Source organism: Saccoglossus kowalevskii, chromosome 7 (genome assembly GCF_978046115.1).
Source record: "Saccoglossus kowalevskii chromosome 7, keSacKowa6.1, whole genome shotgun sequence".
Taxonomy (NCBI): Eukaryota; Metazoa; Hemichordata; class Enteropneusta; family Harrimaniidae; genus Saccoglossus; species Saccoglossus kowalevskii.
In genome coordinates, this window is record NC_140647.1 from 33,051,914 (window position 1) to 33,120,793 (window position 68,880).

Here is a 68,880-nt window from a genome sequence, read left to right on the forward strand (position 1 = left end):
TTTGTTATGAAGCCAGTTGTCTGCAACGTTGGTTATAAAGGCAGTTGTCTGCAAATTTGGGTATAAAGTCAGTTGTCTGCAAATTTGATTATAAAGGCAGTTGTCTGTAAAGTTTGTTATAAAGGCGATTGTCTGCAAAGTTTGTTATAAAGGCAGTTGTCTGCAAAGTTGGTTATAAAGGCAGTCGTCTGCAAAGTTTGTTATGAAGCCAGTTGTCTGCAAAGTTGGTTATAAAGGCAGTTGTCTGCAAATTTGGGTATAAAGCCAGTTGTCTACAAAGTTGGTTATAACGGCAGTTGTCTGCAAAGTTGGTTATAAAGGCAGATGTCTGCAAAGTTGGTTATAAAGGCAGTTGTCTGCAAAGTTGGTTACAACGGCAGTTGTCTGCAAAGTTGGTTATTTAGGCAATTGTCTGCAAAGTTGGATATAAAGGCAGTCGTCTGCAAAGTTGGTTATTAAGGTAGTTGTCTGCAAAGTTGGTTATAAAAGTAGTTGTCTGCAAAGTTGGTTATAAAGGCAGTTGTCCGCAATGTTGGTTGTAAAGGTAGTTGTGAGCAAAGTTGGGTATTAAGGCAGTTGTCTTCAAAATTGGTTATAAAGCCAGTTGTCTGAAAAGTTGGTTATAAAGGTGATTGTCTACAAAGTTGGTTATAAGGGTAGTTGTCTGCAACGTTGGTTATTAAGGCAGTTGTCTGCAAAGTTGGTTACAACGGCAGTTGTCTGCAAAGTTGGGTATAACGGCAGTTGTCTGCAAAGTTGGTTATAATGGCAGTTGTCAGCAAAGTTGGTTATAACGGCAGTTGTCTGCAAAGTTGGTTATAATGGCAGTTGTCTGCAAAGTTGGTTATAACGGCAGTTGTCTGCAAAGTTGGTTACAACGGCAGTTGTCTGCAAAGTTGGTTACAACGGCAGTTGTCTGCAAAGTTGGTTATAATGGCAGTTGTCTGCAAAGTTGGTTATAATGGCAGTTGTCTGCAAAGTTGGTTATAACGGCAGTTGTCTGCAAAGTTGGTTATAATGGCAGTTGTCTGAAAAGTTGGTTATAAAGGTGATTGTCTACAAAGTTGGTTATAAGGGTAGTTGTCTGCAAAGTTGGTTATTAAGGCAGTTGTCTGCAAAGTTGGTTACAACGGCAGTTGTGTGCAAAGTTGGTTATAATGGCAGTTGTCGGCAAAGTTGGTTATAACGGCAGTTGTCTGCAAAGTTGGTTATAATGGCAGTTGTCTGCAAAGTTGGATATGAAGGCAGTTGTCTGCAAAGTTGGTTATAAAGGCAGTTGTCTGCAAAGTTTATTGTAAAGGCAGTTGTCAGCAAAGTTTGTTGTAAAGGCCGTTGTCTGCAAAGTGGGTTATAAAGGCAGTTGTCTGCAAAGTTGGTTACAACGGCAGTTGTCTGCAAAGTTGGTTATAATGGCAGTTGTCTGCAAAGTTGGGTATAACAGCAGTTGTCTGCAAATTTGGTTATAATGGCAGTTGTCTGCAAAGTTGGTTATAATGGCAGTTGTCTGCAAAGTTGGTTATAATGGCAGTTGTCTGCAAAGTTGGTTATAATGGCAGTTGTCTGCAAAGTTGGTTACAACGGCAGTTGTCTGCAAAGTTGGTTACAACGGCAGTTGTCTGCAAAGTTGGTTATAACGGCAGTTGTCTGCAAAGTTGGTTATAATGGCAGTTGTCTGCAAAGTTGGTTATAACGGCAGTTGTCTGCAAAGTTGGTTATAATGGCAGTTGTCTGCAAAGTTGGTTATAATGGCAGTTGTCTGCAAAGTTGGTTATAACGGCAGTTGTCTGCAAAGTTGGGTATAACGGCAGTTGTCTGCAAAGTTGGTTATAATGGCAGCTGTCTGCAAAGTTGGTTATGAAGGCAGTTGTCTGCAAAGTTGGTTATAAAGGCAGATGTCTGCAAAGTTTATTGTAAAGGCAGTTGTCTTCAAAGTTGGTTATTAAGGTAGTTGTCTGCAAAGTTGGTTATAAAAGCAGTTGTCTGCAAAGTTGGTTATAAAGGCAGTTGTCTGCAATGTTGGTTATAAAGATAGTTGTCAGCAAAGTTGGGTATTAAGGCAGTTGTCTTCAAAATTGGTTACAAAGCCAGTTGTCTGAAAAGTTGGTTATAAAGGTGATTGTCTACAAAGTTGGTTATAAGGGTAGTTGTCTGCAAAGTTGGTTATAATGGCAGTTGTCTGCAAAGTTGGTTATAACGGCAGTTGTCTGCAAAGTTGGTTATAATGGCAGTTGTCTGCAAAGTTGGTTATAACGGCAGTTGTCTGCAAAGTTGGCTATAACGGCAGTTGTCTGCAAAGTTGGTTATAATGGCAGCTGTCTGCAAAGTTGGTTATGAAGGCAGTTGTCTGCAAAGTTGGTTATAAAGGCAGTTGTCTGCAAAGATTATTGTAAAGGCAGTTGTCTTCAAAGTTGGTTATTAAGGTAGTTGTCTGCAAAGTTGGTTATAAAAGCAGTTGTCTGCAAAGTTGGTTATAAAGGCAGTTGTCTGCAATGTTGGTTATAAAGATAGTTGTCAGCAAAGTTGGGTATTAAGGCAGTTGTTTTCAAAATTGGTTATAAAGCCAGTTGTCTGAAAAGTTGGTTATAAAGGTGATTGTCTACAAAGTTGGTTATAAGGGTAGTTGTCTGCAAAGTTGGTTATAATGGCAGTTGTCTGCAAAGTTGGTTATAACGGCAGTTGTCTGCAAAGTTGGTTATGATGGCAGTTGTCTGCAAAGTTGGTTATAACGGCAGTTGTCTGCAAAGTTGGTTATAATGGCAGTTGTCTGCAAAGTTGGATATGAAGGCAGTTGTCTGCAAAGTTGGTTATAAAGGCAGTTGTCTGCAAAGTTTATTGTAAAGGCAGTTGTCAGCAAAGTTTGTTGTAAAGGCCGTTGTCTGCAAAGTGGGTTATAAAGGCAGTTGTCTGCACAGTTGATTATAAAGGCAGTTGTCTGCAAAGTTTGTTATGAAACCAGTTGTCTGCAAAGTTTATTATAAAGCCAGTTGTCTGCAAAGTTGGGTATAAAGGCAGTTGTTTGCAAAGTTTGTTATGAAGCCGGTTGTCTGCAAAGTTTATTATAAAGCCAGTTGTCTGCAAAGTTGGGTATAAAGGCAGTTGTCTGCAAAGTTGATTATAAAGGCAGTTGTCTGCAAAGCTGGTTATAAAGGCAGTTGTCTGCAAAGTTTGTTATAAAGGCGATTGTCTGCAAAGTGGGTTATAAAGGCAGTTGTCTGCAAAGTTTGTTATGAAGCCAGTTGTCTGCAAAGTTGGTTATAAAGGCAGTTGTCTGCAAAGTTGGGTATAAAGTCAGTTGTCTGCAAAGTTGATTATAAAGGCAGTTGTCTGCAAAGTTTGTTATGAAGCCAGTTGTCTGCAAACTTGGTTAAAAAGGCAGTTGTCTACAAAGTTGGTTATAAAGGCAGTTGTCTGCAAAGTTTGTTATAAAGGCGATTGTCTGCAAAGTTTGTCATAAATGCAGTTGTCGGCAAAGTTGGTTATAAAGGCAATTGTCTGCAAAGTTGGTTATAATGGTTATAATGGCAGTTGTCTACAAAGTTGGTTATTTAGGCAGTTGTCTGCAAAGTTGGTTATAAAGGCAGTCGTCTGCAAAGTTGGTTATTAAGGTAGTTGTCTGCAAAGTTGGTTATAAAAGTAGTTGTCTGCAAAGTTGGTTATAAAGGCAGTTGTCCGCAATGTTGGTTGTAAAGGTAGTTGTGAGCAAAGTTGGGTATTAAGGCAGTTGTCTTCAAAATTGGTTATAAAGCCAGTTGTCTGAAAAGTTGGTTATAAAGGTGATTGTCCACAAAGTTGGTTATAATGGCAGTTGTCAGCAAAGTTGGTTATAACGGCAGTTGTCTGCAAAGTTGGTTATAATGGCAGTTGTCTGCAAAGTTGGGTATAACGGCAGTTGTCTGCAAATTTGGTTATAATGGCAGTTGTCTGCAAAGTTGGTTATAATGGCAGTTGTCTGCAAAGTTGGTTATAATGGCAGTGGTCTGCAAAGTTGGTTATAATGGCAGTTGTCTGCAAAGTTGGTTACAACGGCAGTTGTCTGCAAAGTTGGTTAAAACGGCAGTTGTCTGCAAAGTTGGTTATAATGGCAGTTGTCTGCAAAGTTGGTTATAATGGCAGTTGTCAGCAAAGTTGGTTATAACGGCAGTTGTCTGCAAAGTTGGTTATAATGGCAGTTGTCTGCAAAGTTGGGTATAACGGCAGTTGTCTGCAAATTTGGTTATAATGGCAGTTGTCTGCAAAGTTGGTTATAACGGCAGTTGTCTGCAAAGTTGGTTATAATGGCAGTTGTCTGCAAAGTTGGTTATAACGGCAGTTGTCTGGAAAGTTGGTTACAACGGCAGTTGTCTGCAAAGTTGGTTACAACGGCAGTTGTCTGCAAAGTTGGTTACAACGGCAGTTGTCTGCAAAGTTGGTTATAATGGCAGTTGTCTGCAAAGTTGGTTATAATGGCAGTTGTCTGCAAAGTTTGTTATAACGGCAGTTGTCTGCAAAGTTGGTTATGATGGCAGTTGTCTGAAAAGTTGGTTATAATGGCAGTTGTCTGCAAAGTTGGTTATAACGGCAGTTGTCTGCAAAGTTGGTTATAATGGCAGTTGTCTGCAAAGTTGGGTATAACGGCAGTTGTCTGCAAAATTGGTTATAATGGCAGCTGTCTGCAAAGTTGGTTATGAAGGCAGTTGTCTGCAAAGTTGGTTATAAAGGCAGTTGTCTGCAAAGTTTATTGTAAAGGCAGTTGTCTTCAAAGTTGGTTATTAAGGTAGTTGTCTGCAAAGTTGGTTATGAAAGCAGTTGTCTGCAAAGTTGGTTATAAAGGCAGTTGTCTGCAATGTTGGTTATGAAGACAGTTGTCTGCAAAGTTGGTTATAAAAGCAGTTGTCTGCAAAGTTGGTTTTAATGGCAGTTGTCTGCAAAGTTGGTTATAATGGCAGTTGTCTGCAAAGTTGGTTATAACGGCAGTTGTCTGCAAAGTTGGTTATGATGGCAGTTGTCTGCAAAGTTGGTTATAACGGCAGTTGTCTGCAAAGTTGGTTATAATGGCAGTTGTCTGCAAAGTTGGATATGAAGGCAGTTGTCTGCAAAGTTGGTTATAAAGGCAGTTGTCTGCAAAGTTTATTGTAAAGGCAGTTGTCAGCAAAGTTTGTTGTAAAGGCCGTTGTCTGCAAAGTGGGTTATAAAGGCAGTTGTCTGCACAGTTGATTATAAAGGCAGTTATCTGCAAAGTTTGTTATGAAACCAGTTGTCTACAAAGTTTATTATAAAGTCAGTTGTCTGCAAAGTTGGGTATAAAGGCAGTTGTTTGCAAAGTTTGTTATGAAGCCAGTTGTCTGCAAAGTTTATTATAAAGCCAGTTGTCTGCAAAGTTGGGTATAAAGGCAGTTGTCTGCAAAGTTGATTATAAAGGCAGTTGTCTGCAAAGCTGGTTATAAAGGCAGTTGTCTGCAAAGTTTGTTATGAAACCAGTTGTCTACAAAGTTTATTATAAAGCCAGTTGTCTGCAAAGTTGGGTATAAAGGCAGTTGTTTGCAAAATTTGTTATGAAGCCAGTTGTCTGCAAAGTTTATTATAAAGCCAGTTGTCTGCAAAGTTGGGTATAAAGGCAGTTGTCTGCAAAGTTGATTATAAAGGCAGTTGTCTGCAAAGCTGGTTATAAAGGCAGTTGTCTGCAAAGTTTGTTGTAAAGGCGATTGTCTGCAAAGTGGGTTATAAAGGCAGTTGTCTGCAAAGTTTGTTATGAAGCCAGTTGTCTGCAAAGTTGGTTATAAAGGCAGTTGTCTGCAAAGTTGGGTATAAAGTCAGTTGTCTGCAAAGTTGGTTACGATGGCAGTTGTCTGCAAAGTTGGTTATAACGGCAGTTGTCTGCAAAGTTGGTTATAACGGCAGTTGTCTGCAAAGTTGGTTATGATGGCAGTTGTCTGCAAAGTTGGTTATAACGGCAGTTGTCTGCAAAGTTGGTTATAATGGCAGTTGTCTGCAAAGTTGGATATGAAGGCAGTTGTCTTCAAAGTTGGTTATAAAGGCAGTTGTCTGCAAAGTTTATTGTAAAGGCAGTTGTCAGCAAAGTTTGTTGTAAAGGCCGTTGTCTGCAAAGTGGGTTATCAAGGCAGTTGTCTGCACAGTTGATTATAAAGGCAGTTATCTGCAAAGTTTGTTATGAAACCAGTTGTCTACAAAGTTTATTATAAAGTCAGTTGTCTGCAAAGTTGGGTATAAAGGCAGTTGTTTGCAAAGTTTGTTATGAAGCCAGTTGTCTGCAAAGTTTATTATAAAGCCAGTTGTCTGCAAAGTTGGGTATAAAGGCAGTTGTCTGCAAAGTTGATTATAAAGGCAGTTGTCTGCAAAGCTGGTTATAAAGGCAGTTGTCTGCAAAGTTTGTTATGAAACCAGTTGTCTACAAAGTTTATTATAAAGCCAGTTGTCTGCAAAGTTGGGTATAAAGGCAGTTGTTTGCAAAATTTGTTATGAAGCCAGTTGTCTGCAAAGTTTATTATAAAGCCAGTTGTCTGCAAAGTTGGGTATAAAGGCAGTTGTCTGCAAAGTTGATTATAAAGGCAGTTGTCTGCAAAGCTGGTTATAAAGGCAGTTGTCTGCAAAGTTTGTTGTAAAGGCGATTGTCTGCAAAGTGGGTTATAAAGGCAGTTGTCTGCAAAGTTTGTTATGAAGCCAGTTGTCTGCAAAGTTGGTTATAAAGGCAGTTGTCTGCAAAGTTGGGTATAAAGTCAGTTGTCTGCAAAATTGATTATGAAGGCAGTTGTCTGCAAAGTTTGTTATGAAGCCAGTTGTCTGCAAACTTGGTTAAAAAGGCAGTTGTCTACAAAGTTGGTTATAAAGGCAGTTGTCTGCAAAGTTTGTTATAAAGGCGATTGTCTGCAAAGTTTGTCATAAAGGCAGTTGTCGGCAAAGTTGGTTATAAAGGCAATTGTCTGCAAAGTTGGTTATAATGGTTATAATGGCAGTTGTCTACAAAGTTGGTTATTTAGGCAGTTGTCTGCAAAGTTGGTTATAAATGCAGTCGTCTGCAAAGTTGGTTATTAAGGTAGTTGTCTGCAAAGTTGGTTATAAAAGTAGTTGTCTGCAAAGTTGGTTATAAAGGCAGTTGTCCGCAATGTTGGTTGTAAAGGTAGTTGTGAGCAAAGTTGGGTATTAAGGCAGTTGTCTTCAAAATTGGTTATAAAGCCAGTTGTCTGAAAAGGTGGTTATAAAAGTGATTGTCTACAAAGTTGGTTATAAGGGAAGTTGTCTGTAACGTTGGTTATTAAGGCAGTTGTCTGCAAAGTTGGTTACAACGGCAGTTGTCTGCAAAGTTGGGTATAACGGCAGTTGTCTGCAAAGTTGGTTATAATGGCAGTTGTCAGCAAAGTTGGTTATAACGGCAGTTGTCTGCAAATTTGGTTATAATGGCAGTTGTCTGCAAAGTTGGTTATAATGGCAGTTGTCTGCAAAGTTGGTTATAATGGCAGTTGTCTGCAAAGTTGGTTATAATGGCAGTTGTCTGCAAAGTTGGTTACAACGGCAGTTGTCTGCAAAGTTGGTTACAACGGCAGTTGTCTACAAAGTTGGGTATAACGGCAGTTGTCTGCAAAGTTGGTTATAATGGCAGTTGTCAGCAAAGTTGGTTATAACGGCAGTTGTCTGCAAAGTTGGTTATAATGGCAGTTGTCTGCAAAGTTGGGTATAACGGCAGTTGTCTGCAAATTTGGTTATAATGGCAGTTGTCTGCAAAGTTGGTTATAATGGCAGTTGTCTGCAAAGTTGGTTATAACGGCAGTTGTCTGCAAAGTTGGTTATAATGGCAGTTGTCTGAAAAGTTGGTTATAAAGGTGATTGTCTACAAAGTCGGTTATAAGGGTAGTTGTCTGCAAAGTTGGTTATTAAAGCAGTTGTCTGCAAAGTTGGTTACAACGGCAGTTGTGTGCAAAGTTGGTTATAATGGCAGTTGTCTGCAAAGTTGGTTATAACGGCAGTTGTCTGCAAAGTTGGTTATAATGGCAGTTGTCTGCAAAGTTGGTTATAACGGCAGTTGTCTCCAAAGTTGGTTATAATGGCAGTTGTCTGCAAAGTTGGTTATGAAGGCAGTTGTCTGCAAAGCTGATTATAAAGGCAGTTGTCTACAAAGTTTGTTATGAAGCCAGTTGTCTGCAAAGTTTATTATAAAGGCAGTTGTCTGCAAAGTGGGTTATAAAGGCTGTTGTCTGCACAGATGATTATAAAGGCAGTTGTCTGCAAAGTTTGTTATGAAACCAATTGTCTGCAAAGTTTATTATAAAGCCAGTTGTCTGCAAAGTTGGGTATAAAGTCAGTTGTCTGCAAAGTTGATTATAAAGGCAGTTGTCTGCAAAGTTTGTTATGAAGCCAGTTGTCTGCAAAGTTTGTTATAAAGGCGATTGTCTGCAAAGTTGATTGTAAAGGCAGTTGTCTGCAAAGCTGGTTATAAAGGCAGTTGTCTGCAAAGTTTGTTATAAAGGCGATTGTCTGCAAAGTGGGTTATAAAGCCAGTTGTCTGCAAAGTTTGTTATGAAGCCAGTTGTCTGCAACGTTGGTTATAAAGGCAGTTGTCTGCAAATTTGGGTATAAAGTCAGTTGTCTGCAAATTTGATTATAAAGGCAGTTGTCTGTAAAGTTTGTTATAAAGGCGATTGTCTGCAAAGTTTGTTATAAAGGCAGTTGTCTGCAAAGTTGGTTATAAAGGCAGTCGTCTGCAAAGTTTGTTATGAAGCCAGTTGTCTGCAAAGTTGGTTATAAAGGCAGTTGTCTGCAAATTTGGGTATAAAGCCAGTTGTCTACAAAGTTGGTTATAACGGCAGTTGTCTGCAAAGTTGGTTATAAAGGCAGATGTCTGCAAAGTTGGTTATAAAGGCAGTTGTCTGCAAAGTTGGTTACAACGGCAGTTGTCTGCAAAGTTGGTTATAATGGCAGTTGTCTGCAAAGTTGGGTATAACGGCAGTTGTCTGCAAATTTGATTATAAAGGCAGTTGTCTGTAAAGTTTGTTATGAAGCCAGTTGTCTGCAAACTTGGTTAAAAAGGCAGTTGTCTACAAAGTTGGTTATAAAGGTGATTGTCTACAAAGTTGCTGATAAAGGCAGTTGTCTGCAAAGTTTGTTATAAAGGTGATTGTCTACAAAGTTGTTATAACTGCAGTTGTCTGCAATGTTGGTTATAAAGCCAGTTGTCTGCAAAGTTGGTTATAAAAGCAGTTGTCTGCAAAGTTGGTTATAAAGGTGATTGTCTACAAAGTTGGTTATAAGGGTAGTTGTCTGCAAAGTTGGTTATAAAGGCAGTTGTCTGCAAAGTTGGTTATATAGGCAGTTGTCTGCAAGGTTGGTTATAAAAGCAGTTGTCTGCAAAGTTGGTTATAAAGGCAGTTGTCTGCAAAATTGGTTATAAAGGCAGTTGTCTGCAAAGTGGGTTATAAAGGCAGTTGTCTGCAAAGTGGGTTATAAAGGCAGTTGTCTGCAAAGCTGATTATAAAGGCAGTTGTCTACAAAGTTTGTTATGAAGCCAGTTGTCTGCAAAGTTTATTATAAAGACAGTTGTCTGCAAAGTTGGGTATAAAGGCAGTTGTCTGCAAAGTTGATTATAAAGGCAGTTGTCTACAAAGTGGGTTATAAAGGCAGTTGTCTGCAAAGTTTGTTATGAAGCCAGTTGTCTGCAAAGTTGGTTATAAAGGTATTTGTCTGCAAAGTTGGGTATAAAGTCAGTTGTCTGCAAAGTTGATTATAAAGGCAGTTGTCTGCAAAGTTTGTTATGAAGCCTGTTGTCTGCAAACTTGGTTAAAAAGGCAGTTGTCTACAAAGTTGGTTATACAGGCAGTTGTCTGCAAAGTTTGTTATAAAGGCGATTGTCTGCAAAGTTTGTTATAAAGGCAGTTGTCTGCAAAGTTGGTTATAAAGACAATTGTCTCCAAAGTTGGTTATAATGGTTATAATGGCAGTTGTCTACAAATTTGGTTATTTAGGCAGTTGTCTGCAAAGTTGGTTATAAAGGCAGTCGTCTGCAAAGTTGGTTATTAAGGTAGTTGTCTGCAAAGTTGGTTATAAAAGCAGTTGTCTGCAAAGTTGGTTATAAAGGCAGTTGTCTGCAATGTTGGTTATAAAGGTAGTTGTCAGCAAAGTTGGGTATTAAGGCAGTTGTCTACAAAGTTGGTTATACAGGCAGTTGTCTGCAAAAGTTTGTTATAAAGGCGATTGTCTGCAAAGTTTGTTATAAAGGCAGTTGTCTGCAAAGTTGGTTATAATGGCAATTGTCTCCAAAGTTGGTTATAATGGTTATAATGGCAGTTGTCTACAAATTTGGTTATTTAGGCAGTTGTCTGCAAAGTTGGTTATAAAGGCAGTCGTCTGCAAAGTTGGTTATTAAGGTAGTTGTCTGCAAAGTTGATTATAAAGGCAGTTGTCTGTAAAGTTTGTTATGAAGCCAGTTGTCTGCAAACTTGGTTAAAAAGGCAGTTGTCTACAAAGTTGGTTATAAAGGTGATTGTCTACAAAGTTGCTGATAAAGGCAGTTGTCTGCAAAGTTTGTTATAAAGGTGATTGTCTACAAAGTTGTTATAACTGCAGTTGTCTGCAATGTTGGTTATAAAGCCAGTTGTCTGCAAAGTTGGTTATAAAAGCAGTTGTCTGCAAAGTTGGTTATAAAGGTGATTGTCTACAAAGTTGGTTATAAGGGTAGTTGTCTGCAAAGTTGGTTATAAAGGCAGTTGTCTGCAAAGTTGGTTATATAGGCAGTTGTCTGCAAGGTTGGTTATAAAAGCAGTTGTCTGCAAAGTTGGTTATAAAGGCAGTTGTCTGCAAAATTGGTTATAAAGGCAGTTGTCTGCAAAGTGGGTTATAAAGGCAGTTGTATGCAAAGTGGGTTATAAAGGCAGTTGTCTGCAAAGCTGATTATAAAGGCAGTTGTCTACAAAGTTTGTTATGAAGCCAGTTGTCTGCAAAGTTTATTATAAAGACAGTTGTCTGCAAAGTTGGGTATAAAGGCAGTTGTCTGCAAAGTTGATTATAAAGGCAGTTGTCTACAAAGTGGGTTATAAAGGCAGTTGTCTGCAAAGTTTGTTATGAAGCCAGTTGTCTGCAAAGTTGGTTATAAAGGCATTTGCCTGCAAAGTTGGGTATAAAGTCAGTTGTCTGCAAAGTTGATTATAAAGGCAGTTGTCTGCAAAGTTTGTTATGAAGCCAGTTGTCTGCAAACTTGGTTAAAAAGGCAGTTGTCTACAAAGTTGGTTATACAGGCAGTTGTCTGCAAAGTTTGTTATAAAGGCGATTGTCTGCAAAGTTTGTTATAAAGGCAGTTGTCTGCAAAGTTGGTTATAAAGACAATTGTCTCCAAAGTTGGTTATAATGGCTATAATGGCAGTTGTCTACAAATTTGGTTATTTAGGCAGTTGTCTGCAAAGTTGGTTATAAAGGCAGTCGTCTGCAAAGTTGGTTATTAAGGTAGTTGTCTGCAAAGTTGGTTATAAAAGCAGTTGTCTGCAAAGTTGGTTATAAAGGCAGTTGTCTGCAATGTTGGTTATTAAGGTAGTTGTCAGCAAAGTTGGGTATTAAGGCAGTTGTCTACAAAGTTGGTTATACAGGCAGTTGTCTGCAAAAGTTTGTTATAAAGGCGATTGTCTGCAAAGTTTGTTATAAAGGCAGTTGTCTGCAAAGTTGGTTATAATGGCAATTGTCTCCAAAGTTGGTTATAATGGTTATAATGGCAGTTGTCTACAAATTTGGTTATTTAGGCAGTTGTCTGCAAAGTTGGTTATAAAGGCAGTCGTCTGCAAAGTTGGTTATTAAGGTAGTTGTCTGCAAAGTTGGTTATAAAAGCAGTTGTCTGCACAGTTGATTATAAAGGCAGTTGTCTGCAAAGTTTGTTATGAAACCAGTTGTCTGCAAAGTTTATTATGAAGCCAGTTGTCTGCAAAGTTGGGTATAAAGGCAGTTGTTTGCAAAGTTTGTTATGAAGCCAGTTGTCTGCAAAGTTTATTATAAAGCCAGTTGTCTGCAAAGTTGGGTATAAAGGCAGTTGTCTGCAAAGTTGATTATAAAGGCAGTTGTCTGCAAAGCTGGTTATAAAGGCAGTTGTCTGCAAAGTTTGTTATAAAGGCGATTGTCTGCAAAGTGGGTTATAAAGGCAGTTGTCTGCAAAGTTTGTTATAATGGCAGTTGTCTGCAAAGTTGGTTATAAAGGCAGTTGTCTGCAAAGTTGGTTATAAAGGCAGTTGTCTGCAAAGTTGGTTACAACGGCAGTTGTCTGCAAAGTTGGTTACAGCGGCAGTTGTCTGCAAAGTTGGTTATAATGGCAGTTGTCTGCAAGTTGGTTATAATGGCAGTTGTCTGCAAAGTTGGTTATAACGGCAGTTGTCTGCAAAGTTGGTTATAATGGCAGTTGTCTGCAAAGTTGGTTATAATGGCAGTTGTCTGCAAAGTTGGTTATAACGGCAGTTGTCTGCAAAGTTGGTTATAATGGCAGTTGTCTGCAAAGTTGGGTATAATGGCAGTTGTGTGCAAAGTTGGTTATAATGGCAGTTGTCTGCAAAGTTGGTAATAATGGCAGTTGTCTGCAAAGTTGGTTATGAAGGCAGTTGTCTGCAAAGTTGGTAATATTGGCAGTTGTCTGCAAAGTTGGTTATGAAGGCAGTTGTCTGCAAAGTTGGTTATAAAGGCAGTTGTCTGCAAAGTTTGTTGTAAAGGCAGTTGTCTGCAAAGTGGGTTATAAAGGCAGTTGTCTGCACAGTTGATTATAAAGGCAGTTGTCTGCAAAGTTTGTTATGAAACCAATTGTCTGCAAAGTTTATTATAAAGCCAGTTGTCTGCAAAGTTGGGTATAAAGTCAGTTGTCTGCAAAGTTGATTATAAAGGCAGTTGTCCGCAAAGCTGGTTATAAAGGCAGTTGTCTGCAAAGTTTGTTATGAAGGCGATTGTCTGCAAAGTGGGTTATAAAGGCAGTTGTCTGCAAAGTTTGTTATGAAGCCAGTTGTCTGCAAAGTTGGTTATAAAGGCAGTTGTCTGCAAAGTTGGGGATAAAGTCAGTTGTCTGCAAATTTGATTATAAAGGCAGTTGTCTGTAAAGTTTGTTATAAAGCCAGTTGTCTGCAAACTTGGTTAAAAAGGCAGTTGTCTGCAAAGTTGGTTATAAAAGCAGTTGTCTGCAAAGTTGGTTATAAAGGTGATTGTCTACAAAGTTGGTTATAAAGGTGATTGTCTACAAAGTTGCTGATAAAGGCAGTTGTCTGCAAAGTTTGTTATAAAGGTGATTGTCTACAAAGTTGTTATAACTGCAGTTGTCTGCAATGTTGGTTATAAAGCCAGTTGTCTGCAAAGTTGGTTATAAAAGCAGTTGTCTGCAAAGTTGGTTATAAAGGTGATTGTCTACAAAGTTGGTTATAAGGGTAGTTGTCTGCAAAGTTGGTTATTAAGGCAGTTGTCTGCAAAGTTGGTTATTAAGGCAGTTGTCTGCAAAGTTGGTTATATAGGCAGTTGTCTGCAAGGTTGGTTATAAAAGCAGTTGTCTGCAAAGTTGGTTATAAAGGCAGTTGTCTGCAAAATTGGTTATAAAGGCAGTTGTCTGCAAAGTTGGTTATAAAGCCAGTTGTCTGCAACGTTGGTTATAACGGCAGTTGTCTGCAAAGTTGGTTATAATGGCAGTTGTCTGCAAAGTTGGTTATAATGGCAGTTGTCTGCAAAGTTGGTTATAACGGCAGTTGTCTGCAAAGTTGGTTATAATGGCAGTTGTCTGCAAAGTTGGGTATAACGGCAGTTGTCTGCAAAGTTGGTTATAATGGCAGTTGTCTGCAAAGTTGGGTATAACGGCAGTTGTGTGCAAAGTTGGTTATAATGGCAGTTGTCTGCAAAGTTGGTTATAATGGCAGTTGTCTGCAAAGTTGGTTACAACGGCAGTTGTCTGCAAAGTTGGTTACAACGGCAGTTGTCTGCAAAGTTGGTTATAATGGCAGTTGTCTGCAAAGTTGGTTATAATGGCAGTTGTCTGGAAAGTTGGTTATAACGGCAGTTGTCTGCAAAGTTGGTTATAATGGCAGTTGTCTGCAAAGTTGGTTATAATGGCAGTTGTCTGCAAAGTTGGTTATAACGGCAGTTGTCTGCAAAGTTGGTTATAACGGCAGTTGTCTGCAAAGTTGGTTATGATGGCAGTTGTCTGCAAAGTTGGTTATAATGGCAGTTGTCTGCAAAGTTGGTTATAATGGCAGTTGTCTGCAAAGTTGGTTATAACGGCAGTTGTCTGCAAAGTTGGTTATAACGGCAGTTGTCTGCAAAGTTGGTTATGATGGCAGTTGTCTGCAAAGTTGGTTATTACGGCAGTTGTCTGCAAAGTTGGTTATAATGGCAGTTGTCTGCAAAGTTGGATATGAAGGCAGTTGTCTGCAAAGTTGGTTATAAAGGCAGTTGTCTGCAAAGTTTATTGTAAAGGCAGTTGTCAGCAAAGTTTGTTGTAAAGGCCGTTGTCTGCAAAGTGGGTTATAAAGGCAGTTGTCTGCACAGTTGATAATAAAGGCAGTTGTCTGCAAAATTTGTTATAAAGGCGATTGTCTGCAAAGTGGGTTATAAAGGCAGTTGTCTGCAAAGTTTGTTATGAAGCCAGTTGTCTGCAAATTTTGTTATAAAGGCAGTTGTCTGCAAAGTTGGGTATAAAGTCAGTTGTCCGCAATGTTGATTATAAAGGCAGTTGTCTGCAAAGTTTGTTATGAAGCCAGTTGTCTGCAAACTTGGTTAAAAAGGCAGTTGTCTACAAAGTTGGTTATAAAGGCAGTTGCCTGCAAAGTTTGTTATAAAGGCGATTGACTGCAAAGTTTGTTATAAAGGCAGTTGTCTGCAAAGTTGGTTATAAAGGCAATTGTCTGCAAAGTTGGTTATAAAGGCAGTCGTCTGCAAAGTTGGTTATTAAGGTAGTTGTCTGCAAAGTTGGTTATAAAAGCAGTTGTCTGCAAAGTTGGTTATAAAGGCAGTTGTCTGCAAAGTGGGTTATAAAGGCAGTTGTCTGCACAGTTGATTATAAAGGCAGTTGTCTGCAAAGTTTGTTATGAAACCAGTTGTCTGCAATTTTTTTTATAAAGCCAGTTGTCTGCAAAGTTGGGTATAAAATCAGTTGTCTGCAAAGTTGATTATAAAGGCAGTTGTCTGCAAAGTTTGTTATGAAGCCAGTTGTCTGCAAACTTGGTTAAAAAGGCAGTTGTCTACAAAGTTGGTTATAGAGGCAGTAGTCTGCAAAGTTTGTTATAAAGGCAGTTGTCTGCAAAGTTGGTTATAAAGGCAATTGTCTGCAAAGTTGGTTATAATGGTTATAATGGCAGTTGTCTGCAAGGTTGGTTATTTAGGCAGTTGTCTGCAAAGTTAGTTGTAAAGGCAGTCGTCTGCAAAGTTGGTTATTAAGGTAGTTGTCTGCAAAGTTGGTTATAAAAGCAGTTGTCTGCAAAGTTGGTTATAAAGGCAGTTGTCTGCAATGTTGGTTATAAAGGTAGTTGTGAGCAAAGTTGGGTATTAAGGCAGTTGTCTTCAAAATTGGTTATAAAGCCAGTTGTCTGAAAAGTTGGTTATAAAGGAGATTGTCTACAAAGTTGGTTATAAGGGTAGTTGTCTGCAAAGTTGGTTATTAAGGCAGTTGTCTGCAAAGTTGGTTACAACGGCAGTTGTCTGCAAAGTTGGTTATAAAGGCAGTGTCTGCAAAATTGGTTATAACGGCAGTTGTCTGCAAAGTTGGGTATAACGGCAGTTGTCTGCAAAGTTGGTTATAATGGCAGTTGTCTGCAAAGTTGGGTATAACGGCAGTTGTCTGCAAAGTTGGTTATAATGGCAGTTGTCTGCAAAGTTGGTTATAATGGCAGTTGTCTGCAAAGTTGGTTATAACGGCAGTTGTCTGCAAAGTTGGTTATAATGGCAGTTGTCTGCAAAGTTGGTTATAATGGCAGTTGTCTGCAAAGTTGGTTATAACGGCAGTTGTCTGCAAAGTTGGTTATAATGGCAGTTGTCTGCAAAGTTGGGTATAACGGCAGTTGTCTGCAAAGTTGGTTATAATGGCAGTTGTCTGCAAAGTTGGGTATAACGGCAGTTGTCTGCAAAGTTGGTTATAATGGCAGTTGTCTGCAAAGTTGGGTATAACGGCAGTTGTGTGCAAAGTTGGTTATAATGGCAGTTGTCTGCAAAGTTGGTTATAATGGCAGTTGTCTGCAAAGTTGGTTACAACGGCAGTTGTCTGCAAAGTTGGTTACAACGGCAGTTGTCTGCAAAGTTGGTTATAATGGCAGTTGTCTGCAAAGTTGGTTATAATGGCAGTTGTCTGGAAAGTTGGTTATAACGGCAGTTGTCTGCAAAGTTGGTTATAATGGCAGTTGTCTGCAAAGTTGGTTATAATGGCAGTTGTCTGCAAAGTTGTTTATAACGGCAGTTGTCTGCAAAGTTGGTTATAACGGCAGTTGTCTGCAAAGTTGGTTATGATGGCAGTTGTCTGCAAAGTTGGTTATAACGGCAGTTGTCTGCAAAGTTGGTTATAATGGCAGTTGTCTGCAAAGTTGGATATGAAGGCAGTTGTCTGCAAAGTTGGTTATAAAGGCAGTTGTCTGCAAAGTTTATTGTAAAGGCAGTTGTCAGCAAAGTTTGTTGTAAAGGCCGTTGTCTGCAAAGTGGGTTATAAAGGCAGTTGTCTGCAAAGTTGGGTATAACGGCAGTTGTCTGCAAAGTTGGTTATAATGGCAGTTGTCTGCAAAGTTGGTTATAATGGCAGTTGTCTGCAAAGTTGGTTACAACGGCAGTTGTCTGCAAAGTTGGTTACAACGGCAGTTGTCTGCAAAGTTGGTTATAATGGCAGTTGTCTGCAAAGTTGGTTATAATGGCAGTTGTCTAGAAAGTTGGTTATAACGGCAGTTGTCTGCAAAGTTGGTTATAATGGCAGTTGTCTGCAAAGTTGGTTATAATGGCAGTTGTCTGCAAAGTTGGTTATAACGGCAGTTGTCTGCAAAGTTGGTTATAACGGCAGTTGTCTGCAAAGTTGGTTATGATGGCAGTTGTTTGCAAAGTTGGTTATAACGGCAGTTGTCTGCAAAGTTGGTTATAATGGCAGTTGTCTGCAAAGTTGGATATGAAGGCAGTTGTCTGCAAAGTTGGTTATAAAGGCAGTTGTCTGCAAAGTTTATTGTAAAGGCAGTTGTCAGCAAAGTTTGTTGTAAAGGCCGTTGTCTGCAAAGTGGGTTATAAAGGCAGTTGTCTGCACAGTTGATTATAAAGGCAGTTGTCTGCAAAGTTTGTTATAAAGGCGATTGTCTGCAAAGTGGGTTATAAAGGCAGTTGTCTGCAACGTTTGTTATGAAGCCAGTTGTCTGCAAATTTTGTTATAAAGGCAGTTGTCTGCAAAGTTGGTTATAACGGCAGTTGTCTGCAAAGTTGGTTATAATGGCAGTTGTCTGCAAAGTTGGGTATAACGGCAGTTGTCTGCAAAGTTGGTTATAATGGCAGTTGTCTGCAAAGTTGGGTATAACGGCAGTTGTCTGCAAAGTTGGTTATAATGGCAGTTGTCTGCAAAGTTGGGTATAACGGCAGTTGTGTGCAAAGTTGGTTATAATGGCAGTTGTCTGCAAAGTTGGTTATAATGGCAGTTGTCTGCAAAGTTGGTTACAACGGCAGTTGTCTGCAAAGTTGGTTACAACGGCAGTTGTCTGCAAAGTTGGTTATAATGGCAGTTGTCTGCAAAGTTGGTTATAATGGCAGTTGTCTGGAAAGTTGGTTATAACGGCAGTTGTCTGCAAAGTTGGTTATAATGGCAGTTGTCTGCAAAGTTGGTTATAATGGCAGTTGTCTGCAAAGTTGGTTATAATGGCAGTTGTCTGCAAAGTTGGTTATAACGGCAGTTGTCTGCAAAGTTGGTTATGATGGCAGTTGTCTGCAAAGTTGGTTATAACGGCAGTTGTCTGCAAAGTTGGTTATAATGGCAGTTGTCTGCAAAGTTGGATATGAAGGCAGTTGTCTGCAAAGTTGGTTATAAAGGCAGTTGTCTGCAAAGTTTATTGTAAAGGCAGTTGTCAGCAAAGTTTGTTGTAAAGGCCGTTGTCTGCAAAGTGGGTTATAAAGGCAGTTGTCTGCAAAGTTGGGTATAACGGCAGTTTTCTGCAAAGTTGGTTATAATGGCAGTTGTCTGCAAAGTTGGGTATAACGGCAGTTGTGTGCAAAGTTGGTTATAATGGCAGTTGTCTGCAAGGTTGGTTATAATGGCAGTTGTCTGCAAAGTTGGTTACAACGGCAGTTGTCTGCAAAGTTGGTTACAACGGCAGTTGTCTGCAAAGTTGGTTATAATGGCAGTTGTCTGCAAAGTTGGTTATAATGGCAGTTATCTAGAAAGTTGGTTATAACGGCAGTTGTCTGCAAAGTTGGTTATAATGGCAGTTGTCTGCAAAGTTGGTTATAATGGCAGTTGTCTGCAAAGTTGGTTATAACGGCAGTTGTCTGCAAAGTTGGTTATAACGGCAGTTGTCTGCAAAGTTGGTTATGATGGCAGTTGTCTGCAAAGTTGGTTATTACGGCAGTTGTCTGCAAAGTTGGTTATAATGGCAGTTGTCTGCAAAGTTGGATATGAAGGCAGTTGTCTGCAAAGTTGGTTATAAAGGCAGTTGTCTGCAAAGTTTATTGTAAAGGCAGTTGTCAGCAAAGTTTGTTGTAAAGGCTGTTGTCTGCAAAGTGGGTTATAAAGGCAGTTGTCTGCACAGTTGATTATAAAGGCAGTTGTCTGCAAAGTTTGTTATAAAGGCGATTGTCTGCAAAGTGGGTTATAAAGGCAGTTGTCTGCAAAGTTTGTAATGAAGCCAGTTGTCTGCAAATTTTGTTATAAAGGCAGTTGTCTGCAAAGTTGGGTATAAAGTCAGTTGTCCGCAAAGTTGATTATAAAGGCAGTTGTCTGCAAAGTTTGTTATGAAGCCAGTTGTCTGCAAACTTGGTTAAAAAGGCAGTTGTCTACAAAGTTGGTTATAAAGGCAGTTGCCTGCAAAGTTTGTTATAAAGGCGATTGACTGCAAAGTTTGTTATAAAGGCTGTTGTCTGCAAAGTTGGTTATAAAGGCAATTGTCTGCAAAGTTGGTTATAAAGGCAGTCGTCTGCAAAGTTGGTTATTAAGGTAGTTGTCTGCAAAGTTGGTTATAAAAGCAGTTGTCTGCAAAGTTGGTTATAAAGGCAGTTGTCTGCAATGTTGGTTATAAAGGTAGTTGTGAGCAAAGTTGGGTATTAAGGCAGTTGTCTTCAAAATTGGTTATAAAGCCAGTTGTCTGAAAAGTTGGTTATAAAGGAGATTGTCTACAAAGTTGGTTATAAGGGTAGTTGTCTGCAAAGTTGGTTATTAAGGCAGTTGTCTGCAAAGTTGGTTACAACGGCAGTTGTCTGCAAAGTTGGTTATAAAGGCAGTGTCTGCAAAATTGGTTATAACGGCAGTTGTCTGCAAAGTTGGGTATAACGGCAGTTGTCTGCAAAGTTGTTTATAATGGCAGTTGTCTGCAAAGTTGGTTATAACGGCAGTTGTCTGCAAAGTTGGTTATAATGGCAGTTGTCTGCAAAGTTGGGTATAATGGCAGTTGTCTGCAAAGTTGGTTATAATGGCAGTTGTCTGCAAAGTTGGTTATAATGGCAGTTGTCTGCAAAGTTGGTTATAATGGCAGTTGTCTGCAAAGTTGGTTATAACGGCAGTTGTCTGCAAAGTTGGTTATAATGGCAGTTGTCTGCAAAGTTGGTTATAATGGCAGTTGTCTGCAAAGTTGGTTACAACGGCAGTTGTCTGCAAAGTTGGTTATAACGGCAGTTGTCTGCAAAGTTGGTTATAATGGCAGTTGTCTGCAAAGTTGGGTATAACGGCAGTTGTCTGCAAAGTTGGTTATAATGGCAGTTGTCTGCAAAGTTGGGTATAACGGCAGTTGTCTGCAAAGTTGGTTATAATGGCAGTTGTCTGCAAAGTTGGGTATAACGGCAGTTGTGTGCAAAGTTGGTTATAATGGCAGTTGTCTGCAAAGTTGGTTATAATGGCAGTTGTCTGCAAAGTTGGTTACAACGGCAGTTGTCTGCAAAGTTGGTTACAACGGCAGTTGTCTGCAAAGTTGGTTATAATGGCAGTTGTCTGCAAAGTTGGTTATAATGGCAGTTGTCTGCAAAGTTGGTTATAATGGCAGTTGTCTGCAAAGTTGGTTATAATGGCAGTTGTCTGCAAAGTTGGTTATAACGGCAGTTGTCTGCAAAGTTGGTTATATTGGCAGTTGTCTGCAAAGTTGGTTATAATGGCAGTTGTCTGCAAAGTTGGTTATAACGGCAGTTGTCTGCAAAGTTGGTTATAACGGCAGTTGTCTGCAAAGTTGGTTATGATGGCAGTTGTCTGCAAAGTTGGTTATAACGGCAGTTGTCTGCAAAGTTGTTTATAATGGCAGTTGTCTGCAAAGTTGGATATGAAGGCAGTTGTCTGCAAAGTTGGTTATAAAGGCAGTTGTCTGCAAAGTTTATTGTAAAGGCAGTTGTCAGCAAAGTTTGTTGTAAAGGCCGTTGTCTGCAAAGTGGGTTATAAAGGCAGTTGTCTGCACAGTTGATTATAAAGGCAGTTGTCTGCAAAGTTTGTTATAAAGGCGATTGTCTGCAAAGTGGGTTATAAAGGCAGTAGTCAGCAAAGTTGGGTATAAAGTCAGTTGTCCGCAAAGTTGATTATAAAGGCAGTTGTCTGCAAAGTTTGTTATGAAGCCAGTTGTCTGCAAACTTGGTTAAAAAGGCAGTTGTCTACAAAGTTGGTTATAAAGGCAGTTGTCTGCAAAGTTTGTTATAAAGGCGATTGTCTGCAAAGTTTGTTATAAAGGCAGTTGTCTGCAAAGTTGGTTATAAAGGCAATTGTCTGCAAAGTTTGTTATAATGGTTATAATGGCAGTTGTCTACAAAGTTGGTTATTTAGGCAGTTGTCTGCAAAGTTGGTTATAAAGGCAGTCGTCTGCAAAGTTGGTTATTAAGGTAGTTGTCTGCAAAGTTGGTTATAAAAGCAGTTGTCTGCAAAGTTGGTTATAAAGGCAGTTGTCTGCAATGTTGGTTATAAAGGTAGTTGTGAGCAAAGTTGGGTATTAAGGCAGTTGTCTTCAAAATTGGTTATAAAGCCAGTTGTCTGAAAAGTTGGTTATAAAGGTGATTGTCTACAAAGTTGGTTATAAGGGTAGTTGTCTGCAATGTTGGTTATTAAGGCAGTTGTCTGCAAAGTTGGTTACAACGGCAGTTGTCTGCAAAGTTGGTTATAAAGGCAGTGTCTGCAAAATTGGTTATAACGGCAGTTGTCTGCAAAGTTGGGTATAACGGCAGTTGTCTGCAAAGTTGTTTATAATGGCAGTTGTCTGCAAAGTTGGTTATAACGGCAGTTGTCTGCAAAGTTGGTTATAATGGCAGTTGTCTGCAAAGTTGGGTATAACGGCAGTTGTCTGCAAAGTTGGTTATAATGGCAGTTGTCTGCAAAGTTGGTTATAACGGCAGTTGTCAGCAAAGTTGGTTATAACGGCAGTTGTCTGCAAAGTTGGTTATAATGGCAGTTGTCTGCAAAGTTGGTTATAATGGCAGTTGTCTGCAAAGTTGGTTACAACGGCAGTTGTCTGCAAAGTTGGTTATAATGGCAGTTGTCTGCAAAGTTGGTTATAATGGCAGTTGTCTGCAAAGTTGGTTATAACGGCAGTTGTCTGCAAAGTTGGTTATAATGGCAGTTGTCTGCAAAGTTGGTTATAATGGCAGTTGTCTGCAAAGTTGGTTATAACAGCAGTTGTCTGCAAAGTTGGTTATAATGGCAGTTGTCTGCAAAGATGGGTATAACGGCAGTTGTCTGCAAAGTTGGTTATAATGGCAGTTGTCTGCAAAGTTGGTTATAACGGCAGTTGTCTGCAAAGTTGGTTATAATGGCAGTTGTCTGCAAAGTTGGTTATAATGGCATTTGTCTGCAAAGTTGGTTATAATGGCAGTTGTCTGCAAAGTTGGATATAACGGCAGTTGTCTGCAAAGTTGGTTATAATGGCAGTTGTCTGCAAAGTTGGTTATAATGGCAGTTGTCTGCAAAGTTGGGTATAACGGCAGTTGTCTGCAAAGTTGGTTATAATGGCAGTTGTCTGCAAAGTTGGTTATAACGGCAGTTGTCTGCAAAGTGGGTTATAAAGGCAGTGTCTGCAAAATTGGTAATAACGGCAGTTGTCTGCAAAGTTGGGTATAACGGCAGTTGTCTGCAAAGTTGTTTATAATGGCAGTTGTCTGCAAAGTTGGTTATAACGGCAGTTGTCTGCAAAGTTGGTTATAATGGCAGTTGTCTGCAAAGTTGGGTATAACGGCAGTTGTCTGCAAAGTTGGTTATAATGGCAGTTGTCTGCAAAGTTGGTTATAACGGCAGTTGTCTGCAAAGTTGGTTATAACGGCAGTTGTCTGCAAAGTTGGTTATAATGGCAGTTGTCTGCAAAGTTGGTTATAATGGTAGTTGTCTGCAAAGTTGGTTACAACGGCAGTTGTCTGCAAAGTTGGTTACAATGGCAGTTGTCTGCAAAGTTGGTTATAATGGCAGTTGTCTGCAAAGTTGGTTATAATGGCAGTTGTCTGCAAAGTTGGTTATAACGGCAGTTGTCTGCAAAGTTGGTTATAATGGCAGTTGTCTGCAAATTTGGTTATAATGGCAGTTGTCTGCAAAGTTGGTTATAACAGCAGTTGTCTGCAAAGTTGGTTATAATGGCAGTTGTCTGCAAAGATGGGTATAACGGCGGTTGTCTGCAAAGTTGGTTATAATGGCAGTTGTCTGCAAAGTTGGTTATAACGGCAGTTGTCTGCAAAGTTGGTTATAATGGCAGTTGTCTGCAAAGTTGGTTATAATGGCAGTTGTCTGCAAAGTTGGTTATAATGGCAGTTGTCTGCAAAGTTGGTTATAACGGCAGTTGTCTGAAAAGTTGGTTAAAACGGCAGTTGTCTGCAAAGTTGGTTATAATGGCAGTTGTCAGCAAAGTTGGGTATAACGGCAGTTGTCTGCACAGTTGGTTATAATGGCAGTTGTCTGCAAAGTTGGTTATAACGGCAGTTGTCTGCAAAGTGGGTTATAAAGGCAGTTGTCTGCACTGTTGATTATAAAGGCAGTTGTCTGCAAAGTTTGTTATGAAACCAGTTGTCTGCAAAGTTTTTTATAAAGCCAGTTGTCTGCAAAGTTGGGTATAAAATCAGTTGACTGCAAAGTTGATTATAAAGGCAGTTGTCTGCAAAGTTTGTTATGAAGCCAGTTGTCTGCAAACTTGGTTAAAAAGGCAGTTGTCTACAAAGTTGGTTATAAAAGCAGTTGTCTGCAAAGTTTGTTATAAAGGCGATTGTCTTTAAAGTGTGTTATAAAGGCAGTTGTCTGCAAAGTTGGTTAAAACGGCAGTTGTCTGCAAAGTTGGTTATAATGGCGATTGTCTGCAAAGTGGGTTATAAAGGCAGTAGTCAGCAAAGTTGGGTATAAAGTCAGTTGTCCGCAAAGTTGATTATAAAGGCAGTTGTCTGCAAAGTTTGTTATGAAGCCAGTTGTCTGCAAACTTGGTTAAAAAGGCAGTTGTCTACAAAGTTGGTTATAAAGGCAGTTGTCTGCAAAGTTTGTTATAAAGGCGATTGTCTGCAAAGTTTGTTATAAAGGCAGTTGTCTGCAAAGTTGGTTATAAAGGCAATTGTCTGCAAAGTTTGTTATAATGGTTATAATGGCAGTTGTCTACAAAGTTGGTTATTTAGGCAGTTGTCTGCAAAGTTGGTTATAAAGGCAGTCGTCTGCAAAGTTGGTTATTAAGGTAGTTGTCTGCAAAGTTGGTTATAAAAGCAGTTGTCTGCAAAGTTGGTTATAAAGGCAGTTGTCTGCAATGTTGGTTATAAAGGTAGTTGTGAGCAAAGTTGGGTATTAAGGCAGTTGTCTTCAAAATTGGTTATAAAGCCAGTTGTCTGAAAAGTTGGTTATAAAGGTGATTGTCTACAAAGTTGGTTATAAGGGTAGTTGTCTGCAATGTTGGTTATTAAGGCAGTTGTCTGCAAAGTTGGTTACAACGGCAGTTGTCTGCAAAGTTGGTTATAAAGGCAGTGTCTGCAAAATTGGTTATAACGGCAGTTGTCTGCAAAGTTGGGTATAACGGCAGTTGTCTGCAAAGTTGTTTATAATGGCAGTTGTCTGCAAAGTTGGTTATAACGGCAGTTGTCTGCAAAGTTGGTTATAATGGCAGTTGTCTGCAAAGTTGGGTATAACGGCAGTTGTCTGCAAAGTTGGTTATAATGGCAGTTGTCTGCAAAGTTGGTTATAACGGCAGTTGTCAGCAAAGTTGGTTATAACGGCAGTTGTCTGCAAAGTTGGTTATAATGGCAGTTGTCTGCAAAGTTGGTTATAATGGCAGTTGTCTGCAAAGTTGGTTACAACGGCAGTTGTCTGCAAAGTTGGTTATAATGGCAGTTGTCTGCAAAGTTGGTTATAATGGCAGTTGTCTGCAAAGTTGGTTATAACGGCAGTTGTCTGCAAAGTTGGTTATAATGGCAGTTGTCTGCAAAGTTGGTTATAATGGCAGTTGTCTGCAAAGTTGGTTATAACAGCAGTTGTCTGCAAAGTTGGTTATAATGGCAGTTGTCTGCAAAGTTGGTTATAACGGCAGTTGTCTGCAAAGTTGGTTATAATGGCAGTTGTCTGCAAAGTTGGTTATAATGGTAGTTGTCTGCAAAGTTGGTTACAACGGCAGTTGTCTGCAAAGTTGGTTACAATGGCAGTTGTCTGCAAAGTTGGTTATAATGGCAGTTGTCTGCAAAGTTGGTTATAATGGCAGTTGTCTGCAAAGTTGGTTATAACGGCAGTTGTCTGCAAAGTTGGTTATAATGGCAGTTGTCTGCAAATTTGGTTATAATGGCAGTTGTCTGCAAAGTTGGTTATAACAGCAGTTGTCTGCAAAGTTGGTTATAATGGCAGTTGTCTGCAAAGATGGGTATAACGGCGGTTGTCTGCAAAGTTGGTTATAATGGCAGTTGTCTGCAAAGTTGGTTATAACGGCAGTTGTCTGCAAAGTTGGTTATAATGGCAGTTGTCTGCAAAGTTGGTTATAATGGCAGTTGTCTGCAAAGTTGGTTATAATGGCAGTTGTCTGCAAAGTTGGTTATAACGGCAGTTGTCTGCAAAGTTGGTTAAAACGGCAGTTGTCTGCAAAGTTGGTTATAATGGCAGTTGTCAGCAAAGTTGGGTATAACGGCAGTTGTCTGCACAGTTGGTTATAATGGCAGTTGTCTGCAAAGTTGGTTTTAACGGCAGTTGTCTGCAAAGTGGGTTATAAAGGCAGTTGTCTGCACTGTTGATTATAAAGGCAGTTGTCTGCAAAGTTTGTTATGAAACCAGTTGTCTGCAAAGTTTTTTATAAAGCCAGTTGTCTGCAAAGTTGGGTATAAAATCAGTTGTCTGCAAAGTTGATTATAAAGGCAGTTGTCTGCAAAGTTTGTTATGAAGCCAGTTGTCTGCAAACTTGGTTAAAAAGGCAGTTGTCTACAAAGTTGGTTATAAAAGCAGTTGTCTGCAAAGTTTGTTATAAAGGCGATTGTCTTTAAAGTGTGTTATAAAGGCAGTTGTCTGCAAAGTTGGTTAAAACGGCAGTTGTCTGCAAAGTTGGTTATAATGGCGATTGTCTGCAAAGTGGGTTATAAAGGCAGTAGTCAGCAAAGTTGGGTATAAAGTCAGTTGTCCGCAAAGTTGATTATAAAGGCAGTTGTCTGCAAAGTTTGTTATGAAGCCAGTTGTCTGCAAACTTGGTTAAAAAGGCAGTTGTCTACAAAGTTGGTTATAAAGGCAGTTGTCTGCAAAGTTTGTTATAAAGGCGATTGTCTGCAAAGTTTGTTATAAAGGCAGTTGTCTGCAAAGTTGGTTATAAAGGCAATTGTCTGCAAAGTTTGTTATAATGGTTATAATGGCAGTTGTCTACAAAGTTGGTTATTTAGGCAGTTGTCTGCAAAGTTGGTTATAAAGGCAGTCGTCTGCAAAGTTGGTTATTAAGGTAGTTGTCTGCAAAGTTGGTTATAAAAGCAGTTGTCTGCAAAGTTGGTTATAAAGGCAGTTGTCTGCAATGTTGGTTATAAAGGTAGTTGTGAGCAAAGTTGGGTATTAAGGCAGTTGTCTTCAAAATTGGTTATAAAGCCAGTTGTCTGAAAAGTTGGTTATAAAGGTGATTGTCTACAAAGTTGGTTATAAGGGTAGTTGTCTGCAATGTTGGTTATTAAGGCAGTTGTCTGCAAAGTTGGTTACAACGGCAGTTGTCTGCAAAGTTGGTTATAAAGGCAGTGTCTGCAAAATTGGTTATAACGGCAGTTGTCTGCAAAGTTGGGTATAACGGCAGTTGTCTGCAAAGTTGTTTATAATGGCAGTTGTCTGCAAAGTTGGTTATAACGGCAGTTGTCTGCAAAGTTGGTTATAATGGCAGTTGTCTGCAAAGTTGGGTATAACGGCAGTTGTCTGCAAAGTTGGTTATAATGGCAGTTGTCTGCAAAGTTGGTTATAACGGCAGTTGTCAGCAAAGTTGGTTATAACGGCAGTTGTCTGCAAAGTTGGTTATAATGGCAGTTGTCTGCAAAGTTGGTTATAATGGCAGTTGTCTGCAAAGTTGGTTACAACGGCAGTTGTCTGCAAAGTTGGTTATAATGGCAGTTGTCTGCAAAGTTGGTTATAATGGCAGTTGTCTGCAAAGTTGGTTATAACGGCAGTTGTCTGCAAAGTTGGTTATAATGGCAGTTGTCTGCAAAGTTGGTTATAATGGCAGTTGTCTGCAAAGTTGGTTATAACAGCAGTTGTCTGCAAAGTTGGTTATAATGGCAGTTGTCTGCAAAGATGGGTATAACGGCAGTTGTCTGCAAAGTTGGTTATAATGGCAGTTGTCTGCAAAGTTGGTTATAACGGCAGTTGTCTGCAAAGTTGGTTATAATGGCAGTTGTCTGCAAAGTTGGTTATAATGGCAGTTGTCTGCAAAGTTGGTTATAATGGCAGTTGTCTGCAAAGTTGGTTATAACGGCAGTTGTCTGCAAAGTTGGTTATAATGGCAGTTGTCTGCAAAGTTGGTTATAATGGCAGTTGTCTGCAAAGTTGGGTATAACGGCAGTTGTCTGCAAAGTTGGTTATAATGGCAGTTGTCTGCAAAGTTGGTTATAACGGCAGTTGTCTGCAAAGTGGGTTATAAAGGCAGTGTCTGCAAAATTGGTAATAACGGCAGTTGTCTGCAAAGTTGGGTATAACGGCAGTTGTCTGCAAAGTTGTTTATAATGGCAGTTGTCTGCAAAGTTGGTTATAACGGCAGTTGTCTGCAAAGTTGGTTATAATGGCAGTTGTCTGCAAAGTTGGGTATAACGGCAGTTGTCTGCAAAGTTGGTTATAATGGCAGTTGTCTGCAAAGTTGGTTATAACGGCAGTTGTCTGCAAAGTTGGTTATAACGGCAGTTGTCTGCAAAGTTGGTTATAATGGCAGTTGTCTGCAAAGTTGGTTATAATGGTAGTTGTCTGCAAAGTTGGTTACAACGGCAGTTGTCTGCAAAGTTGGTTACAATGGCAGTTGTCTGCAAAGTTGGTTATAATGGCAGTTGTCTGCAAAGTTGGTTATAATGGCAGTTGTCTGCAAAGTTGGTTATAACGGCAGTTGTCTGCAAAGTTGGTTATAATGGCAGTTGTCTGCAAATTTGGTTATAATGGCAGTTGTCTGCAAAGTTGGTTATAACAGCAGTTGTCTGCAAAGTTGGTTATAATGGCAGTTGTCTGCAAAGATGGGTATAACGGCGGTTGTCTGCAAAGTTGGTTATAATGGCAGTTGTCTGCAAAGTTGGTTATAACGGCAGTTGTCTGCAAAGTTGGTTATAATGGCAGTTGTCTGCAAAGTTGGTTATAATGGCAGTTGTCTGCAAAGTTGGTTATAATGGCAGTTGTCTGCAAAGTTGGTTATAACGGCAGTTGTCTGCAAAGTTGGTTAAAACGGCAGTTGTCTGCAAAGTTGGTTATAATGGCAGTTGTCAGCAAAGTTGGGTATAACGGCAGTTGTCTGCACAGTTGGTTATAATGGCAGTTGTCTGCAAAGTTGGTTATAACGGCAGTTGTCTGCAAAGTGGGTTATAAAGGCAGTTGTCTGCACTGTTGATTATAAAGGCAGTTGTCTGCAAAGTTTGTTATGAAACCAGTTGTCTGCAAAGTTTTTTATAAAGCCAGTTGTCTGCAAAGTTGGGTATAAAATCAGTTGTCTGCAAAGTTGATTATAAAGGCAGTTGTCTGCAAAGTTTGTCATGAAGCCAGTTGTCTGCAAACTTGGTTAAAAAGGCAGTTGTCTACAAAGTTGGTTATAAAAGCAGTTGTCTGCAAAGTTTGTTATAAAGGCGATTGTCTTTAAAGTGTGTTATAAAGGCAGTTGTCTGCAAAGTTGGTTAAAACGGCAGTTGTCTGCAAAGTTGGTTATAATGGCAGTTGTCAGCAAAGTTGGGTATAACGGCAGTTGTCTGCACAGTTGGTTATAATGGCAGTTGTCTGCAAAGTTGGTTATAACGGCAGTTGTCTGCAAAGTGGGTTATAAAGGCAGTTGTCTGCACTGTTGATTATAAAGGCAGTTGTCTGCAAAGTTTGTTATGAAACCAGTTGTCTGCAAAGTTTTTTTATAAAGCCAGTTGTCTGCAAAGTTGGGTATAAAATCAGTTGTCTGCAAAGTTGATTATAAAGGCAGTTGTCTGCAAAGTTTGTTATGAAGCCAGTTGTCTGCAAACTTGGTTAAAAAGGCAGTTGTCTACAAAGTTGGTTATAAAGGCAGTTGTCTGCAAAGTTTGTTATAAAGGCGATTGTCTGCAAAGTGTGTTATAAAGGCAGTTGTCTGCAAAGTTGGTTATAAAGGCAATTGACTGCAAAGTTGGTTATAATGGTTATAATGGCAGTTGTTTGCAAAGTTGGTTATTTAGGCAGTTGTCTGCAAAGTTAGTTATAAAGGCAGTCGTCTGCAAAGTTGGTTAATAAGGTAGTTGTCTGCAAAGTTGGTTATAAAAGCAGTTGTCTGCAAAGTTGGTTATGAAGGCAGTTGTCTGCAATGTTGGTTATAAAGGTAGTTGTGAGCAAAGTTGGGTATTAAGGCAGTTGTCTTCAAAATTGGTTATAAAGCCAGTTGTCTGAAAAGTTGGTTATAAAGATGATTGTCTATAAAGTTGGTTATAAGGGTAGTTGTCTGCAAAGTTGGTTATTAAGGCAGTTGTCTGCAAAGTTGGTTACAACGGCAGTTGTCTGCAAAGTTGGTTATAAAGGCAGTGTCTGCAAAATTGGTTATAACGGCAGTTGTCTGCAAAGTTGGGTATAACGGCAGATGTCTGCAAAGTTGTTTATAATGGCAGTTGTCTGCAAAGTTGGTTATAATGGCAGTTGTCTGCAAAGTTGGGTATAACGGCAGTTGTCTGCAAAGTTGGTTATAATGGCAGTTGTCTGCAAAGTTGGTTATAATGGCAGTTGTCTGCAAAGTTGCTTATAACGGCAGTTGTCTGCAAAGTTGGTTATAATGGCAGTTGTCTGCAAAGTTGGTTATAATGGCAGTTGTCTGCAAAGTTGGTTACAACGGCAGTTGTCTGCAAAGTTGGTTACAACGGCAGTTGTCTGCAAAGTTGGTTATAATGGCAGTTGTCTGCAAAGTTGGTTATAATGGCAGTTGTCTGCAAAGTTGGTTATAACGGCAGTTGTCTGCAAAGTTGGTTATAATGGCAGTTGTCTGCAAAGTTGGTTATAACGGCAGTTGTCTGCAAAGTTGGTTATAATGGCAGTTGTCTGCAAAGTTGGTTATAATGGCAGTTGTCTGCAAAGTTGGTTATAATGGCAGTTGTCTGCAAAGTTGGTTACAACGGCAGTTGTCTGCAAAGTTGGTTACAATGGCAGTTGTCTGCAAAGTTGGTTATAATGGCAATTGTCTGCAAAGTTGGTTATAATGGCAGTTGTCTGCAAAGTTGGTTATAACGGCAGTTGTCTGCAAAGTTGGTTATCATGGCAGTTGTCTGCAAAGTTGGTTATAATGGCAGTTGTCTGCAAAGTTGGTTATAACAGCAGTTGTCTGCAAAGTTGGTTATAACGGCAGTTGTCTGCAAAGTTGGTTATAATGGCAGTTGTCTGCAAAGTTGGGTATAACGGCAGTTGTCTGCAAAGTTGGTTATAATGGCAGTTGTCTGCAAAGTTGGTTATAACGGCAGTTGTCTGCAAAGTGGGTTATAAAGGCAGTTGTCTGCACAGTTGATTATAAAGGCAGTTGTCTGCAAAGTTTGTTATGAAACCAGTTGTCTGCAAAGTTTGTTATAAAGGCGATTGTCTGCAAAGTGTGTTATAAAGGCAGTTGTCTGCAAAGTTGGTTATAAAGGCAATTGACTGCAAAGTTGGTTATAATGGTTATAATGGCAGTTGTTTGCAAAGTTGGTTATTTAGGCAGTTGTCTGCAAAGTTAGTTATAAAGGCAGTCGTCTGCAAAGTTGGTTAATAAGGTAGTTGTCTGCAAAGTTGGTTATAAAAGCAGTTGTCTGCAAAGTTGGTTATGAAGGCAGTTGTCTGCAATGTTGGTTATAAAGGTAGTTGTGAGCAAAGTTGGGTATTAAGGCAGTTGTCTTCAAAATTGGTTATAAAGCCAGTTGTCTGAAAAGTTGGTTATAAAGATGATTGTCTATAAAGTTGGTTATAAGGGTAGTTGTCTGCAAAGTTGGTTATTAAGGCAGTTGTCTGCAAAGTTGGTTACAACGGCAGTTGTCTGCAAAGTTGGTTATAAAGGCAGTGTCTGCAAAATTGGTTATAACGGCAGTTGTCTGCAAAGTTGGGTATAACGGCAGATGTCTGCAAAGTTGTTTATAATGGCAGTTGTCTGCAAAGTTGGTTATAATGGCAGTTGTCTGCAAAGTTGGGTATAACGGCAGTTGTCTGCAAAGTTGGTTATAATGGCAGTTGTCTGCAAAGTTGGTTATAATGGCAGTTGTCTGCAAAGTTGCTTATAACGGCAGTTGTCTGCAAAGTTGGTTATAATGGCAGTTGTCTGCAAAGTTGGTTATAATGGCAGTTGTCTGCAAAGTTGGTTACAACGGCAGTTGTCTGCAAAGTTGGTTACAACGGCAGTTGTCTGCAAAGTTGGTTATAATGGCAGTTGTCTGCAAAGTTGGTTATAATGGCAGTTGTCTGCAAAGTTGGTTATAACGGCAGTTGTCTGCAAAGTTGGTTATAATGGCAGTTGTCTGCAAAGTTGGTTATAACGGCAGTTGTCTGCAAAGTTGGTTATAATGGCAGTTGTCTGCAAAGTTGGTTATAATGGCAGTTGTCTGCAAAGTTGGTTATAATGGCAGTTGTCTGCAAAGTTGGTTACAACGGCAGTTGTCTGCAAAGTTGGTTACAATGGCAGTTGTCTGCAAAGTTGGTTATAATGGCAATTGTCTGCAAAGTTGGTTATAATGGCAGTTGTCTGCAAAGTTGGTTATAACGGCAGTTGTCTGCAAAGTTGGTTATCATGGCAGTTGTCTGCAAAGTTGGTTATAATGGCAGTTGTCTGCAAAGTTGGTTATAACAGCAGTTGTCTGCAAAGTTGGTTATAACGGCAGTTGTCTGCAAAGTTGGTTATAATGGCAGTTGTCTGCAAAGTTGGGTATAACGGCAGTTGTCTGCAAAGTTGGTTATAATGGCAGTTGTCTGCAAAGTTGGTTATAACGGCAGTTGTCTGCAAAGTGGGTTATAAAGGCAGTTGTCTGCACAGTTGATTATAAAGGCAGTTGTCTGCAAAGTTTGTTATGAAACCAGTTGTCTGCAAAGTTTTTTATAAAGCCAGTTGTCTGCAAAGTTGGGTATAAAATCAGTTGTCTGCAAAGTTTGTTATGAAGCCAGTTGTCTGCAAACTTGGTTAAAAAGGCAGTTGTCTACAAAGTTGGTTATAAAGGCAGTTGTCTGCAAAGTTTGTTATAAAGGCGATTGTCTGCAAAGATTGTTATAAAGGCAGTTGTCTGCAAAGTTGGTTATAAAGGCAATTGTCTGCAAAGTTGGTTATAATGGTTATAATGGCAGTTGTCTGCAAAGTTGGTTATTTAGGCAGTTGTCTGCAAAGTTAGTTATAAAGGCAGTCGTCTGCAAAGTTGGTTATTAAGGTAGTTGTCTGCAAAGTTGGTTATAAAAGCAGTTGTCTGCAAAGTTGGTTACAACGGCAGTTGTCTGCAAAGTTGGTTATAAAGGCAGTGTCTGCAAAATTGGTTATAAAGGCAGTTGTCTGCAAAGTTGGGTATAACGGCAGTTGTCTGCAAAGTTGTTTATAATGGCAGTTGTCTGCAAAGTTGGTTATAACGGCAGTTGTCTGCAAAGTTGGTTATAATGGCAGTTGTCTGCAAAGTTGGGTATAACGGCAGTTGTCTGCAAAGTTGGTTATAATGGCAGTTGTCTGCAAAGTTGGTTATAATGGCAGTTGTCTGCAAAGTTGCTTATAACGGCAGTTGTCTGCAAAGTTGGTTATAATGGCAGTTGTCTGCAAAGTTGGTTATAATGGCAGTTGTCTGCAAAGTTGTTTACAACGGCAGTTGTCTGCAAAGTTGGTTACAACGGCAGTTGTCTGCAAAGTTGGTTATAATGGCAGTTGTCTGCAAAGTTGGTTATAATGGCAGTTGTCTGCAAAGTTGGTTATAACGGCAGTTGTCTGCAAAGTTGGTTATAATGGCAGTTGTCTGCAAAGTTGGTTATAACGGCATTTGTCTGCAAAGTTGGTTATAACGGCAGTTGTCTGCAAAGTTGGTTATAATGGCAGTTGTCTGCAAAGTTGGTTATAATGGCAGTTGTCTGCAAAGTTGGTTACAACGGCAGTTGTCTGCAAAGTTGGTTACAATGGCAGTTGTCTGCAAAGTTGGTTATAATGGCAGTTGTCTGCAAAGTTGGTTATAATGGCAGTTGTCTGCAAAGTTGGTTATAACGGCAGTTGTCTGCAAAGTTGGTTATAATGGCAGTTGTCTGCAAAGTTGGTTATAATGGCAGTTGTCTGCAAAGTTGGTTATAACAGCAGTTGTCTGCAAAGTTGGTTATAACGGCAGTTGTCTGCAAAGTTGGTTATAATGGCAGTTGTCTGCAAAGTTGGGTATAACGGCAGTTGTCTGCAAAGTTGGTTATAATGGCAGTTGTCTGCAAAGTTGGTTATAACGGCAGTTGTCTGCAAAGTGGGTTATAAAGGCAGTTGTCTGCACAGTTGATTATAAAGGCAGTTGTCTGCAAAGTTTGTTATGAAACCAGTTGTCTGCAAAGTTTTTTTATAAAGCCAGTTGTCTGCAAAGTTGGGTATAAAATCAGTTGTCTGCAAAGTTTGTTATGAAGCCAGTTGTCTGCAAACTTGGTTAAAAAGGCACTTGTCTACAAAGTTGGTTATAAAGGCAGTTGTCTGCAAAGTTTGTTATAAAGGCGATTGTCTGCAAAGATTGTTATCAAGGCAGTTGTCTGCAAAGTTGGTTATAAAGGCAATTGTCTGCAAAGTTGGTTATAATGGTTATAATGGCAGTTGTCTGCAAAGTTGGTTATTTAGGCAGTTGTCTGCAAAGTTAGTTATAAAGGCAGTCGTCTGCAAAGTTGGTTATTAAGGTAGTTGTCTGCAAAGTTGGTTATAAAAGCAGTTGTCTGCAAAGTTGGTTATAAAGGCAGTTGTCTGCAATATTGGTTATAAAGGTAGTTGTGAGCAAAGTTGGGTATTAAGGCAGTTGTCTTCAAAATTGGTTATAAAGCCAGTTGTCTGAAAAGTTGGTTATAAAGGTGATTGTCTACAAAGTTGGTTATAAGGGTAGTTGTCTGCAAAGTTGGTTATTAAGTCAGTTGTCTGCAAAGTTGGTTTCAACGGCAGTTGTCTGCAAAGTTGGTTATAAAGGCAGTGTCTGCAAAATTGGTTATAACGGCAGTTGTCTGCAAAGTTGGGTATAACGGCAGTTGTCTGCAAAGTTTATTGTAAAGGCAGTTGTCAGCAAAGTTTGTTGTAAAGGCAGTTGTCTGCAAAGTGGGTTATAAAGGCAGTTGTCTGCACAGTTGATTATAAAGGCAGTTGTCTGCAAAGTTTATTATAAAGCCAGTTGTCTGCAAAGTTGGGTATAAAGGCAGTTGTTTGCAAAGTTTGTTATGAAGCCAGTTGTCTGCAAAGTTTATTATAAAGCCAGTTGCCTGCAAAGTTGATTATAAAGGTAGTTGTCTGCAAAGCTGGTTATAAAGGCAGTTGTCTGCAAAGTTTGTTATAAAGGCGATTGTCTGCAAAGTGGGTTATAAAGCCAGTTGTCTGCAAAGTTGATTATAAAGGTAGTTGTCTGCAAAGCTGGTTATAAAGGCAGTTGTCTGCAAAGTTTGTTATAAAGGCGATTGTCTGCAAAGTGGGTTATAAAGGCAGTTGTCTACAAAGTTTGTTATGAAGCCAGTTGTCGGCAAATTTTGTTATAAAGGCAGTTGTCTGCAAAGTTGGGTATAAAGTCAGTTGTCCGCAAAGTTGATTATAAAGGCAGTTGTCTGCAAAGTTTGTTATGAAGCCAGTTGTCTGCAAACTTGGTTAAAAAGGCAGTTGTCTACAAAGTTGGTTATAAAGGCAGTTGTCTGCAAAGTTTGTTATAAAGGCGATTGTCTGCAAAGTTTGTTATAAAGGCAGTTGTCTGCAAAGTTGGTTATAAAGGCAATTGTCTGCAAAGTTGATTATAATGGTTATAATGGCAGTTGCCTACAAAGTTGGTTATTTAGGCAGTTGTCTGCAAAGTTGGTTATAAAGGCAGTCGTCTGCAAAGTTGGTTATTAAGGTAGTTGTCTGCAAAGTTGGTTATAAAAGCAGTTGTCTGCAAAGTTGGTTATAAAGGCAGTTGTCTGCAATGTTGGTTATAAAGGTAGTTGTGAGCAAAGTTGGGTATTAAGGCAGTTGTCGTCAAAAATTGGTTATAAAGCCAGTTGTCTGAAAAGTTGGTTATAAAGGTGATTGTCTACAAAGTTGGTTATAAGGGTAGTTGTCTGCAAAGTTGGTTATTAAGGCAGTTGTCTGCAAAGTTGGTTACAACGGCAGTTGTCTGCAAAGTTGGTTATATAGGCAGTGTCTGCAAAATTGGTTATAACGGCAGTTGTCTGCAAAGTTGGGTATAACGGCAGTTGTCTGCAAAGTTGTTTATAATGGCAGTTGTCTGCAAAGTTGGTTATAACGGCAGTTGTCTGCAAAGTTGGTTATAATGGCAGTTGTCTGCAAAGTTGGGTATAACGGCAGTTGTCTGCAAAGTTGGTTATAACGGCAGTTGTCTGCAAAGTTGGTTATAACGGCAGTTGTCTGCAAAGTTGGTTATAATGGCAGTTGTCTGCAAAGTTGGTTACAACGGCAGTTGTCTGCAAAGTTGGTTATAATGGCAGTTGTCTGCAAAGTTGGTTATAATGGCTGTTGTCTGCAAAGTTGGTTATAATGGCAGTTGTCTGCAAAGTTGGTTATAACGGCAGTTGTCTGCAAAGTTGGTTATAATGGCAGTTGTCTGCAAAGTTGGTTATAATGGCAGTTGTCTGCAAAGTTGGTTATAACGGCAGTTGTCTGCAAAGTTGGTTATAACGGCAGTTGTCTGCAAAGTTGGTTATAATGGCAGTTGTCTGCAAAGTTGGTTATAAAGGCAGTTGTCTGCAAAGTTGGTTACAACGGCAGTTGTCTGCAAAGTTGGTTATAATGGCAGTTGTCTGCAAAGTTGGTTATAATGGCAGTTGTCTGCAAAGTTGGTTATAATGGCAGTTGTCTGCAAAGTTGGTTACAACGGCAGTTGTCTGCAAAGTTGGTTATAATGGCAGTTGTCTGCAAAGTTGGTTGTAATGGCAGTTGTCTGCAAAGTTGGTTATAACGGCAGTTGTCTGCAAAGTTTGTTATGAAACCAGTTGTCTGCAAAGTTGGTTATAAAGGCAGTCGTCTGCAAAGTTGGTTATTAAGGTAGTTGTCTGCAAAGTTGGTTATAAAAGCAGTTGTCTGCAAAGTTGGTTATAAAGGCAGTTGTCTGCAATGTTGGTTATAAAGGTAGTTGTGAGCAAAGTTGGGTATTAAGGCAGTTGTCGTCAAAAATTGGTTATAAAGCCAGTTGTCTGAAAAGTTGGTTATAAAGGTGATTGTCTACAAAGTTGGTTATAAGGGTAGTTGTCTGCAAAGTTGGTTATTAAGGCAGTTGTCTGCAAAGTTGGTTACAACGGCAGTTGTCTGCAAAGTTGGTTATAAAGGCAGTGTCTGCAAAATTGGTTATAACGGCAGTTGTCTGCAAAGTTGGGTATAACGGCAGTTGTCTGCAAAGTTGTTTATAATGGCAGTTGTCTGCAAAGTTGGTTATAAAGGCAGTCGTCTGCAAAGTTGGTTATTAAGGTAGTTGTCTGCAAAGTTGGTTATAAAAGCAGTTGTCTGCAAAGTTGGTTATAAAGGCAGTTGTCTGCAATGTTGGTTATAAAGGTAGTTGTGAGCAAAGTTGGGTATTAAGGCAGTTGTCGTCAAAAATTGGTTATAAAGCCAGTTGTCTGAAAAGTTGGTTATAAAGGTGATTGTCTACAAAGTTGGTTATAAGGGTAGTTGTCTGCAAAGTTGGTTATTAAGGCAGTTGTCTGCAAAGTTGGTTACAACGGCAGTTGTCTGCAAAGTTGGTTATAAAGGCAGTGTCTGCAAAATTGGTTATAACGGCAGTTGTCTGCAAAGTTGGGTATAACGGCAGTTGTCTGCAAAGTTGTTTATAATGGCAGTTGTCTGCAAAGTTGGTTATAACGGCAGTTGTCTGCAAAGTTGGTTATAATGGCAGTTGTCTGCAAAGTTGGGTATAACGGCAGTTGTCTGCAAAGTTGGTTATAACGGCAGTTGTCTGCAAAGTTGGTTATAACGGCAGTTGTCTGCAAAGTTGGTTATAATGGCAGTTGTCTGCAAAGTTGGTTATAATGGCAGTTGTCTGCAAAGTTGGTTATAACGGCAGTTGTCTGCAAAGTTGGTTATAATGGCAGTTGTCTGCAAAGTTGGTTATAATGGCAGTTGTCTGCAAAGTTGGTTATAACAGCAGTTGTCTGCAAAGTTGGTTATAATGGCAGTTGTCTGCAAAGTTGGGTATAACGGCAGTTGTCTGCAAAGTTGGTTATAATGGCAGTTGTCTGCAAAGTTGGTTATAACGGCAGTTGTCTGCAAAGTTGGTTATAATTGCAGTTGTCTGCAAAGTTGGTTAAAATGGCAGTTGTCTGCAAAGTTGGTTACAACGGCAGTTGTCTGCAAAGTTGGTTACAACGGCAGTTGTCTGCAAAGTTGGTTATAATGGCAGTTGTCTGCAAAGTTGGTTATAATGGCTGTTGTCTGCAAAGTTGGTTATAATGGCAGTTGTCAGCAAAGTTGGTTATAACGGCAGTTGTCTGCAAAGTTGGTTATAATGGCAGTTGTCTGCAAAGTTGGTTATAATGGCAGTTGTCTGCAAAGTTGGTTATAACGGCAGTTGTCTGCAAAGTTGGTTATAACGGCAGTTGTCTGCAAAGTTGGTTATAATGGCAGTTGTCTGCAAAGTTGGTTATAATGGCAGTTGTCTGCAAAGTTGGTTACAACGGCAGTTGTCTGCAAAGTTGGTTATAATGGCAGTTGTCTGCAAAGTTGGTTATAATGGCAGTTGTCTGCAAAGTTGGTTATAATGGCAGTTGTCTGCAAAGTTGGTTACAACGGCAGTTGTCTGCAAAGTTGGTTATAATGGCAGTTGTCTGCAAAGTTGGTTGTAATGGCAGTTGTCTGCAAAGTTGGTTATAACGGCAGTTGTCTGCAAAGTTGGTTATAATGGCAGTTGTCTGCAAAGTTGGTTATGTAGGCAGTTGTCTGCAAAGTTGGTTATAAAGGCAGTTGTCTGCAAAGTTTATTGTAAAGGCAGTTGTCAGCAAAGTTTGTTGTAAAGGCAGTTGTCTGCAAAGTGGGTTATAAAGGCAGTTGTCTGCACAGTTGATTATAAAGGCAGTTGTCTGCAAAGTTTGTTATGAAACCAGTTGTCTGCAAAGTTTATTATAAAGCCAGTTGTCTGCAAAGTTGATTATAAAGGCAGTTGTCTGCAAAGCTGGTTATAAAGGCAGTTGTCTGCAAAGTTTGTTATAAAGACGATTGTCTGCAAAGTGGGTTATAAAGGCAGTTGTCTGCAAAGTTGGGTATAAAGTCAGTTGTCCGCAAAGTTGATTATAAAGGCAGTTGTCTGCAAAGTTTGTTATGAAGCCAGTTGTCTGCAAACTTGGTTAAAAAGGCAGTTGTCTACAAAGTTTGTTATAAAGGCAGTTGTCTGCAAAGTTTGTTATAAAGGCGATTGTCTGCAAAGTTTATTATAAAGGCAGTTGTCTGCAAAGTTGGTTATAAAGGCAATTGTCTGCAAAGTTGGTTATAATGGTTATAATGGCAGTTGTCTACAAAGTTGGTTATTTAGGCAGTTGTCTGCAAAGTTGGTTATAAAGGCAGTCGTCTGCAAAGTTGGTTATTAAGGTAGTTGTCTGTAAAGTTGGTTATAATGGCAGTTGTCTGCAAAGTTGGTTATAATGGCAGTTGTCTGCAAAGTTGGTTACAACGGCAGTTGTCTGCAAAGTTGGTTACAACGGCAGTTGTCTGCAAAGTTGGTTATAATGGCAGTTGTCTGCAAAGTTGGTTATAATGGCAGTTGTCTGCAAAGTTGGTTATAATGGCAGTTGTCTGCAAAGTTGGTTATAACGGCAGTTGTCTGCAAAGTTGGTTATAATGGCAGTTGTCTGCAAGGTTGGTTATAATGGCAGTTGTCTGCAAAGTTGGTTATAACGGCAGTTGTCTGCAAAGTTGGTTATAACGGCAGTTGTCTGCAAAGCTGGTTATAAAGGCAGTTGTCTGCAAAGTTTGTTATAAAGGCGATTGTCTGCAAAGTGGGTTATAAAGGCAGTTGTCTGCAAAGTTTGTTATGAAGCCAGTTGTCTGCAAATTTTGTTATAAAGGCAGTTGTCTGCAAAGTTGGGTATAAAGTCAGTTGTCCGCAAAGTTGATTATAAAGGCAGTTGTCTGCAAAGTTTGTTATGAAGCCAGTTGTCTGCAAACTTGGTTAAAAAGGCAGTTGTCTACAAAGTTGGTTATAAAGGCAGTTGTCTGCAAAGTTTGTTATAAAGGCGATTGTCTGCAAAGTTGGTTATAATGGCAGTTGTCTGCAAAGTTGGTTATAACGGCAGTTGTCTGCAAAGTTGGTTATAATGGCAGTTGTCTGCAAAGTTGGTTATAATGGCAGTTGTCTGCAAAGTTGGTTATAACAGCAGTTGTCTGCAAAGTTGGTTATAATGGCAGTTGTCTGCAAAGTTGGGTATAACGGCAGTTGTCTGCAAAGTTGGTTATAATGGCAGTTGTCTGCAAAGTTGGTTATAACGGCAGTTGTCTGCAAAGTTGGTTATAATTGCAGTTGTCTGCAAAGTTGGTTAAAATGGCAGTTGTCTGCAAAGTTGGTTACAACGGCAGTTGTCTGCAAAGTTGGTTACAACGGCAGTTGTCTGCAAAGTTGGTTATAATGGCAGTTGTCTGCAAAGTTGGTTATAATGGCTGTTGTCTGCAAAGTTGGTTATAATGGCAGTTGTCAGCAAAGTTGGTTATAACGGCAGTTGTCTGCAAAGTTGGTTATAATGGCAGTTGTCTGCAAAGTTGGTTATAATGGCAGTTGTCTGCAAAGTTGGTTATAACGGCAGTTGTCTGCAAAGTTGGTTATAACGGCAGTTGTCTGCAAAGTTGGTTATAATGGCAGTTGTCTGCAAAGTTGGTTATAATGGCAGTTGTCTGCAAAGTTGGTTACAACGGCAGTTGTCTGCAAAGTTGGTTATAATGGCAGTTGTCTGCAAAGTTGGTTATAATGGCAGTTGTCTGCAAAGTTGGTTATAATGGCAGTTGTCTGCAAAGTTGGTTACAACGGCAGTTGTCTGCAAAGTTGGTTATAATGGCAGTTGTCTGCAAAGTTGGTTGTAATGGCAGTTGTCTGCAAAGTTGGTTATAACGGCAGTTGTCTGCAAAGTTGGTTATAATGGCAGTTGTCTGCAAAGTTGGTTATGTAGGCAGTTGTCTGCAAAGTTGGTTATAAAGGCAGTTGTCTGCAAAGTTTATTGTAAAGGCAGTTGTCAGCAAAGTTTGTTGTAAAGGCAGTTGTCTGCAAAGTGGGTTATAAAGGCAGTTGTCTGCACAGTTGATTATAAAGGCAGTTGTCTGCAAAGTTTGTTATGAAACCAGTTGTCTGCAAAGTTTATTATAAAGCCAGTTGTCTGCAAAGTTTATTATAAAGCCAGTTGTCTGCAAAGTTGATTATAAAGGCAGTTGTCTGCAAAGCTGGTTATAAAGGCAGTTGTCTGCAAAGTTTGTTATAAAGACGATTGTCTGCAAAGTGGGTTATAAAGGCAGTTGTCTGCAAAGTTGGGTATAAAGTCAGTTGTCCGCAAAGTTGATTATAAAGGCAGTTGTCTGCAAAGTTTGTTATGAAGCCAGTTGTCTGCAAACTTGGTTAAAAAGGCAGTTGTCTACAAAGTTTGTTATAAAGGCAGTTGTCTGCAAAGTTTGTTATAAAGGCGATTGTCTGCAAAGTTTATTATAAAGGCAGTTGTCTGCAAAGTTGGTTATAAAGGCAATTGTCTGCAAAGTTGGTTATAATGGTTATAATGGCAGTTGTCTACAAAGTTGGTTATTTAGGCAGTTGTCTGCAAAGTTGGTTATAAAGGCAGTCGTCTGCAAAGTTGGTTATTAAGGTAGTTGTCTGTAAAGTTGGTTATAATGGCAGTTGTCTGCAAAGTTGGTTATAATGGCAGTTGTCTGCAAAGTTGGTTACAACGGCAGTTGTCTGCAAAGTTGGTTACAACGGCAGTTGTCTGCAAAGTTGGTTATAATGGCAGTTGTCTGCAAAGTTGGTTATAATGGCAGTTGTCTGCAAAGTTGGTTATAATGGCAGTTGTCTGCAAAGTTGGTTATAACGGCAGTTGTCTGCAAAGTTGGTTATAATGGCAGTTGTCTGCAAGGTTGGTTATAATGGCAGTTGTCTGCAAAGTTGGTTATAACGGCAGTTGTCTGCAAAGTTGGTTATAACGGCAGTTGTCTGCAAAGCTGGTTATAAAGGCAGTTGTCTGCAAAGTTTGTTATAAAGGCGATTGTCTGCAAAGTGGGTTATAAAGGCAGTTGTCTGCAAAGTTTGTTATGAAGCCAGTTGTCTGCAAATTTTGTTATAAAGGCAGTTGTCTGCAAAGTTGGGTATAAAGTCAGTTGTCCGCAAAGTTGATTATAAAGGCAGTTGTCTGCAAAGTTTGTTATGAGGCCAGTTGTCTGCAAACTTGGTTAAAAAGGCAGTTGTCTACAAAGTTGGTTATAAAGGCAGTTGTCTGCAAAGTTTGTTATAAAGGCGATTGTCTGCAAAGTTTGTTATAAAGGCAGTTGTCTGCAAAGTTGGTTATAAAGGCAATTGTCTGCAAAGTTGGTTATAATGGTTATAATGGCAGTTGTCTACAAAGTTGGTTATTTAGGCAGTTGTCTGCAAAGTTGGTTATAAAGGCAGTCGTCTGCAAAGTTGGTTATTAAGGTAGTTGTCTGCAAAGTTGGTTATAAAAGCAGTTGTCTGCAAAGTTGGTTATAAAGGCAGTTGTCTGCAATGTTGGTTATAAAGGTAGTTGTGAGCAAAGTTGGGTATTAAGGCAGTTGTCTTCAAAATTGGTTATAAAGCCAGTTGTCTGAAAAGTTGGTTATAAAGGTGATTGTCTACAAAGTTGGTTATAAGGGTAGTTGTCTGCAAAGTTGGTTATTAAGGCAGTTGTCTGCAAAGTTGGTTACAACGGCAGTTGTCTGCAAAGTTGGTTATAAAGGCAGTGTCTGCAAAATTGGTTATAACGGCAGTTGTCTGCAAAGTTGGGTATAACGGCAGTTGTCTGCAAAGTTGTTTATAATGGCAGTTGTCTGCAAAGTTGGTTATAATGGCAGTTGTCTGCAAAGTTGGTTATAATGGCAGTTGTCTGCAAAGTTGGTTATAATGGCAGTTGTCTGCAAAGTTGGTTATAACGGCAGTTGTCTGCAAAGTTGGTTATAATGGCAGTTGTCTGCAAAGTTGGGTATAACGGCAGTTGTCTGCAAAGTTGGTTATAATGGCAGTTGTCTGCAAAGTTGGTTATAACGGCAGTTGTCTGCAAAGTTGGTTATAATGGCAGTTGTTTGCAAAGTTGGTTATAATGGCAGTTGTCTGCAAAGTTGGTTACAACGGCAGTTGTCTGCAAAGTTGGTTACAACGGCAGTTGTCTGCAAAGTTGGTTATAATGGCAGTTGTCTGCAAAGTTGGTTATAATGGCAGTTGTCTGCAAAGTTGGTTATAATGGCAGTTGTCTGCAAAGTTGGTTATAACGGCAGTTGTCTGCAAAGTTGGTTATAATGGCAGTTGTCTGCAAAGTTGATTATAATGGCAGTTGTCAGCAAAGTTGGTTATAACGGCAGTTGTCTGCAAAGTTGGTTATAACGGCAGTTGTCTGCAAAGTTGGTTATAATGGCAGTTGTCTGCAAAGTTGGTTATAATGGCAGTTGTCTGCAAAGTTGGTTACAACGGCAGTTGTCTGCAAAGTTGGTTATAATGGCAGTTGTCCGCAAAGTTGGTTATAATGGCAGTTGTCCGCAAAGTTGGTTATAATGGCAGTTGTCTGCAAAGTTGGTTATAATGGCAGTTGTCTGCAAAGTTGGTTATAATGGCAGTTGTCTGCAAAGTTGGTTATAACGGCAGTTGTCTGCAAAGTTGGTTATAACGGCAGTTGTCTGCAAAGTTGGTTATAATGGCAGTTGTCTGCAAAGTTGGTTATAAAGGCAGTTGTCTGCAAAGTTTATTGTAAAGGCAGTTGTCAGCAAAGTTTGTTGTAAAGGCAGTTGTCTGCAAAGTGGGTTATAAAGGCAGTTGTCTGCACAGTTGATTATAAAGGCAGTTGTCTGCAAAGTTTGTTATGAAACCAGTTGTCTGCAAAGTTTATTATAAAGCCAGTTGTCTGCAAAGTTGATTATAAAGGCAGTTGTCTGCAAAGCTGGTTATAAAGGCAGTTGTCTGCAAAGTTTGTTATAAAGACGATTGTCTGCAAAGTGGGTTATAAAGGCAGTTGTCTGCAAAGTTGGGTATAAAGTCAGTTGTCCGCAAAGTTGATTATAAAGGCAGTTGTCTGCAAAGTTTGTTATGAAGCCAGTTGTCTGCAAACTTGGTTAAAAAGGCAGTTGTCTACAAAGTTTGTTATAAAGGCAGTTGTCTGCAAAGTTTGTTATAAAGGCGATTGTCTGCAAAGTTTATTATAAAGGCAGTTGTCTGCAAAGTTGGTTATAAAGGCAATTGTCTGCAAAGTTGGTTATAATGGTTATAATGGCAGTTGTCTGCAAAGTTGGTTATAATGGCAGTTGTCTGCAAAGTTGGTTATAAAGGCAGTTGTCTGCAAAGTTTATTGTAAAGGCAGTTGTCAGCAAAGTTTGTTGTAAAGGCAGTTGTCTGCAAAGTGGGTTATAAAGGCAGTTGTCTGCGCAGTTGATTATAAAGGCAGTTGTCTGCAAAGTTTGTTATGAAACCAGTTGTCTGCAAAGTTTATTATAAAGCCAGTTGTCTGCAAAGTTGGATATAAAGGCAGTTGTTTGCAAAGTTTGTTATGAAGCCAGTTGTCTGCAAAGTTTATAATAAAGCCAGTTGTCTGCAAAGTTGATTATAAAGGCAGTTGTCTGCAAAGCTGGTTATAAAGGCAGTTGTCTGCAAAGTTTGTTATAAAGGCGATTGTCTGCAAAGTGGGTTATAAAGGCAGTTGTCTGCAAAGTTGGGTATAAAGTCAGTTGTCCGCAAAGTTGATTATAAAGGCAGTTGTCTGCAAAGTTTGTTATGAAGCCAGTTGTCTGCAAACTTGGTTAAAAAGGCAGTTGTCTACAAAGTTTGTTATAAAGGCAGTTGTCTGCAAAGTTTGTTATAAAGGCGATTGTCTGCAAAGTTTATTATAAAGGCAGTTGTCTGCAAAGTTGGTTATAAAGGCAATTGTCTGCAAAGTTGGTTATAATGGTTATAATGGCAGTTGTCTACAAAGTTGGTTATTTAGGCAGTTGTCTGCAAAGTTGGTTATAATGGCAGTCGTCTGCAAAGTTGGTTATTAAGGTAGTTGTCTGCAAAGTTGGTTATAATGGCAGTTGTCTGCAAAGTTGGTTATAATGGCAGTTGTCTGCAAAGTTGGTTATAATGGCAGTTGTCTGCAAAGTTGGTTACAACGGCAGTTGTCTGCAAAGTTGGTTATAATGGCAGTTGTCTGCAAAGTTGGTTATAACGGCAGTTGTCTGCAAAGTTGGTTACAACGGCAGTTGTCTGCAAAGTTGGTTACAACGGCAGTTGTCTGCAAAGTTGGTTATAATGGCAGTTGTCTGCAAAGTTGGTTATAATGGCAGTTGTCTGCAAAGTTGGTTATAATGGCAGTTGTTTGCAAAGTTGGTTATAACGGCAGTTGTCTGCAAAGTTGGTTATAATGGCAGTTGTCTGCAAAGTTGGTTATAATGGCAGTTGTCTGCAAAGTTGGTTATAACGGCAGTTGTCTGCAAAGTTGGTTATAACGGCAGTTGTCTGCAAAGTTGGTTATAATGGCAGTTGTCTGCAAAGTTGGTTATATTGGCAGTTGTCTGCAAAGTTGGTTACAACGGCAGTTGTCTGCAAAGTTGGTTATAATGGCAGTTGTCTGCAAAGTTGGTTATAATGGCAGTTGTCCGCAAAGTTGGTTATAATGGCAGTTGTCTGCAAACTTGGTTACAACGGCAGTTGTCTGCAAAGTTGGTTATAATGGCAGTTGTCTGCAAAGTTGGTTGTAATGGCAGTTGTCTGCAAAGTTGGTTATAACGGCAGTTGTCTGCAAAGTTGGTTATAATGGCAGTTGTCTGCAAAGTTGGTTATGAAGGCAGTTTCTGCAAAGTTGGTTATAAAGGCAGTTGTCTGCAAAGTTTATTGTAAAGGCAGTTGTTAGCAAAGTTTGTTGTAAAGGCAGTTGTCTGCAAAGTGGGTTATAAAGGCAGTTGTCTGCACAGTTGATTATAAAGCCAGTTGTCTGCAAAGTTGATTATAAAGGCAGTTGTCTGCAAAGCTGGTTATAAAGGCAGTTGTCTGCAAAGTTTGTTATAAAGGCGATTGTCTGCAAAGTGGGTTATAAAGGCAGTTGTCTGCAAAGTTGGGTATAAAGTCAGTTGTCCGCAAAGTTGATTATAAAGGCAGTTGTCTGCAAAGTTTGTTATGAAGCCAGTTGTCTGCAAACTTGGTTAAAAAGGCAGTTGTCTACAAAGTTTGTTATAAAGGCAGTTGTCTGCAAAGTTTGTTATAAAGGCGATTGTCTGCAAAGTTTATTATAAAGGCAGTTGTCTGCAAAGTTGGTTATAAAGGCAATTGTCTGCAAAGTTGGTTATAATGGTTATAATGGCAGTTGTCTACAAAGTTGGTTATTTAGGCAGTTGTCTGCAAAGCTGGTTATAAAGGCAGTTGTCTGCAAAGTTTGTTATAAAGGCGATTGTCTGCAAAGTGGGTTATAAAGGCAGTTGTCTGCAAAGTTTGTTATGAAGCCAGTTGTCTGCAAATTTTGTTATAAAGGCAGTTGTCTGCAAAGTTGGGTATAAAGTCAGTTGTCCGCAAAGTTGATTATAAAGGCAGTTGTCTGCAAAGTTTGTTATGAAGCCAGTTGTCTGCAAACTTGGTTAAAAAGGCAGTTGTCTACAAAGTTGGTTATAAAGGCAGTTGTCTGCAAAGTTTGTTATAAAGGCGATTGTCTGCAAAGTTTGTTATAAAGGCAGTTGTCTGCAAAGTTGGTTATAAAGGCAATTGTCTGCAAAGTTGGTTATAATGGTTATAATGGCAGTTGTCTACAAAGTTGGTTATTTAGGCAGTTGTCTGCAAAGTTGGTTATAAAGGCAGTCGTCTGCAAAGTCGGTTATTAAGGTAGTTGTCTGCAAAGTTGGTTATAAAAGCAGTTGTCTGCAAAGTTGGTTATAAAGGCAGTTGTCTGCAATGTTGGTTATAAAGGTAGTTGTGAGCAAAGTTGGGTATTAAGGCAGTTGTCTTCAAAATTGGTTATAAAGCCAGTTGTCTGAAAAGTTGGTTATAAAGGTGATTGTCTAGAAAGTTGGTTATAAGGGTAGTTGTCTGCAAAGTTGGTTATTAAGGCAGTTGTCTGCAAAGTTGGTTACAACGGCAGTTGTCTGCAAAGTTGGTTATAAAGGCAGTGTCTGCAAAATTGGTTATAACGGCAGTTGTCTGCAAAGTTGGGTATAACGGCAGTTGTCTGCAAAGTTGTTTATAATGGCAGTTGTCTGCAAAGTTGGTTATAATGGCAGTTGTCTGCAAAGTTGGTTATAATGGCAGTTGTCTGCAAAGTTGGTTATAATGGCAGTTGTCTGCAAAGTTGGTTATAACGGCAGTTGTCTGCAAAGTTGGTTATAATGGCAGTTGTCTGCAAAGTTGGGTATAACGGCAGTTGTCTGCAAAGTTGGTTATAATGGCAGTTGTCTGCAAAGTTGGTTATAACGGCAGTTGTCTGCAAAGTTGGTTATAATGGCAGTTGTTTGCAAAGTTGGTTATAATGGCAGTTGTCTGCAAAGTTGGTTACAACGGCAGTTGTCTGCAAAGTTGGTTACAACGGCAGTTGTCTGCAAAGTTGGTTATAAAGGCAGTTGTCTGCAAAGTTGGTTATAATGGCAGTTGTCTGCAAAGTTGGTTATAATGGCAGTTGTCTGCAAAGTTGGTTATAACGGCAGTTGTCTGCAAAGTTGGTTATAATGGCAGTTGTCTGCAAAGTTGATTATAATGGCAGTTGTCAGCAAAGTTGGTTATAACGGCAGTTGTCTGCAAAGTTGGATATAACGGCAGTTGTCTGCAAAGTTGGTTATAATGGCAGTTGTCTGCAAAGTTGGTTATAATGGCAGTTGTCTGCAAAGTTGGTTATAACGGCAGTTGTCTGCAAAGTTGGTTATAATGGCAGTTGTCCGCAAAGTTGGTTATAATGGCAGTTGTCCGCAAAGTTGGTTATAATGGCAGTTGTCTGCAAAGTTGGTTATAATGGCAGTTGTCTGCAAAGTTGGTTATAATGGCAGTTGTCTGCAAAGTTGGTTATAACGGCAGTTGTCTGCAAAGTTGGTTATAACGGCAGTTGTCTGCAAAGTTGGTTATAATGGCAGTTGTCTGCAAAGTTGGTTATAAAGGCAGTTGTCTGCAAAGTTTATTGTAAAGGCAGTTGTCAGCAAAGTTTGTTGTAAAGGCAGTTGTCTGCAAAGTGGGTTATAAAGGCAGTTGTCTGCACAGTTGATTATAAAGGCAGTTGTCTGCAAAGTTTGTTATGAAACCAGTTGTCTGCAAAGTTTATTATAAAGCCAGTTGTCTGCAAAGTTGATTATAAAGGCAGTTGTCTGCAAAGCTGGTTATAAAGGCAGTTGTCTGCAAAGTTTGTTATAAAGACGATTGTCTGCAAAGTGGGTTATAAAGGCAGTTGTCTGCAAAGTTGGGTATAAAGTCAGTTGTCCGCAAAGTTGATTATAAAGGCAGTTGTCTGCAAAGTTTGTTATGAAGCCAGTTGTCTGCAAACTTGGTTAAAAAGGCAGTTGTCTACAAAGTTTGTTATAAAGGCAGTTGTCTGCAAAGTTTGTTATAAAGGCGATTGTCTGCAAAGTTTATTATAAAGGCAGTTGTCTGCAAAGTTGGTTATAAAGGCAATTGTCTGCAAAGTTGGTTATAATGGTTATAATGGCAGTTGTCTGCAAAGTTGGTTATAATGGCAGTTGTCTGCAAAGTTGGTTATAAAGGCAGTTGTCTGCAAAGTTTATTGTAAAGGCAGTTGTCAGCAAAGTTTGTTGTAAAGGCAGTTGTCTGCAAAGTGGGTTATAAAGGCAGTTGTCTGCGCAGTTGATTATAAAGGCAGTTGTCTGCAAAGTTTGTTATGAAACCAGTTGTCTGCAAAGTTTATTATAAAGCCAGTTGTCTGCAAAGTTGGATATAAAGGCAGTTGTTTGCAAAGTTTGTTATGAAGCCAGTTGTCTGCAAAGTTTATAATAAAGCCAGTTGTCTGCAAAGTTGATTATAAAGGCAGTTGTCTGCAAAGCTGGTTATAAAGGCAGTTGTCTGCAAAGTTTGTTATAAAGGCGATTGTCTGCAAAGTGGGTTATAAAGGCAGTTGTCTGCAAAGTTGGGTATAAAGTCAGTTGTCCGCAAAGTTGATTATAAAGGCAGTTGTCTGCAAAGTTTGTTATGAAGCCAGTTGTCTGCAAACTTGGTTAAAAAGGCAGTTGTCTACAAAGTTTGTTATAAAGGCAGTTGTCTGCAAAGTTTGTTATAAAGGCGATTGTCTGCAAAGTTTATTATAAAGGCAGTTGTCTGCAAAGTTGGTTATAAAGGCAATTGTCTGCAAAGTTGGTTATAATGGTTATAATGGCAGTTGTCTACAAAGTTGGTTATTTAGGCAGTTGTCTGCAAAGTTGGTTATAATGGCAGTCGTCTGCAAAGTTGGTTATTAAGGTAGTTGTCTGCAAAGTTGGTTATAATGGCAGTTGTCTGCAAAGTTGGTTATAATGGCAGTTGTCTGCAAAGTTGGTTACAACGGCAGTTGTCTGCAAAGTTGGTTATAATGGCAGTTGTCTGCAAAGTTGGTTATAATGGCAGTTGTCTGCAAAGTTGGTTACAACGGCAGTTGTCTGCAAAGTTGGTTATAACGGCAGTTGTCTGCAAAGTTGGTTATAATGGCAGTTGTCTGCAAAGTTGGTTATAATGGCAGTTGTCTGCAAAGTTGGTTATAATGGCAGTTGTCTGCAAAGTTGGTTATAACGGCAGTTGTCTGCAAAGTTGGTTATAATGGCAGTTGTCTGCAAAGTTGGTTATAATGGCAGTTGTCTGCAAAGTTGGTTATAACGGCAGTTGTCTGCAAAGTTGGTTATAACGGCAGTTGTCTGCAAAGTTGGTTATAATGGCAGTTGTCTGCAAAGTTGATTATAATGGCAGTTGTCAGCAAAGTTGGTTATAACGGCAGTTGTCTGCAAAGTTGGTTATAACGGCAGTTGTCTGCAAAGTTGGTTATAATGGCAGTTGTCTGCAAAGTTGGTTATAATGGCAGTTGTCTGCAAAGTTGGTTACAACGGCAGTTGTATGCAAAGTTGGTTATAATGGCAGTTGTCCGCAAAGTTGATTATAATGGCAGTTGTCTGCAAAGTTGGTTATAATGGCAGTTGTCTGCAAAGTTGGTTATAATGGCAGTTGTCTGCAAAGTTGGTTATAATGGCAGTTGTCTGCAAAGTTGGTTATAACGGCAGTTGTCTGCAAAGTTGGTTATAACGGCAGTTGTCTGCAAAGTTGGTTATAATGGCAGTTGTCTGCAAAGTTGGTTATAAAGGCAGTTGTCTGCAAAGTTTATTGTAAAGGCAGTTGTCAGCAAAGTTTGTTGTAAAGGCAGTTGTCTGCAAAGTGGGTTATAAAGGCAGTTGTCTGCACAGTTGATTATAAAGGCAGTTGTCTGCAAAGTTTGTTATGAAACCAGTTGTCTGCAAAGTTTATTATAAAGCCAGTTGTCTGCAAAGTTGATTATAAAGGCAGTTGTCTGCAAAGCTGGTTATAAAGGCAGTTGTCTGCAAAGTTTGTTATAAAGACGATTGTCTGCAAAGTGGGTTATAAAGGCAGTTGTCTGCAAAGTTGGGTATAAAGTCAGTTGTCCGCAAAGTTGATTATAAAGGCAGTTGTCTGCAAAGTTTGTTATGAAGCCAGTTGTCTGCAAACTTGGTTAAAAAGGCAGTTGTCTACAAAGTTTGTTATAAAGGCAGTTGTCTGCAAAGTTTGTTATAAAGGCGATTGTCTGCAAAGTTTATTATAAAGGCAGTTGTCTGCAAAGTTGGTTATAAAGGCAATTGTCTGCAAAGTTGGTTATAATGGTTATAATGGCAGTTGTCTGCAAAGTTGGTTATAATGGCAGTTGTCTGCAAAGTTGGTTATAAAGGCAGTTGTCTGCAAAGTTTATTGTAAAGGCAGTTGTCAGCAAAGTTTGTTGTAAAGGCAGTTGTCTGCAAAGTGGGTTATAAAGGCAGTTGTCTGCGCAGTTGATTATAAAGGCAGTTGTCTGCAAAGTTTGTTATGAAACCAGTTGTCTGCAAAGTTTATTATAAAGCCAGTTGTCTGCAAAGTTGGATATAAAGGCAGTTGTTTGCAAAGTTTGTTATGAAGCCAGTTGTCTGCAAAGTTTATAATAAAGCCAGTTGTCTGCAAAGTTGATTATAAAGGCAGTTGTCTGCAAAGCTGGTTATAAAGGCAGTTGTCTGCAAAGTTTGTTATAAAGGCGATTGTCTGCAAAGTGGGTTATAAAGGCAGTTGTCTGCAAAGTTGGGTATAAAGTCAGTTGTCCGCAAAGTTGATTATAAAGGCAGTTGTCTGCAAAGTTTGTTATGAAGCCAGTTGTCTGCAAACTTGGTTAAAAAGGCAGTTGTCTACAAAGTTTGTTATAAAGGCAGTTGTCTGCAAAGTTTGTTATAAAGGCGATTGTCTGCAAAGTTTATTATAAAGGCAGTTGTCTGCAAAGTTGGTTATAAAGGCAATTGTCTGCAAAGTTGGTTATAATGGTTATAATGGCAGTTGTCTACAAAGTTGGTTATTTAGGCAGTTGTCTGCAAAGTTGGTTATAATGGCAGTCGTCTGCAAAGTTGGTTATTAAGGTAGTTGTCTGCAAAGTTGGTTATAATGGCAGTTGTCTGCAAAGTTGGTTATAATGGCAGTTGTCTGCAAAGTTGGTTATAATGGCAGTTGTCTGCAAAGTTGGTTACAACGGCAGTTGTCTGCAAAGTTGGTTATAATGGCAGTTGTCTGCAAAGTTGGTTATAATGGCAGTTGTCTGCAAAGTTGGTTACAACGGCAGTTGTCTGCAAAGTTGGTTACAACGGCAGTTGTCTGCAAAGTTGGTTATAATGGCAGTTGTCTGCAAAGTTGGTTATAATGGCAGTTGTCTGCAAAGTTGGTTATAATGGCAGTTGTCTGCAAAGTTGGTTATAACGGCAGTTGTCTGCAAAGTTGGTTATAATGGCAGTTGTCTGCAAAGTTGGTTATAATGGCAGTTGTCTGCAAAGTTGGTTATAACGGCAGTTGTCTGCAAAGTTGGTTATAACGGCAGTTGTCTGCAAAGTTGGTTATAATGGCAGTTGTCTGCAAAGTTGGTTATATTGGCAGTTGTCTGCAAAGTTGGTTACAACGGCAGTTGTCTGCAAAGTTGGTTATAATGGCAGTTGTCTGCAAAGTTGGTTATAATGGCAGTTGTCCGCAAAGTTGGTTATAATGGCAGTTGTCTGCAAACTTGGTTACAACGGCAGTTGTCTGCAAAGTTGGTTATAATGGCAGTTGTCTGCAAAGTTGGTTGTAATGGCAGTTGTCTGCAAAGTTGGTTATAACGGCAGTTGTCTGCAAAGTTGGTTATAATGGCAGTTGTCTGCAAAGTTGGTTATGAAGGCAGTTGTCTGCAAAGTTGGTTATAAAGGCAGTTGTCTGCAAAGTTTATTGTAAAGGCAGTTGTCAGCAAAGTTTGTTGTAAAGGCAGTTGTCTGCAAAGTGGGTTATAAAGGCAGTTGTCTGCACAGTTGATTATAAAGGCAGTTGTCTGCAAAGTTGGTTACAACGGCAGTTGTCTGGAAAGTTGGTTATAACGGCAGTTGTCTGCAAAGTTGGTTATAATGGCAGTTGTCCGCAAAGTTGGTTATAATGGCAGTTGTCTGCAAACTTGGTTACAACGGCAGTTGTCTGCAAAGTTGGTTATAATGGCAGTTGTCTGCAAAGTTGGTTGTAATGGCAGTTGTCTGCAAAGTTGGTTATAACGGCAGTTGTCTGCAAAGTTGGTTATAATGGCAGTTGTCTGCAAAGTTGGTTATGAAGGCAGTTGTTTGCAAAGTTGGTTATAAAGGCAGTTGTCTGCAAAGTTTATTGTAAAGGCAGTTGTCAGCAAAGTTTGTTGTAAAGGCAGTTGTCTGCAAAGTGGGTTATAAAGGCAGTTGTCTGCGCAGTTGATTATAAAGGCAGTTGTCTGCAAAGTTTGTTATGAAACCAGTTGTCTGCAAAGTTTATTATAAAGCCAGTTGTCTGCAAAGTTGGGTATAAAGGCAGTTGTTTGCAAAGTTTGTTATGAAGCCAGTTGTCTGCAAAGTTTATAATAAAGCCAGTTGTCTGCAAAGTTGGTTATAATGGCAGTCGTCTGCAAAGCTGGTTATAAAGGCAGTTGTCTGCAAAGTTTGTTATAAAGGCGATTGTCTGCAAAGTGGGTTATAAAGGCAGTTGTCTGCAAAGTTGGGTATAAAGTCAGTTGTCCGGAAAGTTGATTATAAAGGCAGTTGTCTGCAAAGTTTGTTATGAAGCCAGTTGTCTGCAAACTTGGTTAAAAAGGCAGTTGTCTACAAAGTTTGTTATAAAGGCAGTTGTCTGCAAAGTTTGTTATAAAGGCGATTGTCTGCAAAGTTTATTATAAAGGCAGTTGTCTGCAAAGTTGGTTATAAAGGCAATTGTCTGCAAAGTTGGTTATAATGGTTATAATGGCAGTTGTCTACAAAGTTGGTTATTTAGGCAGTTGTCTGCAAAGTTGGTTATAATGGCAGTCGTCTGCAAAGTTGGTTATTAAGGTAGTTGTCTGCAAAGTTGGTTATAATGGCAGTTGTCTGCAAAGTTGGTTATAATGGCAGTTGTCTGCAAAGTTGGTTATAATGGCAGTTGTCTGCAAAGTTGGTTACAACGGCAGTTGTCTGCAAAGTTGGTTATAATGGCAGTTGTCTGCAAAGTTGGTTATAATGGCAGTTGTCTGCAAAGTTGGTTACAACGGCAGTTGTCTGCAAAGTTGGTTACAACGGCAGTTGTCTGCAAAGTTGGTTATAATGGCAGTTGTCTGCAAAGTTGGTTATAATGGCAGTTGTCTGCAAAGTTGGTTATAATGGCAGTTGTCTGCAAAGTTGGTTATAACGGCAGTTGTCTGCAAAGTTGGTTATAATGGCAGTTGTCTGCAAAGTTGGTTATAATGGCAGTTGTCTGCAAAGTTGGTTATAACGGCAGTTGTCTGCAAAGTTGGTTATAACGGCAGTTGTCTGCAAAGTTGGTTATAATGGCAGTTGTCTGCAAAGTTGGTTATATTGGCAGTTGTCTGCAAAGTTGGTTACAACGGCAGTTGTCTGCAAAGTTGGTTATAATGGCAGTTGTCTGCAAAGTTGGTTATAATGGCAGTTGTCCGCAAAGTTGGTTATAATGGCAGTTGTCTGCAAACTTGGTTACAACGGCAGTTGTCTGCAAAGTTGGTTACAACGGCAGTTGTCTGCAAAGTTGGTTATAATGGCAGTTGTCTGCAAAGTTGGTTATAATGGCAGTTGTCCGCAAAGTTGGTTATAATGGCAGTTGTCTGCAAAGTTGGTTATGAAGGCAGTTGTCTGCAAAGTTGGTTATAAAGGCAGTTGTCTGCAAAGTTTATTGTAAAGGCAGTTGTCAGCAAAGTTTATTGTAAAGGCAGTTGTCTGCAAAGTGGGTTATAAAGGCAGTTGTCTGCACAGTTGATTATAAAGGCAGTTGTCTGCAAAGTTGGTTACAACGGCAGTTGTCTGGAAAGTTGGTTATAACGGCAGTTGTCTGCAAAGTTGGTTATAATGGCAGTTGTCCGCAAAGTTGGTTATAATGGCAGTTGTCTGCAAACTTGGTTACAACGGCAGTTGTCTGCAAAGTTGGTTACAACGGCAGTTGTCTGGAAAGTTGGTTATAACGGCAGTTGTCTGCAAAGTTGGTTATAATGGCAGTTGTCCGCAAAGTTGGTTATAATGGCAGTTGTCTGCAAACTTGGTTACAACGGCAGTTGTCTGCAAAGTTGGTTATAATGGCAGTTGTCTGCAAAGTTGGTTGTAATGGCAGTTGCCTGCAAAGTTGGTTATAACGGCAGTTGTCTGCAAAGTTGGTTATAATGGCAGTTGTCTGCAAAGTTGGTTATGAAGGCAGTTGTTTGCAAAGTTGGTTATAAAGGCAGTTGTCTGCAAAGTTTATTGTAAAGGCAGTTGTCAGCAAAGTTTGTTGTAAAGGCAGTTGTCTGCAAAGTGGGTTATAAAGGCAGTTGTCTGCGCAGTTGATTATAAAGGCAGTTGTCTGCAAAGTTTGTTATGAAACCAGTTGTCTGCAAAGTTTATTATAAAGCCAGTTGTCTGCAAAGTTGGGTATAAAGGCAGTTGTTTGCAAAGTTTGTTATGAAGCCAGTTGTCTGCAAAGTTTATAATAAAGCCAGTTGTCTGCAAAGTTGATTATAAAGGCAGTTGTCTGCAAAGCTGGTTATAAAGGCAGTTGTCTGCAAAGTTTGTTATAAAGGCGATTGTCTGCAAAGTGGGTTATAAAGGCAGCTGTCTGCAAAGTTGGGTATAAAGTCAGTTGTCCGCAAAGTTGATTATAAAGGCAGTTGTCTGCAAAGTTTGTTATGAAGCCAGTTGTCTGCAAACTTGGTTAAAAAGGCAGTTGTCTACAAAATTTGTTATAAAGGCAGTTTTCTGCAAAGTTTGTTATAAAGGCGATTGTCTGCAAAGTTTATTATAAAGGCAGTTGTCTGCAAAGTTGGTTATAAAGGCAATTGTCTGCAAAGTTGGTTATAATGGTTATAATGGCAGTTGTCTACAAAGTTGGTTATTTAGGCAGTTGTCTGCAAAGTTGGTTATAAAGGCAGTCGTCTGCAAAGTTGGTTATTAAGGTAGTTGTCTGCAAAGTTGGTTATAATGGCAGTTGTCTGCAAAGTTGGTTATAATGGCAGTTGTCTGCAAAGTTGGTTACAACGGCAGTTGTCTGCAAAGTTGGTTACAACGGCAGTTGTCTGCAAAGTTGGTTATAATGGCAGTTGTCTGCAAAGTTGGTTATAATGGCAGTCGTCTGCAAAGTTGGTTATAATGGCAGTTGTCTGCAAAGTTGTTTACAACGGCAGTTGTCTGCAAAGTTGGTTACAACGGCAGTTGTCTGCAAAGTTGGTTATAATGGCAGTTGTCTGCAAAGTTGGTTATAATGGCAGTTGTCTGCAAAGTTGGTTATAACGGCAGTTGTCTGCAAAGTTGGTTATAATGGCAGTTGTCTGCAAAGTTGGTTATAACGGCAGTTGTCTGCAAAGTTGGTTATAATGGCAGTTGTCTTCAAAGTTGGTTATAACGACAGTTGTCTGCAAAGTTGGTTATAATGGCAGTTGTCTGCAAAGTTGGTTATAATGGCAGTTGTCTGCAAAGTTGGTTATAACGGCAGTTGTCTGCAAAGTTGGTTATAATGGCAGTTGTCTGCAAAGTTGGTTATAATGGCAGTTGTCTGCAAAGTTGGTTATAACGGCAGTTGTCTGCAAAGTTGGTTATAATGGCAGTTGTTTGCAAAGTTGGTTATAACGGCAGTTGTCTGCAAAGTTGGTTATGATGGCAGTTGTCTGCAAAGTTGGTTATAATGGCAGTTGTCTGCAAAGTTGGTTATAACGGCAGTTGTCTGCAAAGTTGGTTATAACGGCAGTTGTCTGCAAAGTTGGTTATAATGGCAGTTGTCTGCAAAGTTGGTCATAATGTCAGTTGTCTGCAAAGTTGGTTACAACGGCAGTTGTCTGCAAAGTTGGTTATAATGGCAGTTGCTGCAAAGTTGGTTATAATGGCAGTTGTCTGCAATGTTGGTTATAATGGCAGTTGTCTGCAAAGTTGGTTACAACGGCAGTTGTCTGCAAAGTTGGTTACAACGGCAGTTGTCTGCAAAGTTGGTTATAATGGCAGTTGTCTGCAAAGTTGGTTATAATGGCAGTTGTCTGCAAAGTTGGTTATAACGGCAGTTGTCAGCAAAGTTGGTTATAATGGCAGGTGTCTGCAAAGTTGGTTATAACGGCAGTTGTCTGCAAAGTTGGTTATAATGGCAGTTGTCTGCAAAGTTGGTTATAATGGCAGTTGTCTGCAAAGTTGGTTATAACGGCAGTTGTCTGCAAAGTAGGTTATAAAGCCAGTTGTCTGCAAAGTTGGGTATAAAGGCAGTTGTTTGCAAAGTTTGTTATGAAGCCAGTTGTCTGCAAAGTTTATTATAAAGCCAGTAGTCTGCAAAGTTGATTATAAAGGCAGTTGTCTGCAAAGCTGGTTATAAAGGCAGTTGTCTGCAAAGTTTGTTATAAAGGCGATTGTCTGCAAAGTGGTTTATAAAGGCAGTTGTCTGCAAAGTTGGGTATAAAGTCAGTTGTCCGCAAAGTTGGTTATAAAGGCAGTTGTCTGCAAAGTTTGTTATGAAGCCAGTTGTCTGCAAACTTGGTTAAAAAGGCAGTTGTCTACAAAGTTTGTTATAAAGGCAGTTGTCTGCAAAGTTTGTTATAAAGGCGATTGTCTGCAAAGTTTATTATAAAGGCAGTTGTCTGCATAGTTGGTTATAAAGGCAATTGTCTGCAAAGTTGGTTATAATGGTTATAATGGCAGTTGTCTACAAAGTTGGTTATTTAGGCAGTTGTCTGCAAAGTTGGTTATAAAGGCAGTCGTCTGCAAATTTGGTTATTAAGGTAGTTGTCTGCAAAGTTGGTTATAAAAGCAGTTGTCTGCAAAGCTGGTTATAAAGGCAGTTGTCTGCAATGTTGGTTATAAAGGTAGTTGTCAGCAAAGTTGGGTATTAAGGCAGTTGTCTTCAAAATTGGTTATAAAGCCAGTTGTCTGAAAAGTTGGTTATAAAGGTGATTGTCTGCAAAATTGTTATAACGGCAGTTGTCTGCAAAGTTGGGTATAACGGCAGTTGTCTGCAAAGTTGGTTATAATGGCAGTTGTCCTCAAAGTTGGTTATAACGGCAGTTGTCTGCAAAGTAGGTTATAATGGCAGTTGTCCGCAAAGTTGGGTATAACGGCAGTTGTCTGCAAAGTTGGTTATAATGGCAGTTGTCTGCAAAGTGGGTTATAAAGGCAGTTGTCTGCACAGTTGATTATAAAGCCAGTTGTCTGCAAAGTTGGGTATAAAGGCAGTTGTTTGCAAAGTTTGTTATGAAGCCAGTTGTCTGCAAAGTTTATTATAAAGCCAGTTGTCTGCAAAGTTGGGTATAAAGGCAGTTGTCTGCAAAGTTGGTTATAATGGCAGTTGTCTGCAAAGTGGGTTATAAAGGCAGTTGTCTGCACAGTTGATTATAAAGCCAGTTGTCTGCAAAGTTGGGTATAAAGGCAGTTGTTTGCAAAGTTTGTTATGAAGCCAGTTGTCTGCAAAGTTTATTATAAAGCCAGTTGTCTGCAAAGTTGGGTATAAAGGCAGTTGTCTGCAAAGTTGATTATAAAGGCAGTTGTCTGCAAAGCTGGTTATAAAGGCAGTTGTCTACAAAGTTGGTTATAAAGGCAGTTGTCTACAAAGTTTGTTATAAAGGCGATTGTCTGCAAAGTTTGTTATAAAGGCAGTTGACTGCAAAGTTGGTTATAAAGGCAGTGTCTGTAAAATTGGTTATAACGGCAGTTGTCTGCAAAGTTGGGTATAACGGCAGTTGTCTGCAAAGTTGGTTATAATGGCAGTTGTCTGCAAAATTGGTTATAACGGCAGTTGTCTGCAAAGTTGGTTATAATGGCAGTTGTCTGCAAAGTTGGGTATAACGGCAGTTGTCTGCAAAGTTGGTTATAATGGAAGTTGTCTGCAAAGTTGGTTATAATGGCAGTTGTCTGCAAAGTTGGTTATAACGGCAGTTGTCTGCAAAGTTGGTTATAATGGCAGTTGTCTGCAAAGTTGGTTATAATGGCAGTTGTCTGCAAAGTTGTTTACAACGGCAGTTGTCTGCAAAGTTGGTTACAACGGCAGTTGTCTGCAAAGTTGGTTATAATGGCAGTTGTCTGCAAAGTTGGTTATAATGGCAGTTGTCTGCAAAGTTGGTTATAACGGCAGTTGTCTGCAAAGTTGGTTATAATGGCAGTTGTCTGCAAAGTTGGTTATAACGGCAGTTGTCTGCAAAGTTGGTTATAATGGCAGTTGTCTGCAAAGTTGGTTATAATGGCAGTTGTCTGCAAAGTTGGTTATAACGGCAGTTGTCTGCAAAGTTGGTTATAATGGCAGTTGTCTGCAAAGTTGGTTATAATGGCAGTTGTCTGCAAAGTTGTTTACAACGGCAGTTGTCTGCAAAGTTGGTTATAATGGCAGTTGTCTGCAAAGTTGGTTATAACGGCAGTTGTCTGCAAAGTTGGTTATAATGGCAGTTGTCTGCAAAGTTGGTTATAATGGCAGTTGTCTACAAAGTTGGTTATAACGGCAGTTGTCTGCAAAATTGGTTATAATGGCAGTTGTCTGCAAAGTTGGTTATAATGGCAGTTGTCTGCAAAGTTGGTTATAACGGCAGTTGTCTGCAAAGTTGGTTATAATGGCAGTTGTCTGCAAAGTTGGTTATAATGGCAGTTGTCTGCAAAGTTGGTTACAACGGCAGTTGTCTGCAAAGTTGGTTACAACGGCAGTTGTCTGCAAAGTTGGTTATAATGGCAGTTGTCTGCAAAGTTGGTTATAATGGCAGTTGTCTGCAAAGTTGGTTATAACGGCAGTTGTCTGCAAAGTTGGTTATAATGGCAGTTGTCTGCAAAGTTGGTTATAATGGCAGTTGTCTGCAAAGTTGCTTACAACGGCAGTTGTCTGCAAAGTTGGTTACAACGGCAGTTGTCTGCAAAGTTGGTTATAATGGCAGTTGTCTGCAAAGTTGGTTATAATGGCAGTTGTCTGCAAAGTTGGTTATAACGGCAGTTGTCTGCAAAGTTGGTTATAATGGCAGTTGTCTGCAAAGTTGGTTATAACGGCAGTTGTCTGCAAAGTTGGTTATAATGTCAGTTGTCTGCAAAGTTGGTTATAACGACAGTTGTCTGCAAAGTTGGTTATAATGGCAGTTGTCTGCAAAGTTGGTTATAATGGCAGTTGTCTGCAAAGTTGGTTATAACGGCAGTTGTCTGCAAAGTTGGTTATAATGGCAGTTGTCTGCAAAGTTGGTTATAATGGCAATTGTCTGCAAAGTTGGTTACAACGGCAGTTGTCTGCAAAGTTGGTTACAACGGCAGTTGTCTGCAAAGTTGGTTATAATGGCAGTTGTCTGCAAAGTTGGTTATAATGGCAGTTGTCTGCAAAGTTGGTTATAACGGCAGTTGTCTGCAAAGTTGGTTATAATGGCAGTTGTTTGCAAAGTTGGTTATAACGGCAGTTGTCTGCAAAGTTGGTTATGATGACAGTTGTCTGCAAAGTTGGTTATAACGGCAGTTGTCTGCAAAGTTGGTTATAATGGCAGTTGTCTGCAAAGTTGGTTATAATGGCAGTTGTCTGCAAAGTTGGTTATAACGGCAGTTGTCTGCAAAGTTGGTTATAATGGCAGTTGTCTGCAAAGTTGGTTATAATGGCAATTGTCTGCAAAGTTGGTTACAACGGCAGTTGTCTGCAAAGTTGGTTACAACGGCAGTTGTCTGCAAAGTTGGTTATAATGGCAGTTGTCTGCAAAGTTGGTTATAATGGCAGTTGTCTGCAAAGTTGGTTATAATGGCAGTTGTCTGCAAAGTTGGTTATAACGGCAGTTGTCTGCAAAGTTGGTTATAATGGCAGTTGTCTGCAAAGTTGGTTATAACGGCAGTTGTCTGCAAAGTTGGTTATAATGGCAGTTGTCTGCAAAGTTGGTTATAATGGCAGTTGTCTGCAAAGTTGGTTATAACGGCAGTTGTCTGCAAAGTTGGTTATAATGGCAGTTGTCTGCAAAGTTGGTTATAATGGCAGTTGTCTGCAAAGTTGTTTACAACGGCAGTTGTCTGCAAAGTTGGTTATAATGGCAGTTGTCTGCAAAGTTGGTTATAACGGCAGTTGTCTGCAAAGTTGGTTATAATGGCAGTTGTCTGCAAAGTTGGTTATAACGGCAGTTGTCTGCAAAGTTGGTTATAATGGCAGTTGTCTGCAAAGTTGGTTATAACGGCAGTTGTCTGCAAAGTTGGTTATAATGGCAGTTGTCTTCAAAGTTGGTTATAACGACAGTTGTCTGCAAAGTTGGTTATAATGGCAGTTGTCTGCAAAGTTGGTTATAATGGCAGTTGTCTGCAAAGTTGGTTATAACGGCAGTTGTCTGCAAAGTTGGTTATAATGGCAGTTGTCTGCAAAGTTGGTTATAATGGCAGTTGTCTGCAAAGTTGGTTATAACGGCAGTTGTCTGCAAAGTTGGTTATAATGGCAGTTGTTTGCAAAGTTGGTTATAACGGCAGTTGTCTGCAAAGTTGGTTATGATGGCAGTTGTCTGCAAAGTTGGTTATAATGGCAGTTGTCTGCAAAGTTGGTTATAACGGCAGTTGTCTGCAAAGTTGGTTATAACGGCAGTTGTCTGCAAAGTTGGTTATAATGGCAGTTGTCTGCAAAGTTGGTCATAATGTCAGTTGTCTGCAAAGTTGGTTACAACGGCAGTTGTCTGCAAAGTTGGTTATAATGGCAGTTGCTGCAAAGTTGGTTATAATGGCAGTTGTCTGCAATGTTGGTTATAATGGCAGTTGTCTGCAAAGTTGGTTACAACGGCAGTTGTCTGCAAAGTTGGTTACAACGGCAGTTGTCTGCAAAGTTGGTTATAATGGCAGTTGTCTGCAAAGTTGGTTATAATGGCAGTTGTCTGCAAAGTTGGTTATAACGGCAGTTGTCAGCAAAGTTGGTTATAATGGCAGGTGTCTGCAAAGTTGGTTATAACGGCAGTTGTCTGCAAAGTTGGTTATAATGGCAGTTGTCTGCAAAGTTGGTTATAATGGCAGTTGTCTGCAAAGTTGGTTATAACGGCAGTTGTCTGCAAAGTAGGTTATAAAGCCAGTTGTCTGCAAAGTTGGGTATAAAGGCAGTTGTTTGCAAAGTTTGTTATGAAGCCAGTTGTCTGCAAAGTTTATTATAAAGCCAGTAGTCTGCAAAGTTGATTATAAAGGCAGTTGTCTGCAAAGCTGGTTATAAAGGCAGTTGTCTGCAAAGTTTGTTATAAAGGCGATTGTCTGCAAAGTGGTTTATAAAGGCAGTTGTCTGCAAAGTTGGGTATAAAGTCAGTTGTCCGCAAAGTTGGTTATAAAGGCAGTTGTCTGCAAAGTTTGTTATGAAGCCAGTTGTCTGCAAACTTGGTTAAAAAGGCAGTTGTCTACAAAGTTTGTTATAAAGGCAGTTGTCTGCAAAGTTTGTTATAAAGGCGATTGTCTGCAAAGTTTATTATAAAGGCAGTTGTCTGCATAGTTGGTTATAAAGGCAATTGTCTGCAAAGTTGGTTATAATGGTTATAATGGCAGTTGTCTACAAAGTTGGTTATTTAGGCAGTTGTCTGCAAAGTTGGTTATAAAGGCAGTCGTCTGCAAATTTGGTTATTAAGGTAGTTGTCTGCAAAGTTGGTTATAAAAGCAGTTGTCTGCAAAGCTGGTTATAAAGGCAGTTGTCTGCAATGTTGGTTATAAAGGTAGTTGTCAGCAAAGTTGGGTATTAAGGCAGTTGTCTTCAAAATTGGTTATAAAGCCAGTTGTCTGAAAAGTTGGTTATAAAGGTGATTGTCTGCAAAATTGTTATAACGGCAGTTGTCTGCAAAGTTGGGTATAACGGCAGTTGTCTGCAAAGTTGGTTATAATGGCAGTTGTCCTCAAAGTTGGTTATAACGGCAGTTGTCTGCAAAGTAGGTTATAATGGCAGTTGTCCGCAAAGTTGGGTATAACGGCAGTTGTCTGCAAAGTTGGTTATAATGGCAGTTGTCTGCAAAGTGGGTTATAAAGGCAGTTGTCTGCACAGTTGATTATAAAGCCAGTTGTCTGCAAAGTTGGGTATAAAGGCAGTTGTTTGCAAAGTTTGTTATGAAGCCAGTTGTCTGCAAAGTTTATTATAAAGCCAGTTGTCTGCAAAGTTGGGTATAAAGGCAGTTGTCTGCAAAGTTGGTTATAATGGCAGTTGTCTGCAAAGTGGGTTATAAAGGCAGTTGTCTGCACAGTTGATTATAAAGCCAGTTGTCTGCAAAGTTGGGTATAAAGGCAGTTGTTTGCAAAGTTTGTTATGAAGCCAGTTGTCTGCAAAGTTTATTATAAAGCCAGTTGTCTGCAAAGTTGGGTATAAAGGCAGTTGTCTGCAAAGTTGATTATAAAGGCAGTTGTCTGCAAAGCTGGTTATAAAGGCAGTTGTCTACAAAGTTGGTTATAAAGGCAGTTGTCTACAAAGTTTGTTATAAAGGCGATTGTCTGCAAAGTTTGTTATAAAGGCAGTTGACTGCAAAGTTGGTTATAAAGGCAGTGTCTGTAAAATTGGTTATAACGGCAGTTGTCTGCAAAGTTGGGTATAACGGCAGTTGTCTGCAAAGTTGGTTATAATGGCAGTTGTCTGCAAAATTGGTTATAACGGCAGTTGTCTGCAAAGTTGGTTATAATGGCAGTTGTCTGCAAAGTTGGGTATAACGGCAGTTGTCTGCAAAGTTGGTTATAATGGAAGTTGTCTGCAAAGTTGGTTATAATGGCAGTTGTCTGCAAAGTTGGTTATAACGGCAGTTGTCTGCAAAGTTGGTTATAATGGCAGTTGTCTGCAAAGTTGGTTATAATGGCAGTTGTCTTCAAAGTTGTTTACAACGGCAGTTGTCTGCAAAGTTGGTTACAACGGCAGTTGTCTGCAAAGTTGGTTATAATGGCAGTTGTCTGCAAAGTTGGTTATAATGGCAGTTGTCTGCAAAGTTGGTTATAACGGCAGTTGTCTGCAAAGTTGGTTATAATGGCAGTTGTCTGCAAAGTTGGTTATAACGGCAGTTGTCTGCAAAGTTGGTTATAATGGCAGTTGTCTGCAAAGTTGGTTATAATGGCAGTTGTCTGCAAAGTTGGTTATAACGGCAGTTGTCTGCAAAGTTGGTTATAATGGCAGTTGTCTGCAAAGTTGGTTATAATGGCAGTTGTCTGCAAAGTTGTTTACAACGGCAGTTGTCTGCAAAGTTGGTTATAATGGCAGTTGTCTGCAAAGTTGGTTATAACGGCAGTTGTCTGCAAAGTTGGTTATAATGGCAGTTGTCTGCAAAGTTGGTTATAATGGCAGTTGTCTACAAAGTTGGTTATAACGGCAGTTGTCTGCAAAATTGGTTATAATGGCAGTTGTCTGCAAAGTTGGTTATAATGGCAGTTGTCTGCAAAGTTGGTTATAACGGCAGTTGTCTGCAAAGTTGGTTATAATGGCAGTTGTCTGCAAAGTTGGTTATAATGGCAGTTGTCTGCAAAGTTGGTTACAACGGCAGTTGTCTGCAAAGTTGGTTACAACGGCAGTTGTCTGCAAAGTTGGTTATAATGGCAGTTGTCTGCAAAGTTGGTTATAATGGCAGTTGTCTGCAAAGTTGGTTATAACGGCAGTTGTCTGCAAAGTTGGTTATAATGGCAGTTGTCTGCAAAGTTGGTTATAATGGCAGTTGTCTGCAAAGTTGCTTACAACGGCAGTTGTCTGCAAAGTTGGTTACAACGGCAGTTGTCTGCAAAGTTGGTTATAATGGCAGTTGTCTGCAAAGTTGGTTATAATGGCAGTTGTCTGCAAAGTTGGTTATAACGGCAGTTGTCTGCAAAGTTGGTTATAATGGCAGTTGTCTGCAAAGTTGGTTATAATGGCAGTTGTCTGCAAAGTTGTTTACAACGGCAGTTGTCTGCAAAGTTGGTTATAATGGCAGTTGTCTGCAAAGTTGGTTATAACGGCAGTTGTCTGCAAAGTTGGTTATAATGGCAGTTGTCTGCAAAGTTGGTTATAATGGCAGTTGTCTACAAAGTTGGTTATAACGGCAGTTGTCTGCAAAATTGGTTATAATGGCAGTTGTCTGCAAAGTTGGTTATAATGGCAGTTGTCTGCAAAGTTGGTTATAACGGCAGTTGTCTGCAAAGTTGGTTATAATGGCAGTTGTCTGCAAAGTTGGTTATAATGGCAGTTGTCTGCAAAGTTGGTTACAACGGCAGTTGTCTGCAAAGTTGGTTACAACGGCAGTTGTCTGCAAAGTTGGTTATAATGGCAGTTGTCTGCAAAGTTGGTTATAATGGCAGTTGTCTGCAAAGTTGGTTATAACGGCAGTTGTCTGCAAAGTTGGTTATAATGGCAGTTGTCTGCAAAGTTGGTTATAATGGCAGTTGTCTGCAAAGTTGCTTACAACGGCAGTTGTCTGCAAAGTTGGTTACAACGGCAGTTGTCTGCAAAGTTGGTTATAATGGCAGTTGTCTGCAAAGTTGGTTATAATGGCAGTTGTCTGCAAAGTTGGTTATAACGGCAGTTGTCTGCAAAGTTGGTTATAATGGCAGTTGTCTGCAAAGTTGGTTATAACGGCAGTTGTCTGCAAAGTTGGTTATAATGTCAGTTGTCTGCAAAGTTGGTTATAACGACAGTTGTCTGCAAAGTTGGTTATAATGGCAGTTGTCTGCAAAGTTGGTTATAATGGCAGTTGTCTGCAAAGTTGGTTATAACGGCAGTTGTCTGCAAAGTTGGTTATAATGGCAGTTGTCTGCAAAGTTGGTTATAATGGCAATTGTCTGCAAAGTTGGTTACAACGGCAGTTGTCTGCAAAGTTGGTTACAACGGCAGTTGTCTGCAAAGTTGGTTATAATGGCAGTTGTCTGCAAAGTTGGTTATAATGGCAGTTGTCTGCAAAGTTGGTTATAACGGCAGTTGTCTGCAAAGTTGGTTATAATGGCAGTTGTTTGCAAAGTTGGTTATAACGGCAGTTGTCTGCAAAGTTGGTTATGATGACAGTTGTCTGCAAAGTTGGTTATAATGGCAGTTGTCTGCAAAGTTGGTTATAACGGCAGTTGTCTGCAAAGTTGGTTATAACGGCAGTTGTCTGCAAAGTTGGTTATAATGGCAGTTGTCTGCAAAGTTGGTCATAATGGCAGTTGTCTGCAAAGTTGGTTACAACGGCAGTTGTCTGCAAAGTTGGTTATAATGGCAGTTGTCTGCAAAGTTGGTTATAATGGCAGTTGCTGCAAAGTTGGTTATAACGGCAGTTGTCTGCAAAGTTGGTTATAACGGCAGTTGTCTGCAAAGTTGGTTATAATGGCAGTTGTCTGCAAAGTTGGTTATAATGGCAGTTGTCTGCAAAGTTGGTTACAACGGCAGTTGTCTGCAAAGTTGGTTATAATGGCAGTTGTCTGCAAAGTTGGTTATAATGGCAGTTGTCTGCAAAGTTGGTTATAACGGCAGTTGTCTGCAAAGTTGGTTATAAAGGCAGTTGTCTGCAAAGTTGGTTATGAAGGCAGTTGTCTGCAAAGTTGGTTATAAAGGCAGTTGTCTGCAAAGTTTATTGTAAAGGCAGTTGTCTGCAAAGTTTGTTGTAAAGGCAGTTGTCTGCAAAGTGGGTTATAAAGGCAGTTGTCAGCACAGTTGATTAAAAGGTAGTTGTCTGCAAAGTTTGTTATGAAACCAGTTGTCTGCAAAGTTTATTATAAAGCCAGTTGTCTGCAAAGTTGGGTATAAAGGCAGTTGTTTGCAAAGTTTGTTATGAAGCCAGTTGTCTGCAAAGTTTATTATAAAGCCAGTTGTCTGCAAAGTTGGGTATAAAGGCAGTTGTCTGCAAAGTTGATTATAAAGGCAGTTGACTGCAAAGCTGGTTATAAAGGCAGTTGTCTACAAAGTTGGTTATAAAGGCAGTTGTCTGCAAAGTTTGTTATAAAGGCGATTGCCTGCAAAGTTTGTTATAAAGGCAGTTGTCTGCAAAGTTGGTTATAAAGGCAATTGTCTGCAAAGTTGGTTATAATGGTTATAATGGCAGTTGTCTACAAAGTTGGTTATTTAGGAGGTTGTCTGCAAAGTTGGTTATAAAGCCACTCGTCTGCAAAGTTGGTTATTAAGGTAGTTGTCTGCAAAGTTGGTTATAAAAGCAGTTGTCTGCAAAGTTGGTTATAAAGGCAGTTGTCTGCAAAGCTGGTTATAATGGTTATAATGGCAGTTGTCTACAAAGTTGGTTATAATGGCAGTTGTCTGCAAAGTTGGTTATAAAGCCAGTTGTCTGAAAAGTTGGTTATAAAGGTGATTGTCTACAAAGTTGGTTATAAGGGTAGTTGTCTGCAAAGTTGGTTATTAAGGCAGTTGTCTGCAAAGTTGGTTACAACGGCAGTTGTCTGCAAAGTTGGTTATAAAGGCAGTGTCTGCAAAATTGGTTATAACGGCAGTTGTCTGCAAAGTTGGGTATAACGGCAGTTGTCTGCAAAGTTGTTCATAATGGCAGTTGTCTGCAAAGTTGGTTATAACGGCAGTTGTCTGCAAAGTTGTTTATAATGGCAGTTGTCTGCAAAGTTGGGTATAACGGCAGTTTTCTGCAAAGTTGGTTATAATGGCAGTTGTCTGCAAAGTTGGTTATAATGGCAGTTGTCTGCAAAGTTGGTTATAACGGCAGTTGTCTGCAAAGTTGGTTATAATGGCAGTTGTCTGCAAAGTTGGCTATAATGGCAGTTGTCTGCAAAGTTGGTTACAACGGCAGTTGTCTGCAAAGTTAGTTTCAATGGCAGTTGTCTGCAAAGTTGGTTATAATGGCAGTTGTCTGCAAAGTTGGTTATAATGGCAGTTGTCTGCAAAGTTGGTTATAACGGCAGTTGTCTGCAAAGTTGGTTATAATGGCAGTTGTCTGCAAAGTTGGTTATAATGGCAGTTGTCTGTAAAGTTGGTTATAACGGCAGTTGTCTGCAAAGTTGGTTATAATGGCAGTTATCTGCAAAGTTGGGTATAACGGCAGTTGTCTGCAAAGTTGGTTATAATGGCAGTTGTCTGCAAAGTTGGTTATAACGGCAGTTGTCTGCAAAGTTGGTTATAATGGCAGTTGTCTGCAAAGTTGGTTATAATGGCAGTTGTCTGCAAAGTTGGTTACAACGGCAGTTGTCTGCAAAGTTGGTTACAACGGCAGTTGTCTGCAAAGTTGGTTATAATGGAAGTTGTCTGCAAAGTTGGTTATAATGGCAGTTGTCTGCAAAGTTGGTTATAATGGCAGTTGTCTGCAAAGTTGGTTACAACGGCAGTTGTCTGCAAAGTTGGTTACAACGGCAGTTGTCTGCAAAGTTGGTTATAATGGCAGTTGTCTGCAAAGTTGGTTATAATGGCAGTTGTCTGCAAAGTTGGTTATAACGGCAGATGTCTGCAAAGTTGGTTATAATGGCAGTTGTCTGCAAAGTTGGTTATAATGGCAGTTGTCTGCAAAGTTGGTTATAACGGCAGTTGTCTGCAAAGTTGGTTATAACGGCAGTTGTCTGCAAAGTTGGTTATAATGGCAGTTGTCTGCAAAGTTGGTTATAATGGCAGTTGTCTGCAAAGTTGGTTATAATGGTAGTTGTCTGCAAAGTTGGTTATAATGGCAGTTGTCTGCAAAGTTGGTTACAACGGCAGTTGTCTGCAAAGTTGGTTATAAAGGCAGTTGTCTGCAAAGTTTATTGTAAAGGCAGTTGTCAGCAAAGTTTGTTGTAAAGGCAGTTGTCTGCAAAGTGGGTTATAAAGGCAGTTGTCTGCACAGTTGATTATAAAGGCAGTTGTCTGCAAAGTTTGTTGTAAAGGCAGTTGTCTGCAAAGTGGGTTATAAAGGCAGTTGTCAGCACAGTTGATTATAAAGGTAGTTGTCTGCAAAGTTTGTTATGAAACCAGTTGTCTGCAAAGTTTATTATAAAGCCAGTTGTCTGCAAAGTTGGGTATAAAGGCAGTTGTTTGCTAAGTTTGTTATGAAGCCAGTTGTCTGCAAAGTTTATTATAAAGCCAGTTGTCTGCAAAGTTGGGTATAAAGGCAGTTGTCTGCAAAGTTGATTATAAAGGCAGTTGTCTGCAAAGCTGGTTATAAAGGCAGTTGTCTACAAAGTTGGTTATAAAGGCAGTTGTCTGCAAATTTTGTTATAAAGGCGATTGTCTGCAAAGTTTGTTATAAAGGCAGTTGACTGGAAAGTTGGTTATAAAGGCAATTGTCTGCAAAGTTGGTTATAATGGTTATAATGGCAGTTGTCTACAAAGTTGGTTATTTAGGAGGTTGTCTGCAAAGTTGGTTATAAAGGCAGTCGTCTGCAAAGTTGGTTATTAAGGTAGTTGTCTGCAAAGTTGGTTATAAAAGCAGTTGTCTGCAAAGTTGGTTATAAAGGCAGTTGTCTGCAAAGCTGGTTATAATGGTTATAATGGCAGTTGTCTACAAAGTTGGTTATAATGGCAGTTGTCTGCAAAGTTGGTTATAAAGCCAGTTGTCTGAAAAGTTGGTTATAAAGGTGATTGTCTACAAAGTTGGTTATAAGGGTAGTTGTCTGCAAAGTTGGTTATTAAGGCAGTTGTCTGCAAAGTTGGTTACAACGGCAGTTGTCTGCAAAGTTGGTTATAAAGGCAGTGTCTGCAAAATTGGTTATAACGGCAGTTGTCTGCAAAGTTGGGTATAACGGCAGTTGTCTGCAAAGTTGTTTATAAAGGCAGTTGTCTGCAAAGTTGGTTATAACGGCAGTTGTCTGCAAAGTTGGTTATAATGGCAGTTGTCTGCAAAGTTGGGTATAACGGCAGTTGTCTGCAAAGTTGGTTATAATGGCAGTTGTCTGCAAAATTGGTTATAATGGCAGTTGTCTGCAAAGTGGGTTATAACGGCAGTTGTCTGCAAAGTTGGTTATAATGGCAGTTGTCTGCAAAGTTGGTTATAATGGCAGTTGTCTGCAAAGTTGGTTGCAACGGCAGTTGTCTGCAAAGTTAGTTACAACGGCAGTTGTCAGCAAAGTTGGTTATAATGGCAGTTGTCTGCAAAGTTGGTTATAATGGCAGTTGTCTGCAAAGTTGGTTATAACGGCAGTTGTCTGCAAAGTTGGTTATAATGGCAGTTGTCTGCAAAGTTGGTTATAATGGCAGTTGTCTGCAAAGTTGGTTATAACGGCAGTTGTCTGCAAAGTTGGTTATAATGGCAGTTGTCTGCAAAGTTGGGTATAACGGCAGTTGTCTGCAAAGTTGGTTATAATGGCAGTTGTCTGCAAAGTTGGTTATAACGGCAGTTGTCTGCAAAGTTGGTTATAATGGCAGTTGTCTGCAAAGTTGGTTACAACGGCAGTTGTCTGCAAAGTTGGTTACAACAGCAGTTGTCTGCAA